Raw genomic sequence first — 72,089 nt, forward strand, 5'->3', positions numbered from 1 at the left:
ACACTTTCGTGTTGCAGTTTTGTGATACGTGTTGCAGTTTTCTTGTGGTATCTCATCTTGTACAGTTGGTACTAGGTTAGACATGTCCTTTATTATTTCCTTAAGAACAAATTTACTTATGAGCACGTGGTTCATTATATAGTCTTTTTTTAAAAAAAATCAGTCATTGATGCTAACAATGACCTTCTGATTTTTAAGACTATAAACCTACTTTTGTTTATCTAGGATAACTTACAAATAAGTGAACTCCTATCCAACTTATCATTGTCTCTTTTTAACATATGTGCTGGATTACCTGAATCCGAATATGCTTCAAAATAGGTTTTCACCTATTCAGCAATTCTATATGAGTAGAGAGTTCTAACTTGGAAGGTACTATGTTCACTTTCGTTATCAGAGTTTATCCTTAAAACAAATTTGGTAATTTTCTAAATAACTCATCATCTATCTAATTATTTCATAAGAGTCCTTTACCTTCTTTCTACTACACCATTCTGTTGGGGTGTACCAGGTGCAGTTAGTTGGGATTGAATCCCTACTTTTGATAAGTGACTCCTAAATTCTCCCAAGAGGTGCTTGCCACTACGATCTTACCATAGTGACATTTACTTTAACATTTCTCCGCATCAGCCTTGCACTCTTTGAACTAATCAAAGTACTTAGTCTTGCGGTACATTAAGTAAATTTATTTGTATCTTGAATAGTTGTCTATAAAATAGATGAAATATTCAATACTGTTAGGATCCTTCGTACTCGGCTAGAGAGGGGGGTGTGAATAGCCACCCCAAATCGCTCGTTTCTTCCTACAATTCGTTAGCGCAACGGAAAAATAAACTAGAAACAAAAGGAAGAATATCAAACCTTAACACAGCTATGTACGAGGTTCGGAGATGATGCTCCTACTCCTCGGCGTGTCCGTAAGGTGGACGAACCCAATCAATCCGTCGGTGGATGAGTCCCCGGAAAACCGGCTAATAAAAACTCCTTCTGGTGTAGCCACAGCAAACAGCAAACAGGAGTACAAGTACAAAGAATAAGCAAGAAATACAATAAGAATACACAAGCACTCTACCAATCTTGCTTTCTCATTGATCGAGTCCGGATGAAGCAGCAGCTTCAGAAACCCTAATCGGGAAGCTCACGCGAAGCTTTCGGAAGAACTCAACAGAGCTCTTATCGCAGCCCACAAATCTTCAGCAGAAGGGAGAAAAGAAGGAAGAAGGAGAGGTATACGCAGCAGCCCTCGATCCCTTTATACCTGCGAAGAAGAAACAATAAACAACGAAGAAACTAGCGTTGCGTGGCAGCTAGAACTCGATCGATGCGTGGACCGATCGAGCAATATCTGATCGGTGCGGGCCGATCGGGAAAGAAGCCTGTTCCATCCCTGATCGGTCCATGGACCGATCGAGGAATCTCCGATCGGTCGGGGACCGATAAGGCTTTAAGGCTGATCGGTCCCCGCACCGATCAGCCCTGCGCCTGATCGCTCCTTCAGCACGCCCGATCGGTCACCGGACCGATCAGTTAACACTGATATACTCGATGTATTCGCGATCGGTCACCGCCGATCGAATATTCTCAGTATCCGGATCGATCACGGATCGATCCGACTCATGGTTTTCGCCCAAACCAAGTCCAAACCAACATCCGGTCAATCTTGACCTGTTGGTACATTGCACCTAGCATCTGGTCACTCCCTTGACCTGCTAGGACTCCCCGCTAAGTGTCCGGTCAATCCCTTTGACCCACTTAGACTTTTCTCTCCGTACCAAGTATCGGGTCACTCCTATGACCTACTTAGACTTCCCATCACCAGATGTCCGATCACCCTCGATCCATCTGGATTTTCCCTTGCCCGGCTTCACTTACCAGGACTTTCACCTGGCTTCACTCACCAGGATTTCCACACTGCCTAACATCCCAGTTAGGACTTTCCCACTGCCTGGCTTCACTCACCAGGACTTTCCAACTGCCTAACCTCCCAGTTAGGACTTTCCCACTGCCTGGCTTCACTCACCAGGACTTCTCCGTGCCAAGTCTCCATACTTGGACTTTTCCCGTGCCAAGTCTCCATACTTGGACTTTTCGCATGCCAAGCTCCCTGCTTGGACTTTTCCAGTGCCAAGCTCCCTGCTTGGACTTTTCCCGAATCAGATCAACCAGGTCAACCTTGACCTACGGTTGCACCAACAACCTCCCAAACATCTATTCTTGTCCCATATCAAGAATAGAACTCTCTCACGAGTGTCAAACATCAACATGCAACTCAACTAGGTCAACCTTGACCTAAGGTTGCACCGACAATCTTCCCAAGTCAAACATCAAAATACAACTCGAGTCAAGTCACCTCGAGTCGGGTCAACCAGGTCAACCTTGACCTAAGGTTGCACCAACAATCTCCCCCTTTTTGATGTTTGACAAAACCCATAATCAAGTTAGGTTAACCCGATAACCTAACTTAAGTTTTCCATCCATCTTCCAATGTCCAATGTTCTTTCCTTGAACATTCTCTGGACATTCTCCCCTTAGGTTAACCTGATAACCTAACTTGGGTTCTCCAATAATTCTCCCCCTTTTTGACACACATCAAAAAGAATTCCAATGTTCTTCCTCGAACATTCCTTGACATTCTTCCCCTAGCTTAGGTTAACCCGATAACCTAACTTGGGTTCTCCAATAATTCTCCAATGAACACTCTCCCCTTTTTGACACACATCAAAAAGAAAAAGGAGAGTATCAAGGTCAAGAGTTTCTTCCTAATGAAAGTCCCATACCTTTCATTGAAACTCTTAATTTCCCCCTTAATACTAAACTCAACAATCAACTTAGTGATAATCCCATATCACTAATCCTCAAAAGTCTTAAGGAGTAAAAACTCCCCCTAAGAGTCAACTCCCCTTGACAATTAGGTAAAACTCCCCCTAAATGTCAACTCCCCCTTGACCATTGCACCAACAATGTCTTGGAGAGTTTCAAACCTTTAGAAACCCGAAACTCAACTCCCACAGCTGAAATTTCAGACCACAGTCGAAATTCAGCAAATTCAGCATTTGGCACGCCCTGATCGGTCACCAGACCGATCAGGCTTTCCCTGGATCGGTCACAGTGACCGATCCACACAGACCTGGACCGATCAGACTCCCTTCTGATCGGTCCACAACTCTGATATCAGAAGTTTCTGATTTTTCTCCTTCCGAAATTCAGAAACCTCTAGAAAATCACAGAAAATTCGAAAAATTATGAAAATTTGAGGATACATTCCTCATACCACATACTATCATGGAAAAATAGTTTTATCTGAAAATAACTTCCATTTTCAAATCTTGATACAAAGTTCAAAAACTTTGAAATAGTTCAAGTTTACCTCAACTTTGTATCAATTCGCTCAATGATGAATGCTATCACTAGAAAAGCTTCATCAAGGTTTTTCAAATCAATTTTGAAATGATTTTAAACCCTTTAATTTGGGACCACAATCTTTGGGCTATATGTACATGACTTGTACATAAGCTTTCCCTATGATCCCCAATTTCTTGAATTAGGCTCATCTAGGTACAAGAACTATGCACCTTGATCCTAACTCATGATCCTAATATCTCACACACATCTAAAGTGTATCAAACACATCCAAGTCAATTTTGATGTGAGATATGGGTTTAGGTCATCTTAGGCTAAGTTCTCATGCATTTTCTAAACACCAATTTGATCTCAATATCAAATTGTGTTTGTCCTCAAATCAATTTCATTGATTATAATGCAAGAGATGATGACATGGCATAAAATGATATCATAAGTAAAAACATGTGCCAATGTCATGATGTCATGGCATAGAGTTTGAAAACTTAAATAAAGCATGACATATAAATAACCTAATCATTATCATGACATTTCAAATTATCATAAATTAAATATGATGTCATGACATGGCATATGGCAAACAATCATGGTAAGTTAGCACAAATGAAATACCTAGATTACCTATCTAAGTATCCTTAATCACTTAGCTAATTTAACATCTAATCCTAGATTGCCCTTATATCCCTAAGAGAAACCAAAATCCCAATTATGGTATTTCTCTAGGTTTTCCTCAAATTGTGCCACTTAAGATTAAAAATGATATTTCCACCATTAGGCACATTTAGCTCTTCAAGGAGTAACTAGTAATTCTATTTCATTTTCAAAGGTTAACAAAACCTTGAAAATGCTCCTTGAGTGTCAATTTCCTCAAAGTTGGGCTAACTACCCTTCTAAGCGGAGTTGACACTCTCTAACCCATCTATGAGGTAGAGAGGATGCTCCTAGGAACCCAATATCTATGTGAGCTCATTGGGTTCACTAAATATTCACTAGGGATGACTTCCCTAGCAACCCTCCTAATGACCCTCTTAGGCTTTGAAGCCTTGGTCATTTGGGACTCATCAAGATCAACTCTAGGGGTGACTCCCCTTGTGACCTTGGTGGTGGTCTTCCTAGCCCTAGGCTTTGTTCCATAATCGAATGGAACACTATGATAAGTGGGCTTGACCACTTGGGACTTAGGTTTGTGACCCAAACCTTTCTTGTCCTTGGACTTGGGTTTTTGACCCTTAGACCCTAGAGTTGACTTCTCTAAATTTTTGAGGGCCTTTTCCAAAGTATCAAGTCTTGACCTCAAGACTTGATTCTCCTTCTCTAATACCTCAAGTTTTGATTTATCATTTTTCTTTGAGGTATTCCTAGGCATATGTCTAGTAGTTTTGGGATTTCTACCTAGATTATCCTTAACCTTAGATGAGTTATTCCTAGGGTTGACATTTCTAGAGTTGTCCTTATTCAAGCTAACATGTTTAGCACCTAAGCACATATATTGATTTCTATAATTAACATGCTTATCATTATTAGCAATTGCAATCAAACTACTAGCATGTGTTCTATTTGAATTGCAAAAGTGAGCCTTAGAGATTACCTTAGGGTTTGCCTTAGCTCCCCCTATCGATGTGCTCGTCTTCTTGTCCTTGTGAGGTTGCCTCCCCCTCGGACATTGGCTTCGATAATGTCCCATTCGCTTGCATTGGAAGCACACCACGTGCTCCTTGTTCTTGCGTATCGGGACTCCGGCTTCCTTGATCTTGGGCGCCGGTGGAGTCTTTCTAACCCTCTTTGGACATTTACTCTTGTAATGTCCAAATTCCCTACACTCAAAGCACATTATGTGTAATTTGCTAGAAATTAAAATGCTCGAGTTACCTAGGTTTGAGGATGGATGAAAGCTCTCTTCTTCATCCCTTCCGGAGGTAGAAGCTTCTTCTTCTTGCTCCGTACTTGAGGAAGAACTCTCCTCTTCTTCTTTAGATGTTGAGTGGCCCTCAACTTCTAAATCCACATCTCCATGAAGTGAGCTACTTAGCTCACTTGACTCCTCTTCATTACTTGAAGTGGAGCTCCCCTCATGGAACTTGGCCAAATTGTTCCACAATTCCTTGGCATTGTTGTAACCACCTATCTTACACAATATATCGTTAGGTAATGAGAATTCAAATATTTTCATTACCTCGTCGTTGACTAGAGATTGGTGGACTTGTTCCTTGGTCCACTTCTTCTTCTCTAGGGTTTCTCCTTTCTTGTCCATCGGAGGCTTGAACCCTAATTGAACACAACTCCAATTTTCAAGGTTAGTCATAAGAAAATATTTCATTCTTACCTTCCAAAACGCGAAGTCGTCGCGATCGTAGAAAGGTGGAATTGTGATGTCTTCTCCGAGTTGATCCATCTCTAGCTCGTGCTCCCCCGGGTGTTGATCCAACGAAGAGCGACCTTGCTCTGATACCACTTGTTAGGATCCTTCGTACTCGGCTAGAGAGGGGGGTGTGAATAGCCGCCCCAAATCGCTCGTTTCTTCCTACAATTCGTTAGCGCAGCGGAAAAATAAACTAGAAACAAAAGGAAGAATATCAAACCTTAACACAGCTATGTACGAGGTTCGGAGATGATGCTCCTACTCCTCGGCGTGTCCGTAAGGTGGACGAACCCAATCAATCCGTCGGTGGATGAGTCCCTGGAAAACCGGCTAATAAAAACTCCTTCTGGGTGGAGAAACCTCGCCACACTTATTTGCAACAGCAAACAGGAGTACAAGTACAAAGAATAAGCAAGAAATACAATAAGAATACACAAGCACTCTACCAATCTTGCTTTCTCGTCGACTGGAGTCCAGATGAAGCAGCAGCTTCAAGAAACCCTAACAGCAGCAGCTGTTCCAGTCGGGGAAGCTCACGCGAAGCTTTCGGAAGAACTCAACAGAGCTCTTATCGCAGCCCACAAATCTTCAGCAGAAGGGAGAAAAGAAGGAAGAAGGAGAGGTATACAGCAGCAGCCCTCGACCCCTTTATACCTGCGAAGAAGAAACAGCGAAACAACGAAGAAACTAGCCGTTGCGTCGCAACGGCTAGAACCCTGATCGGTCTGTGGACCGATCAGGCAACATCTCGACCGATCAGAGATCGAAAAGAAGCCCTCGTTCTCCATCTGATCGGTCCATGGACCGATCGAAGAACCCGATGCGTATAAGATTATCCTGATCGGTCCCTGGACCGATCAGTGCGCCGCTCAATCATACCCTGATCGGTCACTGGACCGATCAGATTACACACAGTAAGGTTGTGATGTTTTTGGATCGGTCAGACCGATCAGAATATTCAGTATCCCTGGAGCGCCCACCAGATCGATCCAGCTCATGGTTTTCGCCCAAACCAAGTCCAAACCAACATCCGGTCAATCTTGACCTGTTGGTACATTGCGCCTAGCATCCGGTCACTCCCTTGACCTGCTAGGACTCCCCGCTAAGTGTCCGGTCAATCCCTTTGACCCACTTAGACTTTTCTCTCCGTACCAAGTATCGGGTCACTCCTATGACCTACTTGGACTTCCCATCACCAGATGTCCGATCACCCTCGATCCATCTGGATTTTCCCTTGCCCGGCTTCACTTACCAGGACTTTCACCTGGCTTCACTCACCAGGATTTCCACACTGCCTAACATCCCAGTTAGGACTTTCTCACTGCCTGGCTTCACTCACCAGGACTTTCCAACTGCCTAACCTCCCAGTTAGGACTTTCCCACTGCCTGGCTTCACTCACCAGGACTTCTCCGTGCCAAGTCTCCATACTTGGACTTTTCCCGTGCCAAGTCTCCATACTTGGACTTTTCGCATGCCAAGCTCCCTGCTTGGACTTTTCCAGTGCCAAGCTCCCTGCTTGGACTTTTCCCGAATCAGATCAACCAGGTCAACCTTGACCTACGGTTGCACCAACAACCTCCCAAACATCTATTCTTGTCCCATATCAAGAATAGAACTCTCTCACGAGTGTCAAACATCAACATGCAACTCAACTAGGTCAACCTTGACCTAAGGTTGCACCGACAATCTTCCCAAGCCAAACATCAAAATACAACTCGAGTCAAGTCACCTCGAGTCGGGTCAACCAGGTCAACCTTGACCTAAGGTTGCACTAACAAATACTACCTCTTGTCTGGATAGTCATAGGATTACACAAATCAGAATGAACCGATTTCAACATATCTTTGACTCCATACCCCTTGGACTTAAAAGCTTCTTGGTTATTTTCCTTCCAAGTAAGACTCGCAGGTTGGAAAGATTTCCACTACTAATGAACCCAAAAGTTCATCAGCTACCAATGAATCCTACTTAAGTTAATATAACCTAGCCTTAGATGCCAAAGATATAATTGGTTCATTTCCGAAGGTTACTTTCTCTTAAAGTTAGAAGATGTGTTACTAATTTCCATTTGTTGCATCGTAAGAGTTATTGGATTTATAAATTGCCAACCAACATACCAGAGCAGATAACTTCCCTCTTTTTCTTAATAACAACTTTGTTATTAAAAGAGGCAGAATATCATGTTCTTTGAATAGTTTAGAAACTGAAAACTAGTTCTTTCTAAACTTGGTGCGTAAAGACAATTACTCAAAAATCCATGTTTTATTTTTATCAAAAAAAATAAACATCTCCCACTGCAACAGCTGCCACTTTTACAGCAGTGCCCATGTGGACGGTGTTTTTATTTTCATTTAGTTGTCGGGTTTCCTGGAACCCTGCAATGAATTGCAGACATGATTAATGGCATCTGTATCTACACTCCAGGTTCTGGTAGATAACGCCACTAAACATGTTTCAACTAATGAATAAAATACACCTATATTGTTCTTAGTTCTAAGTGGACAGTCTACCTTAATGTCCAAATCCTATTTCCAATCAATTATAATTGGGACCACTAAGTCTATCCTAAAGTATATCAGCTAGGGATTGACCATCATCCTAAGAATCACAAAAATATTTGGCTAAGACCAACTCCTTAAAAATCCCCATGAATTTTGTATGCCACGTTAGTGTGGACGTATACAAATTCAAAAAGGAAATTTTATCATTTAATTTTATTATCTCGTCAACCTTACTTTATGACGAATAAAATTAATAGTTGGTCTATCTTTAATCAAATATTTGGTCAAGACTTCTAAATTTAAAATAATATTGATTCCTCTAACAATACTTTTTAAATTTACCAACACCTCAAAACACCGTAAATTTTGCATGCCACGTTAGTGTGGACGTATACAAAATCAACATTTGTAAGAGGAGGGTCTTACCCATTAACTATCTTGTCAACGTAACTTTATGACAAATAAAATTATCTCAAACACCGTTAATTTTGTATGCCACGTTAGTGTGGACGTATACAAAATCAATCATTTGTAAGAGGGGTTTTAACCCTTTAATTTTATTATCTTGTCAACCTAGTTTTATGACAAATTAATAGTTGGTTTCATTTGGTCACACAAATAATAACAGTGACTCGATGGGAGGATACTATTAGATGTGTCTAAGTGTATACCATTACTTGACACTAAGTCCATTAATAAGATTATGCCCCTTCCGTTGGGGAAGATCACACGCTCTTAATTAACTTCCTATAGTCATCCAAAAATGGAAGTATGTTCTAGTGATCTGCAAACTAGCTCATCCGTTATGGAGGAAGGCACTCAGAGCCAACGCACAAGCTTGTTTGCATCACTTACAAACCAGTAATGGAGACCATGGGATTTACTTAAAAATCCCTCTCCCACTTAGTTATTTATTAATGAGGAATTTTAATTATGCTAGCCTACTAAACTTGTAAACTAACATGCACACACAACACAATATAAAAGCAATAAATAGAAAATCTAATTTTCAACTATTATGGCTTTTATCTCTAGTTGTCCTCCGTGTGTTGTCACCCCAAGCTGCTGCCATATTTGGCCACCGCCACCGGGTCTAGCTGTCGCATCCATCTTGCTCCTTGTTCCGCTGCGCCTCTGGTCCTTAGAAGGTTCCATGCTTTGCAAGATTCAATCCGCGACATAAATAGAATTTTACAATTTTGATCCTATATTCCATAAAAGGAATGTACATGTATCTAGATCAAAAATAAAATCCTAATAAAACTAAATACAGCTCCTGCTGTATTTTATAATACAATCATGCACACATATAAATGCCCTTGACATGTCCAAGGGTCCAATCACACACATAAAACTATAAGCCATAATAGTTGGATCCTGCATCCACAAAGTTAGAACATCCTACTATTATCCTGCCTAAATTATGTATGACATGTGCATAATTAAACTAATACCAAATACACAGAGGCAAAACCCTAGCTCTGATACCAATTGTTGGTTGCTACTCGGAAAACCTAGAGGTTCCACTGTACAAAAATTTTGTACAAAGGTCTGAACCTTTTCCTAGCTACCATGTGTTCTTTTAAATTAAATTTTGGATCGCCTGCGGAACTTAACACGTTTGATCCAAAACTTAATCTATTCGTTCTTTTAGGTTTTGACTTGGGTCTCCTGCGGAACTTAACACGTTCGACCCAAATCACCTTAAGTTATTAATTCCATTAAATATTAATTTCCATAATTGGTTCCCAGTACTGACGTGGCGAGGCACATGGCCTTCTTGGATATGGGAGCAACCACCACCGACTAGACAAAACCTTTTATAGAAAGCTAATATTTAATTTCCTAAAATAACTTTAGGTTAACCGAAAAGAACAATCAAATCACAAGGAAAAGAAAAAACAAAAGAACACAACATCGAAAAACATATTCGAAATTCTAGAATCATAAGCCTCTTGTATTTGGTATTATTTCCATAAATAACTAGCATGATGCGGAAAGGAAAAATTACTAGTTATACCTTCTAAAAGACCTCTTGATCTTCTACCGTATTCCTCTTCTAACCTCGGACGTTGTGTGGGCAATGATCTTCCGAGATGAGAACCACCAAACACCTTCTTCTTCCTTACAAGTTTCGGCCACCACAATTCTCCAAGAGAAGTAGAGGTCCGGCCACCACCACCAAGCTCCAAGGGATGCAAGAAACAAAACCACCTTTCTCTCCTTCTTCTCCTAGCTAGAACCGGCCACCATCAAGAGCTCCAAGAGAGGTTGCCGCCGGCCATAAGAAGAAGAGAAGAGGAAGAAGCTAGGGCCGGCCACCAAGGAGGAAAAGAGAGGAGAAGAATAATAGAGTTGTTCACCCATGAAGGCACCTCTACCCTCTCTTTTATAATCCTTGGCCTTAGCAAATAAGGAAATTTAAATAAAAATTTCCTTAATTCTTTTGCCATTGATAAGGAAAATTTATTTAATTAAAAACAATTTTCCTATTCTCAATTTACATGGCCGGCCACCATCAAGCTATAAACAAGGAGAGTTTTAATTAATTAAAACTTCCTAATTTGTCTCCAGAAATTTATAAAAAATTTCTCCAATAATTTTATCATGGTTTTAATAAAAGGAAATTTTATAAATTAAAATTCTTCTTTTAAACATGTGGATAATTTCCAAAAGGAAAGTTATCTCTTAAAAAATTAAAATCTCTTTTCAATCAACAAATAAGGAAAGATATCAAATCTTTTCTTAATCTTTTGTAGAAACTAATAAAAGAGAATATTTAATTTTTAAACTTCTCTTTTAAATTATTATCATTGTTAAAAAGGAAAGTTTTTCTTAAAAATAAAATCTCCTTTCAATCTACAAATAAGGAAAGATTTTAAATCTTTTCTTAATCTTTTGTAGAAAGCTTTTAAAAGGAAAGATTTAATTTTTAAACTCTCTTTTAAAACTATGATATCCACATAAGAAATAATTTTAATAAAAAATTCTTTTTAATATGATGTGGCCGGCCACCTAAGCTTGGGCTCCAAGCTATTGGCCGGCCACCTTAAGGCCGCCGGCCCTAAGCTTGAGCTTCAAGCTTAGCTTGGCCGGCCCCTATTGGTTGGGTAAGAAGGTGGGTATGTGGTGGGTATAAATCTCTATATACAAGAGGCTACGATAGGGACCGAGAGGAGGAATTGGTTTTGGTCTCCCGATAAAATTAAGCATCCCGTGCTCGCCCCGAACACACAACTTAATTTTATCAATAATAATTCATTCCACTAGAGAACTATTATTGAACTACCGCACCAATCCCAAATTACATTTTGGGCTCCTTCTTATCATGAGTGTGTTAGTCTCCCTGTGTTTAAGATATCGAATGTCCACTAATTAAGTGAGTTACTGACAACTCATTTAATTAATATCTTAGTCCAAGAGTAGTACCACTCAACCTTATCATCATGTCGGACTAAGTCCATCTACAGGGTTTAACATGACAATCCTTATGAGCTCCTCTTGAGGACATTATCAACCTAGTATCTCTAGGACACAGTTTCCTTCTATAATCAACAACACACACTATAAGTGATACCATTTCCCAACTTATCGGGCTTATTGATTCATCGAACTAAATCTCACTCATTGATAAATTAAAGAAATAAATATCAAATATATGTGCTTGTTATTATATTAGGATTAAGAGCACACACTTCCATAATAACCGAGGTCTTTGTTTCTTTATAAAATCAGTACAAAAGAAACGACCTCAAATGGTCCTACTCAATACACTCTAAGTGTACTAGTGTAATTATACAGTCAAGATAAACTGATACCTAATTACACTACGACCTTCTAATGGTTTGTTCCTTTCCATTTTGGTCGTGAGCTACTGTTTATAATTTATAAGGTACTGATAACATGATCCTCTGTGTGTGACACCACACACCATGTTATCTACAATATAAATTAATTGAACAACTACATTTATCACAAATGTAGACATTTGATCAATGTGATTCTTATTTCTAGATAAATGTTTATACCAAAAGCTAGGCTTTTAGTATACACTCTAACAGGTAGTTCAATATTTCATGGATGTTGCGTCAGTTTGTCAGAATTCTTGTCCATGGATTTTACTAATTCAGAGCAAGGTTCTAAAATTCGCTAGGCGCTAGTCGGGCACTGGACCAATGCCTAGCACCTAGGCTGCCAAGGTGGGGACTAGGTGCCGTTAGACGATTTCCATGGTATCAACATAAATTTCATAATAAATTATATTCTATAAGTCTAACGTAGTAACATCTAATTTAAAATGAGTTTAAATTTACACAACTAATAAAATATCATAAATTTATTCTACTTCTTCTCCATAATTTTCAACAACTTTTTCTTCATCGGACACAAACTCAATACATCATTGTGATCCTCCTCTTCTTCTCTGGATGCAAAATCATACTCGTGAAGTTGTCACTCTAGAGCTTCTTTAGGGTTGTTGTTTTTCATCTACTCCAGTTGCTTCATCAACCATTTACCAAGTGATCTCGAAACCTAGTTCAACCTCATCGTCTTCCCCATCATCCACAATCCAACTTTTGCATTTGAAACATCTTTTGCAAGGACATCAACATTCCTTTGTCTCTCTCTCTCTCTCTCTCTCTCTTTTATTTATTCAACAATCTAGCATTAAATTGGATAAATACTAGATTGTTCAACCTATTTCTTTTCTTGTTGGACCAGAGTTTAGGGCTTATAAAACTTAAGCCCAACAAAAAAAAGGGTTACATTTTATTTTTTTAATTGGACTTTAAATTTAAAAGCTCAAACTAAAAAAAACATGAAAACCTACACTAATTCCGCGGTGCCTAGATGATTCAACTAATTATTTGGCACCTAGGGCCATTTAATCCTGCCTAGGGGCCAAGGTCGCCTAGGTTGGCCGACTATTATATTTTCAATGGGCTAGCTGATGCCTAGTGCCTAGACGGCCTTCTAGGCCGTTTTTTAGAACATTAATTCAGAAGATCAAAACATTAGCAAAGAAGAAGGTCGTCAAAGCATACTCAAGTCTTTCATTGACTTCATAACTTTGAGAGAAACAGAAAATTCTCGATCTCGTAGGCAAGAAAATAAAAACTCTGTTACATTGACAACTATTCACCAGGTTCATTTTCTGTAATTAACAATGTTATTTCCTTCATATTGACGTCGATGGTTAGGATATAGCTGAACACTTTTTTTTTTCTTTCAGTCAAAAGGTCTAGAATGGGATGTTGTTTTCATCGTGAAGGTATGTAAATGCATCTGCCAATAGAAATTGCAGCTCCATTTTCACTCAGTTTAAGTATTGTGCAATTTGCATTCCAAGTATTATTTTGTATTAATTTTCTCTACAAGTTTCAATGTATTTATTTTTTCCATCTATAATTGATCTCTTATGTTTATTTGTGTTTTTTATTTCAATTATTATCTAATATTAATGAATTAACAAAATTTGTAAGGCAATAATGAGTTAATGCAAAATAAATGTGTGATAAAAGAAATTAATAATAATACTTTCATATGGAGATGGAAACCTTTTCTCCTTTCCTTTAGCTTGACTTTTTGTTCCTAAAGGTTCTTCCTTTTCCTTTCTTATAAATAAAATCCTCTCCCTTTTTAATGAATTCCATTTCAGATTTCTTTTATCATATACAATTAAATTCATCAGAATAATAATTTATACTTGCGTGTGTGTGAAGAAGGCAAAAATGAAGACAAATTAAAGTAGGTAGTGTTAACTAAATGGAGCTTAGCCCAATGATTAGAGTTTGCCAACTAAGCAACGGTTGAGGGATGGTTGTTAGCGGCTATCTCCCTTTGAATGGAATTTGAGGAGAAGTTGATATTTTCTACAAAAAGGCCACTGGAACCTCAAACCAAAACACACTAAAACCATCTTTCTTCTTCTCGCTAAGTGCTCTTAGTTCTATTTAATTGTTAGTATCAGTCTGCTATAGTATGAAACAATTAATTTCAGTTAACTGTCTAATTATTATGGTCCTATTCTTAATCTAAATTTATCTCAGCATGCATCAATGCAAGCCAAAGTGTGACCTTGTTAGTATAATGCAATTCCAAAATTATGATTCCCGTTGAAGAATTTTCTCATATCCATCCTCCTCCCATCTCCAATTCACCATTGTCATGATGTGCTGCTAGTTTGACACGAAACCGAAATAGACTCATTTTTGTCTACCACGGATGGACTTGAAAAGGACAGGTAGTTGATGCAGAACCTCTTTATGAGACAATGTTCAAAAAGGTTCAGGAAGAAATATTGTAAAGCGTAATACCCTAGGGAAACACCGCTTGTCTATCTAATATTGTATTATACGGTTCCTTCAGAATGAAAACAAGGCCAACCATAGACATCAAATTTCAGAATGCACCATCATCGTAGCTTGACACACAATTAGTTGTTAGTAAAATTCCAAAATGCAAAAAGAATATCATTGTAACTTGAAGAGGAAAATGATATTGCTGGCTTGGCCTTGTATGACTCTGGACCTTGTGCCATCCTATCCAGGTAAGTGAAATGTAAGATTTATATTCTCAAGCTGGTGGATGATGACATGCTAATAGTTTAATGACTTACCTATTGCTTTGCAGCTGCTTGTTCTGTGATCAGGGACTGTGTAGGATAGAAAATGTGCGTTGCCAATATCAAAGCACAGGTTCAATAGCTGGTGCTTCCAGCACCAACAAACTGGACATACAAGTGACATTTTCAAGTTGCGTGTATCTACTGTGGAACACATTCAGCTAATCGAGACTCGAATTTCTCTGTTTTTTAAATAATAATGCCAAAACTCATGAAGATGTAAACTTCAACATTTTATTTCTGCTTTTGCCTTCTGATGTGGAATCTCATCAAGACTTTATTTATGTTTTAATAATGAGTTCGTTAGCATTTTGACGCTTGCATTGGTTGTAGGCCAATGATAATGAAATTCCTTTGCTTCATGAATATCATGGTGTTCACCAAGGTGCAAATTAAAATCATGTCAAATACTTTGATCGAGCCCACATAAGTCTCAGGATTATGCAAATAAGTTAAAGAAATAACTCACAATTTTGGCTTCTCCAGTCATCCTAGATTCATCAATGGCAAGTGAAAGGCGACTAATATCCCGTCAGCTGTAACTTAAAAGGCAATACTAACTGTAAGGCCAATGCATAATAAAAGATAAGTAGCATCTTGGTGCAGAAATGGCTGCTTGAGTTGGAGGAGCGGACAAGGTCGCGGGGGCTGATACTGAAGGGATGGGCACCGCAGATGATGATCCTTTCGCACCCGTCCATGGTGGCATTCCTAACGCAGCCAAGGCGAACGTGGAACTGGAGATGGAGGCGGTGATGGATGAAGGAGAAGAGGAGGAGATGGATGAAGGAGGAATCGAGATCGAGATAGAGATCTGTCTATGGAATCGAGATGAAGACGAGACTAGAAAGAGAGAAGTGATCAAGCAACTCAGGCAAAAAATCAAAAATCAATAGCAGTTTTGATTCAAAAATCCAAAATCACAAACGTCTTTACAAAAGAAAAGAAAAAGATTCCGTCCTCACAGTCTTCACAGATTCAACTTTCTTCAATCCTCATCCTCAGGAAATCTGATGTGCTTACCAGTGGATGCAGGTAGCCGAGAACCCACCGGACAGTCGGAGGCGGGATCGGAGGAGGGTCTGGCGGTGGAGGGTCCGGCGGTGGAGGGTCCAGCGGCGGAGGACACGGTGGACACCGCTTCACAGATAATTTTTTTGCCGCGGCATCCGAGGCTGCCGCAGCAGCAGCAGCAACTGAAGCTGCCACGACGGCAGCATCAGCGGCGATTGTCAGCATCCTTCGGTGGGCGAGTGATTTAGCTCGCCGGCGGCTGCGGCGGCGGCGGCGGGCGGCGGAGGGGGGAGCCTCAGAGTCGGTTGAGGGAACGACTGTGCGTGGGGCCCTTTCTTTCTTGATTTTAAAACCTTTTTCGAGCGCTTTTTTTTTTTTTTTTACGATTCAAGAATCATATTTAATACAAAATTTAATATTAAGAAAAAAATCATTTATATTTTTTGAAAATATAGGTCCTCCGAATGACTTTGTGAAAATATCAGCAAGTTGTTTATTGCTAGGACAATATTCAAGATTAATTTCACCTTCATCAACGAATTCTCTTAAGAAATAAAATCGCAAGCGAATGTACTTTGTTCTTCCATGTAGTACTGGGTCCTTTGAGACAGAAATTGTAGAATTGTTATCACAATATAATATTGTTGGATCTTTTTGCTTGCATTTTAAATTTTCAAAAACTCCTCTTAACCATAAAGTTCACATCCAGCTGAAGAAGCTGCTATATATTCTGCTTCGGTAGTTGAAAGTGCTACAATTGGTTGCTTATTTGAACACCAAGAGATTGCCTTACTTCCAAGGTTAAAAATATGGCCAGAGGTACTTCTAGAATCATCAATACTTCCTGCAAGATCACAATCTATATAACCAACAAGTTTGATAGACATTTGTATTTTGTAGAAAATTTCATAATCAATTGTTCGTTTAATATATCGTAGAACTCTTTTTGCAGCTTCCTAATGATTTGAATAAGGTTTTTCTATAAATCTGTTGATCAAACTTACTGTGTACATGATATCAGGTCGAGTGGCAGTAAGATACATCAGATTCCCAACTAAGCTATGAAAATTTTTTGAATTCACAATCTTTCCTTCACTAATCTTACTTAGTTTCAGACCTGTGATGCAAGGAGTTGAGACTGGCACTATTAGAATTAAGGTCTTTAAGGACACACATAAATATCCTTATATTATACTTTTAGTGACACTAACGCTATGGTGACATCACCAAAAAATGTATTGAAATGCGGTGTTAGCATAGACCCCCTAGTATTCCTGACATTTGTATAATGTCATTATAAAATATTTATGCTAACTTCAAAAGTGTCTTAAATATAGGAATATAATGACAATCGAAAATGTCACGAAAGTATATTTCATGGATATTTATGCATGCCTTTTTATTATGTAAATAAGGGCAAATATAAATGTCACCTAAACTAATTTATATTGACAATTATAAATGTTTTAAATTTTTATATAAGGACAATAGATTATGTTAGCAATGATACTTTATAAGGATATTTTAAACTGTCATCTTATATAATCTATAATGACATTATGAAATGTTAATTATAATCTTTTATAAAAATATTAAATAGAAACATTTAGAATACACCACAATAAATTAATAATATTTATTCAAAACACAAAATATTTATCACATAATAGAAAAAGTTACAGATCATCACAATTTAACCATCATCACAATAAGAATAGAAACGTTTTATATCCAAAATATTCAATTCATTTGCCATATCATCATAATTCATCCATCATCACAAAAGTACAAATGCATTACTAATGTAAAAGTATTAAATCTAATGCTAACTAAACACTAACAAATCATTGAGTTTTAAAACTAACAAAGTCTTATAAAATAAAAACCAACTAATTTACTATCAACCATCTTCAACCATCATATGCAAAATCCAAGTATCTGTCAACTACAAATACAATCAATAAATTTGTATAAGTAAATTAAACAATGAAAATATAAACCTAATAAACATAATGTAAAAGATTGAAAATCATACCGAATAAGAAACATGTAAAGTATTATTCTATATGCACTAATAAAAATCTTCGCATATTGCCAACTGCAAATATATTTCATATTTATTTAAAATTTTAATAACATGATAAATATAAAAATTTAATAATATTTCACTAAAATGTTTAAATCATACCAAATGACAAGGTCAAGCTATCAGTCCTCCAAGTGTATCCTCAAACCGTTGTAAAAGATCATAAGGTCTAATTAAATTTTCTTCGGGTTCTAGGACAACTAGTACTTGTACTTCACACCAATTTGGTCCTAGTTTTTGTCTCTCTACTATATTATTTGGATCCATGTTGAGGAGCACTCCTTTTGCCACAGTTTTTGTTGAATCAAATAAACTTTTGATCAAGACAGAACTTCCAATCTACATGAAAGTGAAAAATATAGCAACAATTTTTCAAGATGTGTGGAATATATCATAAAATAGAAATTTTAAAAAAAAATCTTACTTGTAAGGTTGGATGAGATGGAATAGAACCTTGTGGATTGCTACTCGATGAAATGTGTTGACTATTATTACAATTTGAAAGAGGATTTGTGCTTGATTGTTCAAAAATCTTTGTTTCTAACATTGTAATATGTTGGCCTTGCTTTTTGATTTGTTCATTCATCTGTTCTAACTTTGCATTCTGTTCCATAACTAGTCGATTGCATGTGCCACGACTAGGAACTACTCCCCATAAATCAGATGGGTTAATTCCATCACCAAGCATACGTACTCGACCAGGTCTATCTGGTCCCATGATTTGAGCAAATATATCATTCTGGCTCACTTGATCATTGTAATCTTCAGGAAGTTGATTTTCTAGTTCTTTCATTGCAGCCTTCAAGACATGTTAAGACTTAGTTAATACATAATGATATATTCTTGTGATCTTCATGGGTTTGCATGTTCCATCTTGAACCTTTTAAGAATTTGAGTTGCATAGTATTCTTGTGAGATAAAAGTTCCTTCTCTCGATTGTTGAACACTAATGCCCAAAAAATGATGCAACTCACCCAAATATGTCATTTCGAACTCTCTCATCATAGAGTTCTTAAATTTTGTCAATATCTCCTGATTATTTCCAGTAAAAATCAGGTCATCAACATAAAGACTCACAAGTATAAAACTACCTTCGGAATTTTGTTTGATATAAAGTGTATGTTCAAAAAGATATCTTTGAAAACCATATTTAATAAAATAATCATTAATTTGGTCATACCATGTACGAGGTGATTGTTTCAAACCATAGAGAGCCTTTATGAGCTTATATACTTTGTCCTAATCACTTATTTTCACAAAACCAGGAGGTTGTTCTATATAAATTTCTTCTTGAAGAAAATCATTTAAAAAAGCTGATTTGACATCCATTTGAAATAATTTCCAACCCTTTTGAGCAGCAAGTGCAATAATTAATCGAACTGTATCAAGTCTAGAAACAAGAGCAAATACCTCATTGAAATCTTCACATTCTTTCTGTTTGTATCCCTTTGCAACCAATCTTACTTTGTATTTATTAATGGAGCCATCTGGATTTGTTTTAGTCTTGAAGATCCATTTCACACCAATCAGAGATTTGTATAGTGGCAAAGTAGTGAGCTCCCATGTATCACTTTTCTTAATGGAGCTTATCTCTTCATTCATGGCATGCACCCATTTCTTTTCTTTTGATGCTTCTTTATATGTGATTTGATCTTCTTCTGCAAAGAAAGCAAAATAGACTTGATCTGTCATATTGACTTCTTCAGTCACATCATAAATGTCTCTCAAACTTCTTGTTCTTCTTTGTGATGGTGATGGAGGCATTTATTTCAGGAACATCAGGTTGTGGTGATGAAAAATCATCTTCAAATTCAAGAATTTTCCAACTTGATGAACCTGTCGAATCTGAGAAAACATAAGAAGCTTTTTCATCAAAGCGGATGTCCTTGTTAATCACATTTTTTTTTTTGTTTTTGGATTGTAAAGCTTGTAAGTTTTGCTTCTTTTGCTATATCCAATAAAAATACATTTTTCAGATTTGTCATCAAGTTTAGTTTTTAAAGCATCAGGAATATGAGAATATGCAAGACAACCAAAAGTTTTTAAATGACTAACATTTGATTTCTTTCCGTACCATGCCTCATTTGGAGTAGAATTCTGTAACCTTTTTGTCAATGATCTGTTGATTAGGTAGACGACACAAGATGCTGCTTCAGCCCAGAATTCAGCTGATAAAATTTTCTTCTTCAACATGCATCTGACCATGTTCATGATTGTCCTATTTTTTTTTCCGTGACACCATTTTGTTGCAATGTATACCGAGCTGTCAATTCATGTCTAATACCATGGTTTTGAGAGAATTCTTCAAATAAAGAAGATAGAAATTCACCTCCTTAGTCACTTCTCAGATTTTTTATTTGATAACAAAAAAAATTTTCCACTTCATTTTTGAAGATTTTAAAGCAAGAGAGAGCTTCTGATTTTTCTTTAACAAAATAAATCCAAGTTTTTCTGGTGTAGTCATCAACAAATAATAAAAAATATAAGTTACCTTCGAGAGATGGTACACGTATAGGTCCACAAAGATCTGTGTGGACAAGTTCTAACGGTGAATGTGATTCCCACTTATATTTAGATGGGAATGTCTCTCGATGTTGCTTTTCAAGCTGACACTCTTCACAGACTTCACTTATTCCATCAATTTTAGGAAGTCCTTGAACTATATTTTTACTTGCTAACTCCTTCAAACTTTGAAAATTCAGATGCCCAAATCTGTCATGCCACAACTTAGAAATTTCTTCATTAGCAGAAAGATAACATGCAACATTTATAATATCCAGTTTGAGAGGAAATAAATTATTTGAGCCCAAACTGATCTTTGCTACATACTGATTTTTCTTCTTTATGGTGCAATACTTATCAGCAAATTGAATATCAAAACCTTTTCTCAATAAATGACCAACGCTAAGTAGATTACTCTATAAATCAGGAACATAAAATACCTCAGACATTTTGTCAATTTTTCCAGACTTTGTTTTGAAAGAGATTTCTCCTACTCCTTCAATTTTGTAGGACTTAGCATCTCCAATAGTTACTTGCCCATGGTTAGCTTCTGTTAGGGTTGAAAATAAGCTTTTATTACCAGTCATATGCCGACTTGCTCCGCTATCCAAATACCAAATATTTTCAATATTTCCATCACTAGCAATCAGTAAAGTTTCAGAATTTTGAGGTTCATTTTTATGTACTAATCCAGCTTCACATTTTTTCTCAGGATATTTTTCCCAACAATCATTTATTTTATGTCCTGGATTATGACAATAATGACATTCAATATAAGGTTTTGTATCTTTGTAATTTCCACATCCTCTTCCTCTTTGGAAATTATAGGAAAATTGTCTCTCCTCTTTTTGAGACTCTTCTTTTCCATTTTCTTGTGACTGCTGGTAAGAAAATCTACCACCTCTTCTTTGATTCCGACCTCTTCCACGTTCACGATAAGAGCCACGACCTCCCGTGGATGTGAACTGGGATTTCAAAGCTTGATTTGAAGTACAGATAAGAGGACTTCGATGAAGAATTCTAACCTCCTGAGCTTCCAATCTTCCTTACAAACTTTCCAAGGACATTAGTGAAATATCTTGTGATTCTTCAATAGCAACTACCACATGATCAAATTTGTTTGTTAGACTTCGTAAAATTTTCTCTACTACCCCCTTTGGGTCTCCATAATTTCTCCGTTTGATGCCATTTGATTCACAATGGAACTGGTTCGTGTGAAGTACTCTGAAACTTTTTCATTGTCTTTCATCTCTAATTTTTCAAAATTTGCTCGTAGAGATTGTAAGCATACCTTTTCCACTTGGTCTTGGCCAGAATAAGTTGTTTGTAGAATCTCCCATGCTCTTTGAGCACTCGTTGCTTTTGAAATCCTTTCATAAACTGAAATTTCAAGGGCTTGATAAATTTCAAAAAGAGCCTTTCTATCCTTTTGCTTCTTGTTCTTCAAAATATTTCTTTGTGATTCGGTTAATTGATCTTCCTCCTCCGGTACTCCTTCTTCAATAACACTCCATAAGTCTTGTGATTCAAGACATAACTTCATGAGAGTGCTCCAATAATCAAAATTTTCACCATTGAATCGAGGTACAAGAGAAACGAGATTGTTGGCTATCGCTCTGATACCATATTGATGGAAGATTAACCAAGGAACAGAGTATATTTAGAGGAGGAAGAAGAATAAGAGGAAGTCAAACTTTGTTGGTTTTACTAGCATATGTTGTTGGTGCAGCGGGGACCGGCAAGAGGGGGTGAATTGCCTACAATAAAAAATTATACCCTCCTGAAACTTTCAACTCTAAAATAAAGCAACACAAATAATTAAAGTAATTAACAGAAAAGAAAATAGAGACGACTCAGCTATTTAACTTGGTTACAATCGAGACGGTTGTTAATACAAGGCGGTGGAAAGGCGCACTAAAAGAGTCTCCTTCTTTGAAGGCGGAGAAGCCTTTTACACTTTAAGAGCACAGAGATTGCTTAGAAAAGAATTACAGAGTTGATGATTTTCGTTGTCCATTGTTCTGTTCGAGACCCCTTTATATAGGGGTTCCAAGACTCATCTAGAGCCCCTCCTGATCTTCGGGATCAGGGTTTGACTCGAGAGAGGGATCGGTCGACCGATCCCCTGGTTCGGTCGACCGAACCTGATGAACTCTCCCAGCTTTCCATCTGGATGCAGGCTCTGTGGATCGAGCTCAGGTTCGGTCGACCGATCCTTGCGTTCGGTCGACCGATCAGCCAACGGTCTCCCTGAGCTGGCACGATCAACATGCTCGACTAAGTCTTCTGGTTTATCTCTGGTTCGGTCGACCGATCAGAGGGTCCGGTCGACCGTTCAGCCAATGGCTGGTTGCTGACGTGGCTGGTGGTTGCTAATGACTGCCTTCTGTTGATAGGGGTTCGGTCGACCGATCATGGCGTTCGGTCGATCGAACACTTGTCAAATCAACTCCTGGTTAACTTGCTCTGGTTCGGTTTGCTTGGGTGATTTCGGTCAACCGGAATAGGGCTCACCCGAACCTAATTCCCGGCCTTCTCCTCGAGCAGCTTCAGTCCTGGCTTTACATCCCTCGAACGCCGTGCACGTTCTTCACGTCTACAGGTGTACTCTTCTGTAGCTCTCTCGTCCTTCGGACGCACCGGGCCCGTCGGCTCCCTTCCTGTGCCGTCCTTCTCGCTAGCTGCATCTTCCACTCGACTTCCTGTGCTCCTAAGCTCCTACACACTTAGACACAGGGATCAGATAAACATGACCTAACCTAAACTTGGTTGATCACATCAAAACAACCACGGGGTCCAACATATGTAAAACAATACATGTTCTTCTCCTTTTATACACTTTTGAGTTGCTTGTAACACACACCAACATTAAAGAAGACATCAAAGACAACATTAATTTGTGACTCTTTGAAAACCAAAATTATTGTAGGAAATGAAGGGTTTTGTTAGGAAGTTTTATTGTCACTTAATTTTCAACGTGCAAGGAAGATGAATATGAAGAGGTTTTTCTTGGGAAGTTAAATTTGGTTTAATTAATCCATCAAGGGAAATCCTTGTCGTCAATTATGTAATTGAGGATATTATTTTTCACAAAGTAAGCTGCATTAGATCCTCCATGTCCGTCAAAACCTGCAAATACTAATTGCTTTATCTCAGTATCTGACAACAGAATTCTAACTGAAACAAAGATACAAAGTATAAGATGGAAGGAGCAATAAATGGCATTAACCATGTAGGCAACGAGCACACTATTTCTTGAAAAGAAGCCTACGAATGCATGAATCTAACTATAGATAACAGAAACTCACTCCATAGAAAGCACCAAGAGATGGGAAATTGACAGAAGCTCCAAGATGACTCACTAAATTATCAATGCAGATATGCACGTCCTCCATTCTCGACTTTTGCCCAATCTTTGAGCAACTGCCAGACCTGAACACAGCTAAGAAAGCAGTCTTACCTTGCACAGGAGATATCAAAGCAAGAGTCCCCAAATCGAAGCCCTATAAAAGTTAGGAAATGGGAGTGCCAGCATATCAATTATACGTGCAGATTCTTACACTGCCATAGATTAAGTTTAAAGGAAGAAACAGTAGTGTAGCGACCAGGCGGGCAATGCTTCTGATGACTCTGAATCTCCCTTGTCACCGCTTAGCGAAGATCCATTGTCTTTGCTTCTGACATTTCTATCCAACATCGTCAATGGAGGAGAGACTCCATAGTCCTTCACAGATCATGTGATTTCTAGAAATCTTCCGTGCCTAGTGCCCGGATTAGATATATATTTCTAAGGGTGAGCATTCGGTTAATTCGGTCCATAAATTAATCAAATTAACCGAAAACCGATTTAGTGTTGACTAGCCGAATCAAATCAAAATTTTACTAAAATTGAATTAACCGAATTAGTTATTTCAGTTAACACCGAATTAACTAAATTTGTTTAAAATAATAATAAAAAAAATTATATAAAATTAATATCAAATTAACCGAATGCTCACCCCTACCTATTTCATTTTGTACCTAAGAATCTCACAATAGAGTAATCATATGTTTTAGTCTCCTTTCAAACCAATAATTATCAATCTGTCTGTGTCAATTCAATCAAATAATATACACAACAATAACCACAAGAATTGAAAAGGCAGAGTAAGGAGATAAAATTTTTAGGAAAAGAAATAGTATTGAAACTATTGGCTTACACAAAATGCATACCAATCAATAGCAGTTTTGATTCAAAAATCCAAATTACAAAAATGTCAAAGAAAAAGATTCTTGCTTCACAGTCTTCACAGTTAATTAACTTTCTTCAATCCTCAATGTCACTAAATCTGCTGTGCTTACCCATGAATACAGGTAGCCGAGAGCCCACTGGACGGTTGCCGGTGGGATTGGAGGTCGGTGTGGCGGCGTTGGAAGGTCCGGCGACAGAGGATACTATGGACATCAACACCGCTTCAGAGATTAGCCTTATCGCGACATCCAAGGCTGCCGCGGCAGTAGCAGCAACTGAAGCTGCCGCGACGGTAGCCTCAGCTGCCATTCTCAGCATCCTGCGGTGGGAGAAAGATTTTGCTCGTTGGCGGCGGCGACGGTGGGATTCGGAGGAGGGAGCAATAGAGGAGGTCGAAGGTCGATTGAGGGAACGACTGTGGGGTTTTAAATAGGCTTATGCCCCTCATATATATTTATTAAAGAGTTAATTCTTAATTTAGTCCCTCATTATTTGACGTGGTCCCGATTTAGTCCCACATTTTTCAATTAACCAAACTTAGTTTTTCAATTTTTGAACGTTTTCCCAAATCGATACTTCAATCCAAATTCTCGTTAAAATAGATAGAAAGACTTGTTTAATCAGTGGAAGTGACCTATGTGTTGCTTTTATTGTTACATTATTTCTCCAATTCTGGAGATGACCTAGATATAGCAAGACTGATGCCTTGTTCAGCGATGTAAGGAGAGGCAGTATATTCTTGTCGCTGTTGCCATTCTTTCTCCTCGCTACTTCCATTTCACCCTGCAACATGTCTTCCCTCCCCTCCCATCATTTTCTCTTTATTATTTTGATTTTAGCTTATCATTTATCTATCACTAAGTTTCGTCAATGATTGATTGCTATAGGCACTTGGTAGAATTTAATCTTACCTTGTTTCACATTCTCTCCTTTTCTCAAAAAGATTTACTCTTTCCAATGTTCCCACAAGGTTACGCCGATTCAATACCTGTGTCCTACTTTGCAAAAGAAAAAAATATGCTAGTTTTTTATGTTATTTTGTTTTCGAAGTGCGAAAGGGAAGCTTTAAAAGTTTGTAGAGTTGGAAGTTTGATCAAGAGCCCATATACTCCCTCATTAAGCACTGCCAAGTAATTTTGACTATTATTTTATTGTAGTATTATAGCTTTTGTGTATACATTTAAAAATTGTAACCATGGAATATTAACTATATTATGCAGACATAGTTGGCCTTGTTAAGGTGACTTGTGTTAAAATGGTGAGCCTTTTTGAAAATTTTAATCTTTTAATGTAATTTATACTTTTACTCATTGGAAATAATATTTTTTTAAATTTATTTTTAATATAGAGCAAAATATATGTTATATTTGTTGGACGTAAATCTGATATTTATGATAGTTGGACAGAAACACATAATGAAGTGAATAAATTTAATAGTTCTTTACACAAATCATATTGGAGCAAAGAAGAGGCAGAAAAAGATTATGACACAATTTGAAAGACACAGTCAAAACAGTCTTTAACTGCTTCATTTAATTTTAGTGATAACAATTCTTTGACTTCAACTTCAAATTTCAGTTCAAGTTCAAGTAAACACCTAACGAATCCAAAAAAATTGCTAAGCTACAAGATGCTCAACTGGAGTTAGAACGTGAGAATCATGATGGCAAAATGTGAATACGCTCGCCCCCAGCGCCCCCACTAACCCGTCCCAGGGTCGACACGGAGGAGGTAAATCACGGGCGGCTACTGGCCTTTGGAATAATGACTAGCACATAAGGGAGACATTTACCTCGACTTTGCCGAGATTCGAACCTCAGACCTCATGGTGGCAACACCTCATGCGCTAGCCATTAGACCGTCCTGAGAGGAGTAGAACGTGAGAATCATGATCACACAACAATAGTTGCGAAAATATATGAAAAGATGGAACTTGTTATTGTTACTACTCAATTGTGTGATTAGTTAATGTTATTCTCAGATATTAATATTTGTATTGTATCACTCGTTACCAAACTAAATGATCTATTAGTAATATTTGTATTGTATCACTCGTTACCAAACTAAATGATCTATTAGTTATGATTTTAATATTTAATGGTCCCTTTTATCTTAAGAAATAAGCAAGTGATATGGTTTATTTAAAAACTTTTAATTACTATAAAAATGATTTTTTTTGTATTTTAAACAAATGAACTAGAAGCCTATGCCATAAGTTCTCTCTGCCATAGCATGTACAAAGTAAGATTATGCTTCTTGATGCATTTAAATAAAATGGATTTCTATAAAGTTAATATGCTAGCATTTTATTACTTGAATCAAGGAGCATAGTCTACGTGTATTAGAAGATCCATTTTACCTTTATACAAAATAAGGTTGGAAGAAAGCTAATAATGAGCAAGTTCCCCATGCAAAAGCTAGTGCAAAGTATTCACCAAAACATATATCTATCATTCCAAACCATAAACTCCAACACTAGCTAAAACATCGAACCTAACTAAAACATATGAACCATCAGCACCAAAACAACCACTTGTACCAATACATAACCACCAGTACCAAAAGTAAAACATAAGAACCATCAACACCAAAACAACAACTAGTACCAATTATATACAACCACCAGTATCAAAAGTAAAAATCCAAAATTCATAAAACAAGCAATAATCATTTCTTGCTGACAGAAGACTGTGATGAAGTTATTCTCTTCTTCTTCAAGATATTTGGGCTAGACCTAGGCTTTGACACTGCTTGAGACATTGATTGAACTTGTCTGCATGAATCACTTAATATCGATTGAAGTCTAGAGATTGTGGTATAATTTCTACCACCTTTGACAAACAATGGTGTCTGAATGATGTAGATTAATCCACCTAAATTCATTTCAACAATATGTTTAATAATTTAATACATGAAAGCAAATGCATAATATGTCATCAAGTAAACTTACATTCACATTAGATAAGGTGTTCGAGCTCCCTCCAATCTGTATCTCAATTGTTCTTAGTTTCTTCACGTTTATTCAATTTTATGAATGTTAACAAAACTTTAAGAAACTATTTTTAGAGAATGTTTTTAATTAACTTGTAATTTCTCCCTTGCGTTGAGTACCAAATCGATGTTTGTTGGTTGGACATTGCTTTGTTGTGAATTTGCCTCTTGTTTTATGTTTTTGTCATCTGTACAAGTCCTTTGATTGTGACCTAAATGACCACATCTCTTGCATTTGTTTTGTCTATGTGAAGCTTTCAATTTGGTATGACTTTTTACTGGAGGTTCATTAAGTTCTCTTCTTCTCAATTTGGCCAGTCTTCTAGCTTTATTCTTGTTATAAACTAGAGGAAGTGGAGGTGGAAACAGACAATCAGGTCACAAATCAAGTCCATTAATTGGCATTATCGATCTTGAATAACATTTCTTGTAAGCTTCAGTCTTGTAGTAGTGACTAACAAAAGCCTTAGAGTCTTCGTGTTTACACCAATGTGCACATAATGCATGCTTTCATGAAATACCTATTAAATCCCATTGTCTACAACTGCAAGAATTTGTAGAAAGGTCCACCGTGTGTTGCTCCTAACTGCTTGTTGCCTTAATTTGGAAGTGCATATTATTTGATTTCATAGGAATTAGTTTGGCAACCTCCAAAGAAATTTTAGCTAAGATAGCTCTTATCCTTGGACGGTTTCTTGTATTCCATTTTCCAGCCTTCTCACGATTTAACTGAACATTAACAAATTTCTGATTGCTTCAAACACTTCAATTATTGATTTCTTTCTTGTATCCAAAATCAAACTGTTGAATCACTCACACATTTTATTTAACAATATGTCACATTTGGGGATAGTGATGAAAAATGTCTTACTCCAATGATTCTCATACTTTTTTACTAACCACTTGTATGCATTACGATCAATCTCCTTCGACTGCTGCATCCTTTTACGAAATTCATGGACTCTCATCGCCTTTGCAGCATCCCACAAAGCATTTTTAATTGCCATGCTTTTATATCCATCATTTTTCATGTTGCTATGCATGTGTCGTACACAAAATCTGTGCTTAGCATTCGTAAACAAACTCCCCAAAGCAGGAATCAATCCTTTCTATTTGTCAGACATAAATGTTCATGCATAATTATTTCCTAAGTTTATGTGAACATCTAACAATTGCAAAAACTACATCCAAGTATCTTTTGTTTTTCCCTCAAATAAGGCATAACATATTGGAAATATGTTATTATTTGGATCCAATCCCATAGTTGACAATAACTGTCCACCCGTTTTTGATTTCAGAAAACAACCATTAACACCAATGATGGGTCTACATGGATCTTGGATCCTAACTTGCATACAGAAAAGCAAATATACATTCTTTGAAACCTTGGTCTAACTGCACCCTCAGTCAACTTCAAAATAATGGTGGCATCTCTATCAGTCTGTTTCAACTCAGTACAATAATTTCTAATTTTACCAAATTACTCCTCAATACTTTCCTTGACCAAACTCAATGTCTTTCTCTTCGCTAAGTATGCCACTTTTCTAGAAACCTCTGTATTCTTCGATTCACGAATCTCATTCTTGAACTCAAGGCTTCCTAACTTGGGATTTGTCATGAACTTTTTTGGAAAATGTTTTCCCTAATCAACTTGAGGTAATGTATTTATTTTCAACCCTCCAAATGCAATTGTTGTGTTTCTTTTCAAAAGTTTTAACTTGCCAACACTTGTCATTGGTCATCATTGAAACATGAATTAACCATCCACAATCATTGTTTCTGCATTTTACTCTATGCCTCTTGCCATCATTCTTTACAAACATAACTGATATTCCTTTTTTGATGCAATGACGCTTAATTGTAAATTTTGCTTCTTTCTTCGAATTAAAAATCAGCCCAAGCTTCAATTGTGGGTTTTCGGAATCAATCTTCTTATCATAAATAGGAAAATCTCGTATTTCATCATCATAATCAGAAGTTAATGTATCCCCAAAACCATCATCATTCCCACAATCAACATCCCCTTCATGTTGTTGCATCATATGAAGCAACTCATCAGATATGTATCCATCATCAATCATGTCTTTCTCTTTACTAACTCCTGCATCATAATCCACAAAAGTTCCAAACAACCTATCATTTTCATCCAAATCATAATCACTTTCTTCAAATTCATCAACATTTTCATCAGTATTATGTCTAAGATTCCATGACATCTGTCTCCATCCTAATCAGTATGCTCCCCAACCTGACCATCATTCTATTCAATGTATATCTCAACCTTATAATCACTAGGAATATGGGGGATAATATCCATAACATCTGTGTTATTTTCCAAATATCTTCCACCTTTCAATATTTCTCCAAATTTATGTCAAAATTTGATAGACTGCTTGTCTTCTATATCCTCCGATAGCCCCACAATTCAATCATCCCTAAAATATCCCTATCAATATAGTCAAAATAATCAAATTTTCCACCAATATATTTTTTGTCATGAAGACCAAATTTCATCTCTCCATTATAATATAGCTTAATTGTAAGGAAATCTAGTTGACCTCAAAGTGCTAGAAAAATATGCATAATTGATAATTAATAACTCAATGCATTAACGAAAATTATGACATAGTAAATTATCAAAACATTAAATACTTCATTTGTGTATATCTTACCATAATTTGGAGTGTGATTCAAGCAAGATTAACTACGTTGAGTCATTAAATAAGGGGAGAGCCAACGTGATATCAATAAATTTACTTCACGGAGAACAAAATACTCTACAATGTACAGAAGCTTGACTTCTTCACTAGTTCTTTATTACTCTGTTTGGAAAAGAAAATAATGGAATTACATTACCCTTCATATCAATGAGCATGAGTAAAATCATTTGGGTCCCCTCGGGACAGTCTAATGGCTAGCACATAAGGTGTTGCCACCATGAGGTATGAGGTTCAAATCTCGATAAAGCCGAGGTAAATGTCTCCCTTATGTGTTAGTCATTATTTCAAAGGTTAGTAGTCGCTCATGATTTACCTTCTCCGTGTTGACCCTGGGATGGGTTGGCGGAGGCGATAGGGGCGAGCGAATTCGCCTTTTTGCCACCATGACTAAAATCATTTGCAAATTCAATTTCATTTAAATGCAAAATGACAATCCATTTTTATGTTAAATAACTTTGTACGAATTGAGTTAATGAAGTTCAAATTTTACATAATACCAATAAACGAAGTTAAGAAATGTTATTGTCGGGAACCTTATGTTTTCTATGTTACAAGATTTGAGGAGTATACCTGTTATGAAGAGCAAACACACAATAAAAGTTGACCTAACTTGCCAGAGTTGCTCCAAAATCTCCGGTAGGTATGTACCAAAGGAGGGGTTTTTGATTTAACTGTACTTGCATAGTTATATATGTAACAGATGAATGATAAGTTAAAATTAAAATACAAAGAGAAAATGGTGAGAGAGGAGGGGAGGGGAGACATATTGGAGGGTGAAATGGAAGTAGAGAGGAGAAAGAATGATAACGATAGTAAGAATACGCTACCTCTCCTTACATCGATGAACAAGGCGTAAGTCTTGCGATTTCTAAGTCATCTCTAGAATTAGGGAAATAGGTCAAGAATAAAAGCAACCGGTCACTTCTACCGGTTAAACAAGTCTTCTTATCTATTTTAACAGGGATTTTAATGGAAGGATTGATTTGAAAAAATATTTAAAAATTGAAGGACTAAATTTGATCATTAAAAAATGAGGAATGAAATTGGGATCAAGGCCCAATTTCATGGTATAAAACTTGAGTCAGACTCCGATAGTCCTAATCGGTTCCGGGAGATTGAGGGCTCCGGCGAAAACAATCGCCAGGTCGCCGTCGACTGCAGATTTGCTGGGCAAGGCGGTTCAGCGCCTTCGGCGCGAACAAACCCTTCCTCGTCGTTAGCAAGAGATCCCGCGACGGACTCTTCCCTTCGCCTCCCTCTTCCTCCTCCAAGTAATCAACTCCTTCTGTTCGATTCTACTCCTTTTATTGGATTGGTTTGCCTGCTGAGCTAGCATTTTTTCACTGCGTATTTGACAGATGCCGCCAAAGGGCTCCGCTTTCTGACATCACAAACGGCTGCTCGACTCCGTCTTCTTCCGGAACCATGATACCAGAAAAAAGCATTCTTGATGACGACCTGGACGAGGCATTTCTGCACGTGGTGGACGCGATATGTGAAAAGAGGTCAACAGTGAAGAAGGAAAGGTTAGGTGAGGAGGCGGTGGAAAATAAGGGATGTGTAGTGGGCGGATACAAGGACTTGGGTTCATGTAGGCTGAGGGGTTTATTCGGGGACGCTGACGATGAGTCTTTGAAGCTGCATAAGTACTGGGATTATTAGAAAAACGTTAATGACGCGCAGAGAGAAGCTGCTTGCAGTGACACTTCAGTCCCATTGATGATTGTTGCTGGTCCAGGAAGTGGAAAGGTATATCTCTTGGCTCCGTTTTCACTGAACTATACTTATTATTCTCTTGGTTTTGATGGATGCAATGGTTCAGACATCCACAATGGTTTGGCGTGTGCTGACACTGCTTAAATAGGTATGTGGATCCTAATCATGACTAATATTAAATGATTGATAATATTTGTAAGGGTATTCATTTGCTTAGCTCCTTATTTGGATTGTATTCTCTCAGGGAATTGATCCATCCAACATCCTAGCAATGACTTTCACAATTGCTGCTGCATCAGAGATGAGGGATCAAATTGGAATAGTAGCTGGAAAAGCAGTTGCAAAAGAAATTGAAATCAGCACATTTCACTCATTTTGTTTTCAGCTTGCAGGAAACATGCAGAAAAGTGTGTAAGCCTGCGTACCTTTATTGTTTGCAAATTAATGCCTATATATGTATTGTTACTATCTTATGCAATCCACCCAAAAATAAGTGGAAAAGCAAAACCACAATAACAATAGATAATTAACAACACAAGTTTCATAGTTTGGCTAATAAAAAATATGTTAAAGAGAGGGAATCCATAGTTTATCTTAGAAGCTATGTCCAAAAGAGGCTTGATTGAAGAGACGGAGTCATGTAATTTTCTCTGATTTACATTCTATCATAAGTTTTTTGGTCAAATGTCCCCTGAATTAGTCACAACTAGACGAGGCTTGATTGATTCCAAATTCCAATTCAACTCCAACAATCCGGACTGGAATTGATCGAGTTTTTAGACTATGCTTGTGCAAGACATGTCCATTTGATTATTTCATTGTTTTTCTTAATGTTTTTGTAGTTCATATTGACACATTCTTGATTGGATTTCAAATTAGATTATCTTAATGTGTTTTTTTCCTGATGTTTTGTTTTCCAAAGATCTATATGTAACCTCCATGAAGTTGGCATTACCTTATGTTCCTTAGGACATTATTACATATTTTGTAGGGAATCAAATCCTTGCTGTGCACCATTGTGGCGCAAGAACTTCTGTGCAAATGAAGATAAGGCCAATTCTTCGTTCCCCATCTTATTTTTGTTTTGTTTAGGTTCTTCATCAACATGTAAATCAGTTGAGATTTTATTGATGCATCACCTAGTACAACTACAATTCCTTTGTTCAAAGCTTAACTACTGCTTTCCGACCTCCCCAATAACTTGTTTACAAGCAATTGATGAATATCCCCTGACCTTTCAATGTTTTTGCTTCTTTTCCTCTAATGTGCCTTCCAACTGGTTTCTTTGTTCAAACAATGGATGAAGTGCAATTTTTGCAAACACAGGTTTTATTTTAATTTTCCACATCTTGAAGATATAATATAATAAAGATTTATAGCTTATTATGATTTCCAATTCTCTTGTCCCACCTTTGACTCAACCCTAACTCGTGCTTGTTGGGGTCCATCACAGTGAAATAAACTTGATCTGTCCTCGACTAAAAAGAGTACAATTAGAACAAAACACGCCAATAAAAATTAAAAAATGCATGAGCATGTCTGGTGACATGAAGCTAAGTTTGTAGGATATATGTAAAGAGTTTCAATGGGATTAATCTAATCCCATGTGTACAAATAATGGACTGAGGGTGGATGCTTCCCACAGTCATTAATAGTGTGAGCAACACGTGAGAAAGTCGCGTGACTACGCGTTATGACTCCGGCGTGACCGCGGGGGTCGTGCGACCCCTCCACGGCGGACGCGAGGTCACGCAACGCCTCCGCCGTAGACGCGGGGGTCACACGACCCCTCCACAACGGTTGTGAGGTTGTACGACCCCTCCATAGCGGCCGCGAGGTCGCATGACCTCTTCGCAGTGGCCGTGAGGTCGCATGGCTCCTCCGCGCGTGACGCCTCTCTGTTGCTACGGGGCCTAGTATTGGGGTCGTGCCAATGCCAATCGGTGTGTGAAACCAGATGTTTTGCTTGTTTCGATTGGTTTGGCACGGTATTTTAATCTCTGATCTCGAACATGCTGTATATGTAGCTTATGTACTGATTCTAATCTAAGAACGCAACTTTGTGGAACTAAATATTTCAAGTTGATTTTCAAATAAAATGGTAGTGGTGATGCTGATAATGATTCCCTGAATTGATAAACCCTAAATGGTTGTAAATTCTGGTTATTTTCTTTTATTAGAAATTTGTCAAAACAAATTGCTCAGGTAATGGGAACTATGTTGTGATGAATCTACAAATGCTTTCTTTTGTTTTAACCTTTGTTTTATTCCCATTGAGGCCAAGAAAATTGAGGGAACCATTTGTTATTTGTGGATGAAAGATTTCCTTGCGACTTAAATCTGCAAGGTTTTCATACTGAAACTAATCTGTAAGGTATTACACAAAATTCTCTGCATGGTTTTCAAAGCTTATGTGAGCAATATGCTGTCGAGTCACTACATAACATGTGATCCATTATCATTATTTTTTTTAATAATTATATTGCTCATAATATCATGGCATGAAAAAATAAGTTCACATATACCATATACTGCATCCAATTAATCAACTTCATCAATCTTATAAACAAAAATTTAAACCACCATAATTAATTCTCAACATCATGTAAATATGTTGTAAAAGAATCTAAGCGATATAGATAATACACAAAAAAAACATAACTCAATGATTCATGTCAATGAACCAATGCCAATTTATATAACAAAATTACAAATGTTGTTCTGAGCGATATATATATAATCTCCTCTTGTTTGTTTGTTGGGAAAAAATAGTTTTATCTAAGCAATACCAACTTGAGCATGACTTAGAATCTAACCATCTATATTGTTCTAGCCTGAATGATTCTTGTGCGATTGGAACCTTTTCAAAACAATGCCTCTATGTCACTTTTTTTTAATCCTTAGTTTATCTCTAAAATTATGAATTATGCTTGAATATCTTTGTGGCTATTCTCCTAGGATACAGATACAGATAAACAAAGTGCATACTTACACTGTTAAACCTGGAGATAAAGAATGCATATGCAAAGGAACTAGAATCATGCACAGCTCAATCTATATTGTATTTTTCTTGTTTTTATCTAATATGTGCTTACAGTTTTTTGATTTTACTGAAAATTAGTATCATTGGCAGGTAGTTCAATATTTCATGGATGTTGTGTCAGTCTGTCAGATTTCTTGTCCATGCATTTTACTAATTCAGAGCAAGGTTCTAAAATTCGCTAGGTGCTAGTCAGGCACTGGACCAATGCCTAGCACCTAGGCCTCCAAGGTGGGGACTAGGTGCCGTTAGACGATTTACATGGTATCAACATAAATTATATAATAAATCATATTCTGTAACTCCAACACAATAACATCTAATTTAAAATGAGTTCAAATTTACACAACTAATAAAATATCACAAATTTATTCTACTTCTCCATAATTTTCAACAATTTTTTCTTCATCGGACACAAACTCAATACATCTTTGTGATCCTCCTCTTCTTCTCTGGATGCAAAATCATACTCGTGAAGTTGTCACTCTAGAGCTTCTTTAGGGTTGTAGTTTTTCATCTACTCCATTGCTTCATCAACCATTTACCAAGTGATCTCGAAACCTAGTTCAACCTCATGATCTTCCCCATCATCCACAATCCAACCTTTGCATTTGAAACATCTTTTGCAATAAGGACATCAACATTCTTTTCTTTTTTTTTTTAAATTTGTTCAACAATCTAGCATTAAATTGGATAAATACTAGATTGTTCAACTTGTTGACATCCAACCTATTTTTTTTCTTGTTGGACCAGAGTTTAGGATTTATAAAACTTAAGCCCAACAAAAGAAAGGGGTTACGTTTCATTTTTTTAAATTGGACTTTAAATTTAAAAGCTCAAACTAAGAAAAACATGAAAACCTATACTATTTCCACGGTGCCTAGATGATTCAACTGATTATGCGGCACCTAGGCCCATTTAATCCCGCCTAGGGGCCAAGGGCACCTAGGTTGGCCGACTAGCATATTTTCGATGCGGCTAGCTGATGCCTAGCGCCTATACGGCCTCCTAGGCCATTTTTGAGAACACTGATTCAGAAGATCAAAACATTAGCAAAGAAGAAGGTTGTTGAAGCATACTCAAGTCCTTCATTGAGTTCATAACTTTGAGAGAAACAGAAAATTTTCGATCTAGTAGGCAAGAAAATAAAAACTCTGTTACAGTGACAACTATTCACCAGGTTCATTTTTTGTAATTAACAATGTTATTTCCTTCATATTGACATCGATGGTTAGGATATAGCTGAACACATTTTTTTTTTCTTTCTGTCAAAAGGTCTAGAATGGGATGTTGTTTTCATCGTGAAGGTATGCAAATGCATCTGCCAATAGAAATTGCAGCTCCATTTTCACTCAATTTAAGTATTGTGCAATTTGCATTCCAAGTATTATTTTGTGTTAATTTTCTCTACACGTTTCAATGTATTTATTTTTTCCATCTATAATTGATCTCTTATGTTTCTTTGTGTTTTTTGTTTCAATTATTATCTAATATTAATGAATTAACAAAACTTGTAAGGGCAATCATGAGTTAATGCAAATTAAATGTGTGATAAAAGAAATTAATAATAATACTTTCATATGGAGATGGAAACCTTTTCTCCTTTCCTTTAGCTTGACTTTTTGAACTTCCTAAAGGTTCTTCCTTTTCCTTTCTTATAAATAAAATCCTCTTCCTTTTTAATGAATTCCATTTCAGATCTCATTGATCATATACAATTAAATTCATCAGAATAATAATTTATACTCGTGTGTGTGTGTGTGAAGAAGGCAAAAATGAAGACAAATTAAAGTAGGTAGTGTTAACTAAATGGAGCTTAGCCCAATGATTAGAGTTTGTCAACTAAGCAACGGTTGAGGGATGGTTGTTAGCGGCTATCTCCCTTTGAATGGAATTTGAGGAGAAGTTGATATTTTCTACAAAAAGGCCACTAGAACCTCAAACCAAAACACACAAAAACCATCTTTCTTCTTCTCGCTAAGTGCTCTTAGTTCTATTTAATTGTTAGTATCAGTCTGCTATAGTACGAAACAATTAATTTCAGTTAACTGTCTAATTATTATAGTCCTATTCTTAATCTAAATTTTTCTCGGCATGCATCAATGCAAGCCAAAGTGTGACCTTGTTAGTATAATGCAGTTCCAAAATTATGATTCCTGTTGAAGAATTTTCTCATATCCATCCTCCCATCTCCAATTCACCATTGTCATGATGTGTCGCTAGTTTGACATGAAACGGAAATAGACTCATTTTTATCTACTACGGATGGACTTGAAAAGGACAGGTAGTTGATGAAGAACCTCTTTATGAGACAATGTTCAAAAAGGTTCAGGGAGCAATATTGTAAAGCGTAATACCCTAGGGAAACACCACTTGTCTATCTAATATTGTATCATACAGTTCTTTCAGAATGAAAACAAGGCCAACCATAGACATCAAATTTCAGTATGCACCATCATCGTAGCTTGACACGCAATTAGTTGTTAGTAAAATTCCAAAATGCAAAAAGAATATCATTGTAACTTGAAGAGGAAAATGATATTGCTGGCTTGGCCTTGTATGACTCTGGACCTTGTGTCATCCTATCCAGGTAAGTGAAATGTAAGATTTATATTCTCAAGCTGGTGGATGATGACATGCTAATAGTTTAATGACTTATTTATTGCTTTGCAGCTGCTTGGCTTGTTCTGTGATCAGGGACTGTGTAGGAACCCTTTGCCAATATCAAAGCACAGGTTCAATTAGCTGGTGCTTCCAGCACCAACAAACTAGGCATACAAGTGACATTTTCAAGTTGGGTGTATCTACTGTGGAACACATTCAGCTAATTGAGACTCGAATTTCTCTGTTTTTTAAATAATAATGCCAAAACTCATGAAGATGTAAACTTCAACATTTTATTTCTGCTTTTGCCTTCTGATGTGGAATCTCATCAAGACTTTATTTATGTTTTAATAATGAGTTCGTTAGCATTTTGACGCTAGCGTTGGTTGTAGGCCAATGATAATGAAATTCCTTCGCTTCATGAATATAATGGTGTTCACCAAGGTGCAACAACTCTTGAGGTGAGCCTTGTAATAAGTCTGTTTTTTCATTATATTCTTAGCTTTCTTCCCTTCGGAAATCTTGTCATGAATAGGAGCGTAGGCTTTTATATGTTGTTGCAATGACTCGTGCTCGAAAGAAGTTGTATATTGTGTATGTCATCATGGATTCCAGTTGGCAGGTAATGGCCTTTTCACATTCACAAATCCTTTTATTATTGTTGGTCTAACGCTTCTGGTGCCACTTTCAATTACTCCAACCTTCACGTTAATGAAATTCCAGGTCATCTTCTGGAGACACAGGCGCTTTCAGTTAACTTTTCTTTTGGTTATTCTGATGATTTGAATTTATGGTTGAATTTCCTATTTGTACTAAACCTTGTTTTTCCTTCTTTTATTGTATTCTTGTCTGAATTTCAGATATTGGAGTATACATTCTTGATTGAGTATATGTTAGTTACTGCTTAGTTTGGCTGTTTATTATGTCTTTTAATGATGGTTATAGATGTCTGTGCTGTTTTTCTCATCTTGCGCCCTATGTCAGGAACATGTTGTATTGATCTATTACCTTTTTGTTTGTTTAATTTATTAGAGTGAGGCGGTCTCCCGAGATTTGGTAATTTCAATTAAAATTATTTCTAATTCAATGGGACTGGAAACATCAGATGAGAAGGTTCATGGAGATGTTAAGAAAATTGATGATATCTCCCGCTGTTTCGAAGGGATAACTGACATAGCCTTGAACAATAGTTTGCTGAAGAGCTACTTCTACTTTTAAATAAGTGATAAATTTTCTTCAGGTTATTATCTATATTATCTATATTATTATAGTCATTAGGCGCTGTATGCTGTTGCTATCTTATCAGGTTTAACATGGAAGACAGATCCATTGTCATTTTTATTTCATCAATGGGGAAAACGGCCTGCATTTCAACATCCTAGCCGGTTGGTTGATAAGGTGACTCTTGGAGTAATGTTCACTAAAATTCAATATCATTTCTTTTGTTTTGGTAACAATCTAAATCATTCTTCTATTGATTCTGGTTTAATCCTGGATAGTTTTGTGTCAGCATTTTGTTTTTGTTGTGGATAGTGGAGGAAGATGTAAAAAGTTAGCCCTCTCTACTATATATGTATTAGATTAATTTATTTTACATTTAGGTCCTTGTATACATGCATAATCATAAGCATTGATACGAGTTATGATGAGCGGACTCAGAAAATGATAGGGATATTAAAGTCAAGGTGAGGTGACGATCAAGGTTTGGATAGGGTGATGTTTGGTACTGTTAGGATGTATACTAAAAGCCTAGCTTTTGGTATAAATATTTATTTAGAAATAAGAATTATATTGATCAAATGTCTACATTTATGATAAATGTAGTTGTTCAATTAAATTATATTGTAGATAACATGGTGTGTGGTGTCACACACAGAGGATCATGTTATCAGTACCTTATAAATTATAAACAGTAGCTCACGACCAAGATGGAAAGGAACAAACCATTGGAATGTCGTAGTGTAATTAGGTATTAGTTTATCTTAACTATTTAATTACACTAGTACACTTAGAGTGTATTGAGTAGAACCATTTGAGGTCGTTCCTTTTATACTGACTTTATGAAGGAACAAAGACCTCAGTTATTATGGAAGTGTGTGCTCTTAATCCTAATATAATAACAAGCACATATATTTGATATTTATTTCTTTAATTTATCAATGGGTGAGATTTAGTTCGATAAATCAATAAGCCCGATAAGTTGGGAAATGATATCACTTATAGTGTGTGTTGTTGATTATAGAAGGAAACTGTGTCCTAGTGATCTAGGTTGAGAATGTCCCCAAGAGGAGCTCATAAGGATTGTCATGTTAAACCCTGCAGGTGGACTTAGTCCAACATGACGATGAAGTTGAGTAGTACTACTCTTGAGCTAGATATTAATTAAGTGAGTTGTCAGTAACTTACTTAATTAATGGGCATTTGTTATCTTAAACACAGGGAGACTAACACACTCATAATAAGAAGGAGCCCAAAATGTAATTTGGGATTGGTGCGGTAGTTCAATAATAGTTCTCTAGTGGAATGAATTATTATTGATAAAATTAAGTTGTGTGTTCGGGGCGAACACGAGATGCTTAATTTTATCGGGAGACTAAAACTAATTCCTTCTCTCGGTCCCTATCGTAGCCTCTTAATTATAGAGTATTATACCCACCTATACCCACCTTCTTACCCATCCCATAGGGTCCGGCCAAGCTAGCTTGGAGACCAAGCTAGGGCCGACCAAAGTTTGGTTCATGGGTGCTTTAAGGTGGCCGACCCTAGCTTGGGTTCAAGCTTGGTGTGGCCGGCCCAAATTAAAATAAAAGGATTTTATTTTTTAAAATTTTCTTATGTGGATAACATGATTTAAAAAAGAGTTTAAAAATTTAAATCTTTCCTTTTATTAGATTTTACAAAAGATTAAGAGAAGAGCTAAATCTCTTTCCTTATTTGTAGATTAAAAGGTTGATTTTAATTTTGGTAAAAACTTTCCTTTTAACCACGTTCATGATTTAAAAGAAAGTTTAAAAATTAATAATTTGCTTTTATTAGTTTCTATAAAAGATTAAGAAAAGATTTGATATCTTTCCTTATTTGTAAATTGAAAGGAGATTTTAATTTTTTTTAGATAACTTTTCGGAAATTATTCACATGTTTAAAGAAAGATTTAATTTATAAAATTTCCTTTTTATTAACCAACCATGAAGGGATAAAAATTATTGGAGAAATTTTTTATAAAATTTTCGGAAGTAAATAAAGAAGTTTTAATTTGTGTTTAAAATTTTTATTTGCTTGGAGATATGGTGTGGCCGACCATTATAATAATGAGAAGAAAATTTATTTTTAATTAAATAAATTTTTCCTTTTCATGGCAAAAGAATTAAGGAAGTTTTTATTAAAATTTCCTTATTTGCCAAAACCAAGGATTATAAAAGAGGAAGTAAAGGAGCCTTCATGGGTGAACAACCTCTATTCTTTTCCTCCCTCTCTTCCTTGGTTTTGGTGGTCAGTCCTATTTCTCTCTTCTCCTCTTGTTGGCCGAAACCTATCTTCTTGGTGGAGCTCTTGTTTGTGGCCGGATCAAGGAAGGAGAAGAAGAAGAGAAAGCAAGCCTCGTCTCTAGCATCCCTTGGAACATTGGTGGTGGTCGAAATTCTTCATCCTTGAAGAAATTTATTGTGTCCGAAATCTAGAAGAAAGAAGGAAGGTGGAAAGGTGGTTCTCATCTCGGAAGATCGTTGCCCACACAACGTCCGAGGTTGGAAGAGGAATACGGTAGAAGATCAAGAGGTCTTTTTAAAAGGTATAATTAGTATTTTTCCTTTCCGCATCATACTAATTATTTTTGGAAATAATACCAAATACAAGAGGCATACGATTCTAGTATTTCGAATTTATTTTCGATGTTGTGTTCTTTTATTTTTCTTTTTCCTTGTGATTTGATTGTTCTTTTCGGTTGACCTAAAGTTATTTAAGGAAATTAAATATTAACTTTCCTTAAAAGGCTTTGTCTAGTCGGTGGTGGTTGCTCCCATATCCAAGAAGGTCATGTGCCTCGCCACGTCAGTACTGGAAGCCAATTTTGGAAATTAATATTTAATAGAATTAATAACCTAAGTGATTTGGATCAAACGTGTTAAGTTCCGCAGGAGATTCAAGTCTAAACCTAAAAGAACAAATAGATTAAACTTTGGATCAAACGTGTTAAGTTCCGCAGGCGATCCAAGTTTAATTTAAAAGAACACATGGTAGGTAGGAAATGGTTCAGATCTTTGTACAAAATTTTTGTACAGTGGAACCATTAGGTTTTCCGAGTAGCAACCAACAATTGGTATCAGAGCTAGGGTTTTGCCTCTGTGTATTTGGTATTAGCTTAATTATGCACATGTCATACATAATTTAGGCAGGTTAATAGTAGGATATGCTAACTTTGTGGATGTAGGATCCAACTATTATGGCTTATAGTTATTATGTGTGTGATTTGACCCTTGGACATGTCAAGGGCTTTTTATTGTGTGTGAATGATTGTATTATAAAATACAGCAGGAGCTGTATTTAGTTTTATTAGGATTTTATTTTTTGATCTAGTTACATGTACATTCCTTTTATAGAATATAGGATCGATGGATGTAAATTTTATTTTATGTTCGATCTAGTTTACATGTACATTCCTTCGAGAAATATAGGATCGAAAAATGTAAAATTCTATTTATATTGCGGATCGAATCTTCCAAGACGTAGAACCTTTTGAGGACCAGAGGCGCAGCGAAACAAGGAGCAAGATGGATGCGACAACTAGACCCGGTGGCGGTGGCCAAAGATGGCAACAGCTAGGGTTGTCGACACACGGAGGACAACAATAGATAAAAGCCATAATAGTTGAAAATTAGTTTTTCTATTTATTGCTTTTTATGCTGTGTTGTGTGTGCTTGTTAGTAGGCATGCTAAGTAGGCTAGCATAGTCAAAATTTCTCACTTTAAATAACTAAGTGGGAGAGGGATTTATTTTTAAATAAATTCCACGGTCTCCATTACTGGTTTATAAGTGATACAACAAGCTTGCGCGTTGGCTCTGAGTGCCTTCCTCCATATCGGATGAGCTTGTTTGCGGATCACTAGCTTAAACTTCCATTTTGGATGACTATAGGAAGTTAATTAAGAGCGTGTGATCTTCCCCATCGGAAGGGGCACAATCTTATTAATGGACTTAGTGTCAAGTAATGGTATACACTTAGGCACGTCTAATAGTATCCTCCCCATCGGAGTCACTGCTATTATTTGTGTGACCGAAGAAAACCAACTATTAATTTGTCAAATAAATAGGTTGACAAGATAATAAAATTAAAAACTCCTCTTATGTTTGATTTTGTATACGTCCACACTATCGTGGCATACAAAATTCACGGTGTTTGAGGTAATTTTATTTTGTCATAAAGATTTATTGACAAGATAATTAATGGGTAAAACCCTCCTCTTACAAATGTTTAAATTTTGTATACGTCCACACTATCGTGGTATGCAAAATTCACGATGTTTGAGGTGTTGATGAATTTAAATAATATTGTTTGAGGAATCAGTGTTATTTTAAATTCAAAAAATTTTGACCAAATATTTGATCAAAGATAGATCAACCATTAATTTTATTCGTCATAAAGTAAAGTTGACGAGATAATAAAATTAATGGATAAAATCTCCTCTTTGATTTTGTATACGTCCACACTATCGTGACATACAAAATTCATGGGGATTTTAAAGAATTGATCTTGACCAAATATTTTTGCGATTCTTAGGATTTAAAATGTTTGTCAATTCACTAGTTGTTATACTATAGAAAAGACTTAGTAGTCCCAATTGTTATGATTGGAAATAGGACTTGGACATTAAGGTAGACTGTCTTCTTAGAACTAAGAACAATTTAGGTATATTTAATTCATTAGTTGAAACATGTCTAGTGGTGTTATCTACCAGAACCTGGATTGTAGATACAGATGCCATTAATCATGTCTGCAATTCATTGCAGGGTTCCAGGAAACTCGACAACTAAATGAAAATAAGAACACCATCCACATGGGCACTACTGCAAAAGTAGCAGCTGTTGCAGTGGAAGAGGTTTATTCTCTAATAGGAATAAAATATGGATTATTAGAAATTGTCTTTACATACTAAGTTTAGAAAGAACCTGATTTCAATTTCTAAACTATTATAAAATAGATATTGTGTCTATTTTGATAACAAAGTTGTTATCAAGAAAAATAGGGAAATTATCTATTCTGGTATGTTGGTTGACAATTTATAATCCAATAACTCCCACGATGCAACAAATGGAAATTAGTAACACATCTTCTAACTTTAAGAGAAAGTAACCTTCGGAAATGAACCAATTATATCTTTGGCATCTAAAACTAGGTTATATTAACTTAAGTAGGATTCATTGGTAGCTAATGAACTTTTGGGTTCATTAGTAGTGGAAATCTTTCCAACCTACGAGTCTTACTTGGAAGGAAAAATAAACAAGAAGCTTTTAAGTGGTATGGAGCCAAAGATATGTTGGAATTGGTTCATTCTGATTTGTGTGATCCTATGACTATCCAGGCAAGAGATAGTATCGAATATTTCATCTATTTTATAGATAACTATTCAAGATACAAATACATTTACATAATGTGCCGCAAGACTAAGTACTTTGATTAGTTCAAAGAGTACAAGGCTGATGCGGAGAAACGTCAAAGTAAAAGTATCAAGATACTACGGTAAGATCGTAGTGGCAAGTACCTCTTGGGAGAATTTAGGAGTCACTTATCAAAAGTAGAGATTCAATCCAAACTAACTGCACCTGGTACACCCCTACAGAATGGTGTAGAAAAAGGAAGGTATAGAACTCTTATGGAAATAAGTAGATTGATGATGAGTTATTTGGAAAATTACCAAATTCATTTTAAGGATATACTCTGGAAACATAAGTGAACATTGTTGGTGCAACATCCCTCAGGTCAAGGTTGACCTGGTTGACCAAGCTTGAGTCTTGGTTTGGGTTTCGATGTTTGACAATGCAAGGTTGATTGAAGAAGAGTCAAGTAGGTCAAGGATGACCGGATACTTGACTGGGAAGTCCTAACTGGGATGTTAGGCAGAAAGAAAGACCTAGTGAGTGAAGCTAGGCAGGAGGAAAATCCTGGTGAGTGAAGCTAGGTGAAAGACCTAGTGAGTGAAGCTAGGCAATTGGAAAGTCCTAGTGAGTGAAGCTAGGCAGGAGGAAAATCCTGGTGAGTGAAGCCAGGTGAAAGACCTAGTGAGTGAAGCTAGACAATTGGGAAAGTCCTGGTGAGTGAAGTCAGGCAGGAGAAATCCAGAGGGGTCAAGGTTGACCAGACATCTGGTGAGAGTCCAAGTAGGTCAAAGGGATTGACCGGATACTTGGCACGAGGAAGAAAAGTCCAAGTAGGTCAGAGGGATTGACCGGATACTTGGCAAGAAGAGAAAAATCCAAGTGGGTCAAAGGGATTGACCAGACACTTGGTGAGAGAGTCCTAGCTGGTCAAGGGTGACCGGATGCTAGGTCTTATGTACACAAAGTCATGGTTGACTAGATGTTGGTTTAGGGGGCTTTGGACTTGGTTTTGGGCAAAAACCAAGATCTGGATTGATCAGCCGATTGATCCAGCAGATCTGAGTTGATCAGCCGATTGATCCAGCAGATCTGGATCGATCAGTGGATCGATCCAGCAGATCTGGATCGATTAGCCGATCGATCCAGCAGATCTGGATCGATCAGCCGATCGATCCAGTGAGTCCCCGCGAACAGAACCCCTCTGGATCAATCCGTGGATCGATCCAGAGGTCCCAATTGATCAGTGGATCGATTGGGAGCTGCTGTTTATGCGCGATAAGCCCTGGATCGATCCACCGATCGATCCAGGCTATTCCAGAGAGCACAGAGGCGCTCTGGATCGATCCGTGGATCGATCCAAAGCCTCCCCGATCGATTGGGAGCATTCCAATCGATCGGGATTCGACCGTTAGCGTCGATTTAAGCTGCAGGCGTGCATTTCCTTCGGCATCTCTTCACCGATTCAACTCAGATCTTCACCAGCTCCTCCACAGCTCTCTCCAAGCTCGAGATCGCCAGTTCTTGAAGGATCTTGGAAGTTCTCCAAGTCAAGAGGCGGATCTATTGCAAGAGGAAGAAGTTAGGGTTAAGGTTTTTATTGCACATCTTGTAAGCTTTTGCTTATCTTGTATTTCCCTTTCTTCTTATTGTATTGAGAGGGTTGTAGGGCTTCTCCGCCTTTGGTAGTTACCATAAAGGAGTGCTATTCATAGTGGAGGGTGTGTGTGTTGGTGTGGATCCTTGGATTAGTCACCTCTTGTGAGGTGGATACCAAGTAAACCAACCGTGTTAGCGTTGTGTGATTATTTCTTTGTATTTCCGCTGCACATCTTTGAAGGAACAAGCACCGCCGAGCACCGAGCGAACGCGACGAGCTATTCACGCCCCCTCTAGCTACTTTTGGTCCTAACAAGTGATATCAGAGCGAGGCCGCTCTTCACCGGAATCATCGCCGGAAGGGTCAAGTATAACAAGAAAAGCTAGAGTGTGAAGAAGTTGGAGCAAATTCTTCAAGTTCAAGACTTTATCAAGCTCAACTTCAAGATGCAATTCCAAGATGGACTTGGATTTGACACAAGGGTGGCTCCACCATACACTTCCACGAGTTTCGATTCTTGGAAATCAAGAATCGAAAATTTCCTTATGATGGAGATAGAGCAATGGTTTGCTCTAATGGAAGGCTTCGAGGCTCCAAGAAATTCAAAGGGCAAAGTTCTCAAGAGGAGCAAGTGGAGCCAAGAGCAAGTCCAAAGGTGCGAGGCCAATGACAAAGTGACCAAGCTCTTGGTCAATTTATTGCCAAGCACCATCCTTTGCAAAATTGGAGAATTTGAAGATGCAAAGGAACTATGGAGCAAATTGGCCAAGCTTCATGAAGAGATCCCCTCCACTGTACAAGAGCAAGAAGAATCCAGAGAGGGTGACTCTTTGGAGCAAGACCAAGAGGAGGACTCCGAGGTTGAGAGATGCTCAACCTCCGAAGAAGAGGAAATCCAAGAAGCTTCATCCTCAAGGGAATGCACCGGAGGGAACAAGGAGGGAGCATACTCCTTGTTTCATATTCAAGATGATGAAGCCTCCACCTCTAGGATTGAGGGGGAGCAATCCTTGGTGACGCCGGATCAAGAAGAAGGAGAAGCTTCTACATCCGGGTCGAGAGAAGAAGAGGAGGAAGAAGCAACTACCTCTACAAGTCAAGAAAAATCAAATGGAGGAGAATCAAGGTCCGATCAAGAGGAAGCTTCTACCTCCGGATCCAAAGGAAAAGATGTCACCCCTACACACAAAGGTATAAATGTTTCAATTAAAAATAAAAATCATATAATATGTTTTGAGTGTAGGGAAAATGGACACTACAAGAGCAAGTGTCCCAACTTGGCCAAGAAGAAGGGCCAAGTGGCACAAAAGGGCAAGGTGAAGCCCAAGGAGACCATTCCCGGAACAAAGAAGAGCAAGGGGCATATCATATGCTTCTCTTGCAATCAAAAGGGGCATTACCGGAGTCAATGCCTCAATGGGAAGAAGATGGTCAAGGCTCAAGGAGGCATTAGTCAAGGGGGAGCCTCCAAGGTAAAGAAGAAGGTAACATTTATTGAGCCTCCTCCTTTACATTATGATAAAAAGCATGATAGTTCTAATTTTTATCATTTTAATGCGATTTACCATAAGAATAGGAAGCATGAGGGCTTTAAGGAAAAGCATGTGGCCCTACATGCCAAAACTACCCAACCTAAGGTTAGGAAGGTAGATGGACACTTGGGCAAGAACACTAAGGATAATAGATACAAGCCCAAAAACAAAAATGCTCATGGGTGTAATGAAAAATCAAAATCTAAGGATTTAATGATAGAAAATCAAGTCTTGAGGTCAAGGCTTGATAAAATGGAAAAGACTCTAAAAAGGATGGAAAATATCCTAAAAGGGCAACATGAGCATAGCCTAGGTCTAGAAGCACAAAGGTCATCTAATGACCATAGAGGTTTGGGATACAAACCCAAGGCTAAGAAGGATGTGCCCTCTTACCATAGGGTTCCATATAGTTATGGAACCAACCCTAGGTCTAGTGGTCAAGTTAAAAATACTAGGAAGGTTATTCCTAAGAGTATTTTTGCAATAAATATGACTAAGACTTCTAAGAAGTCTAAGAAAGTCACTAACAAGGTCACAAGGGAAGCAATCCCTAGGGTTGACTTAGAAAAAGTGACCAAGGCTTCTAAGAAGCCAAACAAGGTCACTAGGAAGGTATCTAGGGAAGTTATCCCTAGTGAATACCTAGAGCATCCAAGGAGCACCAATAGATTTTGGGTTCCTAGGAGCATCTTCTCTACCCCATAGATGGGTTAGAGAGTGTCAACTCTAAGAAGAAGGGTAGTTAACCCAACTTTGAAGAAATTGACACTCAAGGAGCATTTTCAAGGTTATTATTAACCTTTGAAAATGAAGTGGATTTATGTTTACTCTTGAGAAGAGTAAAATGTGTCACAATTTGATAAATTGGATGATATTTTAAGTGACACAAATTGGGAAAATCATAAGAACTACCAAGTTGGAATTTTGGTATGTTCTTAGGAAACTTAAGGTCAATCTAAGCCTTAATTTAAAATGCTACTCTTGTGGAAGAACGAAATATGCCAACATTTGAGAAATAAGCTTAATTTCAATTGACATAAGTTAGTCAAGAGAACTACAAATGCAAATTTAGGCTTTGGCATTTTCTTGGAGCATTTAGAGGACAATCTAGGGTTAAGTTTTAACTTAGCTAAGGTTTAAGGACACTTAGATAGGTAATCTAGGTATTTTATTTATGCTAAACCTTGTCATGATTGTTTGCTCACTATATGCCATGACATCATATTTAGTTTTGTATTTTGCACTCATGCCTTATTATGAAAACACAAAAAAAAAAAAATCATGTCATGACATACATACATCATGTAGTTATAGGAATCTTTCTTTTGAAAACTATTTCATTTTGATGTATGTCATAACATTATCATGCATTATTTTTAATTCCTTAAAATTAAGGACAAATGGCATTTACGAAGTGTATCAACAAGTGACATCCTAGGTGGATGTCCAATATCTACAAAATGCCTAGATAAATATTCATGATCCCTAGATTAGGGCAAAACCAAACTTTACATCTCACAAAGACCTATAAGATGACTTGTATGTGTTTTGTACACAATAGATACAAGTGAGATGTTAGGATGATGAACAAAACTCAACATGTTGATTTAGTGCATTTCTTTGAGTTTTAAGTTCATCAAAACACATAGTTATATGTTTTCCCATCATTGGAAAAGTTAATGTACAAGTCATGTGCATTATGCCCAAGGAACATGATGGGATATTGGTTTTGAAAATGTTTTTAAAATATTTTTGGAAAACCTTGGTGAAGGCTATCATTTGATAGTAATCACCATTGAATAGTTAGACACAAACTTGAAGAAAACACTAAAGTTTTTGTAAGTTTTCAAGTTTGTGTCAATCTTTGAAAATATGATGTATTTTCATAGAAAGCTATTTTTCCATGATTAAGTATGCCCTAAATAATGTCTACACGAAATTTCATGATTTTTGGATTTTTGTAGAATTTTCTAGGGGTTTCTGAAGTTGACTGAAATGGAATTTCAGCAACTATCAGAGCTCCGATCGATCCATGGATCGATTGGAGTGCCTGAATCGATCCGTGGATCGATTCAGAAGGCAAGTCTCCCGTGAGCAGAAGCTCGCTGGATCGATCAGCCGATCGATCCAGGTAGTCTGAATCGATCAGTGGATCGATTCAGAAAGGTTCAATCGATTGGAACCCAACTCCAATCGATCCAAGGTGTTGATTTTAGCTAAGAAGGCCTGATTTCAGCATTTTGAACCTGTTTTAGTCTACGTAACCATTCCAAACCCCTCAATACACATTTGTGTACATAAAAAAGGGTATTTTCGTGTTGAAAACAAGGATGGATTGGTTAAGGAAGGCTAAGTTGAAGTTTAGGTTGAGGTTTGTTTCAAATTTTGAACATTTGAACCTCAAAACTTCTAAATTTGGGTTTCCTAAAGGTTTAGGGATTCCAAGTCATTGTTGGTGCAATGACAGAATTTACCACCATGTCTTTAGGGGGAGGGACTCTTTAAAGACATGAAAAATTATTTTTCATGAACCTTGGAAGGTGGTTAACCTTCTTTAAAGAAAATGCTCATGGATGAGCTTTTGAACTTGAAATGGGGAGTGGATATCCTCATTATTTCAAGTGGGAACTCAAGTGGTTAGAAAATGCTCAAGGTTGGGTATTTGTCTACATTGAGGGAGAAGTTAAGGATAAATGAAGGGTATGAGACCTTCATTATCGTGTTGATCACAACGAGTGATGTTGTGAACAACGATGAGCAACTCTTCAGGGGGAGAGTCGTCAACAAATGGATTTGTTGATGTGTAACCAAAATTGGGGCATAGGTTGATGTGTGCCCAAAGATGGGTTGATGTGTGCCAATAGGGGGAGAATGAAAGGACCTGTGAATGGGTGTAAGTTAGGCTTTCGTTACCTAGAGGGAGTGTGCCTTCTTAGGGGGAGAATGAAGGGCTTAACTTATGTATTCATTACCTAGTGGCATGAAGAAGGTTTAGGCTATGGGATTAGCCTAACTTACATGTGGTATTGTAAGTGATAGTGTTGGTATTGTCAAACATCAAAAAGGGGGAGATTGTTGGTGCAACATCCCTCAGGTCAAGGTTGACCTGGTTGACCAAGCTTGAGTCTTGGTTTGGGTTTCGATGTTTGACAATGCAAGGTTGATTGAAGAAGAGTCAAGTAGGTCAAGGATGACCGGATACTTGACTGGGAAGTCCTAACTGGGATGTTAGGCAGAAGGAAAGACCTAGTGAGTGAAGCTTCACTCACTAGGACTTTCCAATTGCCTAGCTTCACTCACTAGGTCTTTCACCTGGCTTCACTCACCAGGATTTTCCTCCTGCCTAGCTTCACTCACTAGGTCTTTCCTTCTGCCTAACATCCCAGTTAGGACTTCCCAGTCAAGTATCCGGTCATCCTTGACCTACTTGACTCTTCTTCAATCAACCTTGCATTGTCAAACATCGAAACCCAAACCAAGACTCAAGCTTGGTCAACCAGGTCAACCTTGACCTGAGGGATGTTGCACCAACAATCTCCCCCTTTTTGATGTTTGACAATATCAACACTATCACTTACAATACCACATGTAAGTTAGGCTAATTCCATAGCCTAAACCTTCTTCATGCCACTAGGTAATGAATACATAAGTTAAGCCCTTCATTCTCCCCCTAAAAGGGCACACTCCCTCTAGGTAACGAAAGCCTAACTTACACCCATTCACAGGTCAGGCAGGAATGAAGCTAGGCAATTGGGAAAGTCCTGGTCAGTGAAGTCAGGCAGGAGAAATCCAGAGGGGTCAAGGTTGACCAGACATCTGGTGAGAGTCCAAGTAGGTCAAAGGGATTGACCGAATACTTGGCACGAGGAAGAAAAGTCCAAGTAGGTCAGAGGGATTGACCGGATACTTGGCAAGAAGAGAAAAATCCAAGTGGGTCAAAGGGATTGACCAGACACTTGGTGAGAGAGTCCTAGCTGGTCAAGGGTGACCGGATGCTAGGTCTTATGTACCAACAAGTCATGGTTGACTAGATGTTGGTTTAGGGGGCTTTGGACTTGGTTTTGGGCAAAAACCAAGATCTGGATTGATCAGCCGATTGATCCAGCAGATCTGAATTGATCAGCCGATTGATCCAGCAGATTTGGATTGATCAGTGGATTGATCCAGCAGATCTGGATCGATCAGTGGATCGATCCAACAGATCTGGATCGATCAGCCGATCGATCCAGTGAGTCCCCGCGAACAGAACCCCTCTGGATCGATCCGTGGATCGATCCAGAGGTTCCAATCGATCAGTGGATCGATTGGGAGCTGCTGTTTATGCGCGATAAGCCCTGGATCGATCCACCGATCGATCCAGGCTATTCTAGAGAGCACAGAGGCGCTCTGGATCGATCCGTGGATCGATCCAAAGCCTCCCCGATCGATTGGGAGCATTCCAATCGATCGGGATTCGACCGTTAGCGTCGATTTAAGCCGCAGGCGTGCATTTCCTTCGGCATCTCTTCACCAATTCAACTCAGATCTTCACCAGCTCCTCCACAGCTCTCTCCAAGCTCGAGATCGCCAGTTCTTGAAGGATCTTGGAAGTTCTCCAAGTCAAGAGGCGGATCTATTGCAAGAGGAAGAAGTTAGGGTTAAGGTTTTTATTGCACATCTTGTAAGCTTTTGCTTATCTTGTATTTCCCTTTCTTCTTCTTGTATTGAGAGGGTTGTAGGGCTTCTCCGCCTTTGGTAGTTACCATAAAGGAGTGTTATTCATAGTGGAGGGTGTGTGTGTTGGTGTGGATCCTTGGATTAGTCACCTCTTGTGAGGTGGATACCAAGTAAATCAACCGTGTTAGCGTTGTGTGATTGTTTCTTTGTATTTCCGCTGCACATCTTTGATGGAACAAGCACCGCCGAGCACCGAGCGAACGCGACGAGCTATTCACCCCCTCTAGCTACTTTTGGTCCTAACAAACATAGTACCTTCCAAAGTCAGAACTTTCTACTCATATAGAATTGCTAAATAGGCATACATATTCGGATTCGGGTAGTCCAGCACATATGCTGAAGAGAGATAATAATAAGTTGGACAGGAATTCACTTGTTTGTAAGTTATCCTAAAGAAACGAAAGTAGGTTTATAGTCTTAAAAATCAGAAGGTCATTGTTAGCATCAATGACTAATTTTTAGAAGATGACTATATAATGAACCACAAGCCCATAAGTAAATTTGTTCTTAAGGAAATAATAAAGGACATGTCTAATCTAGTACCAACTGTACAAGATGAAATATTACAAGAAACTGCAACACGTATCACAATTGATACACAATTATAGATAAGTGTCTCGTCATAGTGGGAGGGTTGTTAGGCAACCTAAAAGATTCATGCTTTGGGAGAGTATTTGGACTTGATCCCTGGTAGACGTGAACCTGATCCCTGGACATATGACGAAGCACTCCAAGATAAAGAGGAAGTATCTTTGCAAAGAGCAATAAATACAGAATTAGAATATATGTATTCTAATAGATTCTGGGAGCTTATAGAATCACCAAATATGTGTAAAAGCCATTGGGTGAAAATAAGTCTACAATAGAAAAAAGGGATAGATGGGAAAGTGGAAATTTTCAAAGCAAGGCTTGTTGAAAAAGGGAAACCTTTTATCGGTAGCCATGCTTAAGTCTATCCGGATTCTTTTATCTATTGCTGCTCATATAGACTATGAGATTAGGCAAATGGATGTCAAGACAGCTTTCCTTTATGGAAGTCTTGAAGAATGCATCCATATAAAGCAACCAGAGAGATTCATTGCAAAGGGCAAAGAGCTTCTAGTATGTAAGCTCAATTAGTCTATGGACTGAAGTAAAGTTTCAAGGTCTTCGAACATTCGATTTAATAAAGTGATCCGGACCTATGGATTTATTTAATAATCGAATGAGTCTTGTGTATGCAAGAAGTGTGATGGAAATGTGGTGGTATTTCTTGTACTATACGTAGATACCATTTTTGGTAGTTGGAAACAATATCAAAGTGTTGTCAGAAGTAAGGGTATGGTTGTCCAAATAATTTGATATGAAGGACTTGGGAGAATGTATATATTCTTGGGATCAAAGTAATAAGGGATCGCAAGAAAAGAATATTTTACTTATCCCAAGCTTCATATATCGAAAAAAATCCTTGCTCGTTTTAAGCATGCAGAACTCTAAGAAAGGTTTCTTACCTTTTAGGCATGGAGTAGCTTTATCTAAAGAGATGTCTCTGAAGACATTAAAGGAGATAAAGGACATGAAGGCAGTTTCTTATGCTTCGGTTGTGGGAAGCCTAATGTATGCAATGCTGTGTACGAGACTAAATATCTGTTTTGCTGTGGGCATGGTTAGCAGATATCAAAGTTACCCTAGACAAGGACAATAGTCTGCAGTAAAGCATATATTGAAGTACCTTAGAGGCACTAGAGATTATATGCTAGCTTACAAGGCAGTTATTTTGGTCCCTGTGGGTTGCACGGATTTTGACTTCCAATTGGATAGGAACAATAATATGTCAACCTCGGAGTTTTGTGTTTACTTTAGGAGGTAAAGTCATAACTATGGTAGAGTAATAAGCATAGGTGTTTTTCTGGACTCCACCATAGAAGCTGAGTATATGGCAAACCTCTGAGGTAGCCATAAAAGCTGAATGACTCAATAACCTCAAGATAGACTTGGATATGATTTCTTATTTATCCAAAGATTATTACAATTTATTGTAATAATAGTGGTGCAGTAGCAAACTCGAAGAAACCATGAGTCTATAAGGTAAGTAAACACAATAGAGCGCAAGTACCACCCAATATGAGAAATCGTATAAATGAGGAGAAGTTGTTGCTGCCTAGATTGCATCAGATGATGACCTATAGATCTTTTCACTAAGGCCCTTAAGGTAAGAGCTTTTGATGGGCATGTTGAAGGGTTGAGAATCAGATGTATGGCAGCAGATATGACAACTTAGTCTTTTAGTATAAGTGGGAGATTGTTAGGATGTATACTAAAAGCCTAGCTTTTGGTATAAACATTTATCTAGAAATAAGAATCACATTGGTCAAATGTCTGTTGGATCGAGACGCGCTAGAGGGGGGGTGAATAGCGCTCGCGGCTATTTCGTTCGATTATCGGAATCGTAAAACGTTCGTAGAGTAATTAAAGCAGCGGAATAAAGGAAACAAACACAAGAACACAGTGGTTTACTTCGTTCGGAGCCTAGGTCGACTCCTACTCGAAGGCCCGCGATCCTTGATCGCTTTCCGTGGGCAACAACTATAATTTCGTATGAATATTACAGATTAATTACAAAAATGTAACTGCAATTAAAATTATACCGACAACAGTAGTAGAAAGGGAATCTCAGCTTCGGGTCGTCGGAATGTTGCAACAGCACTTCGGAAGCAGCACTTGAGCAGAACACAGCAGAATAGAAGCTTGGAAGTTATTGTCCTAAGCTGCTCGAGACCCTTATAAAGGGTGTTCAAGGCGCCTTAAGCTCATCAAGGCGCCTTGAGCGAGCCGAGTCACCGCGTGGATCGACCGACCTGGTTGAACTCTATTCGGTTCAAGGCGCCTTGACCTATCAAGGCGCCTTCAACCTCCGGTCAAGGCGCCTTGAACTCCTTTCAAGGCGCCTCCGGATTCTTCTCTTCCTTGCACTCGAGGCGCCTCAAGCTCCATGAGCGCCACACTATTCATCCGAGTTCTTCTTTGTGTTTTGGTACCGCAAGTATGTTAATCCAAAATACCGCAACACAAAGTTAACACAAAATAATAGTATGAATATGAAATTATGATCTCCGGACCGTCTGGTTCGACTTTGGATTTCGGAAACCCTAGGTCGGACGCCTCTGTTCCTCTACGGGAACGCGTCCTCACCTACTCCACTCGGGAGATTTACTGTTGCCAGTACGATCCTCCGGATCGACCGGACTTTGCTCGGCACTCGATGCTCCCGGACTTTCTTGAACATCCGCTTCACCGGCCAGTCTTTCACCTGGTTCGCGACACCAGGACTTTCCACCTAGGGTTACCACCCCCTAGGACTTTTGCCTGAAGCCATCGACCTGCCAAGGCTTTCCGCATAGGGTTACCACCCCCTATGACCTAGGGTTACCACCCCCTAGGGTTTTACCTTTCCTAACCGCAGTTAGGGCTTTCCTGAAACACTCAGCAAACGCTGTCAGAAAACAAAGCACCTTAACTTTGAATCCTTTGCCATTATCAAAACTTAGGTTCGATCGTCGGATGCTTCCCGCACCAACAATCTCCCCCTTTTTGATTATGGCAATACGTAATTCAAAGTTAAGAAAAAACATATGCATAAAGTTAACCAAGCTTAAGTAAATAAACTTCAAATGCAATAACAGTTAAGCTGGAAACTTTTAACTTGGTAATATTATACTCCCCCTTAATAAAAGCCCTCCTTTTATTAAATATTTTGAATTTTCTTTTAACGTTAATTTACCTACTCTCCCCCTTTGCCATATATCAAAAAATAAACCAGTTTGAAAGTAGATTTGTATTTTTCTGAAGGAAAATTTTCAAGGATAGAAATAGCTTTTCTGTTTAGCAAAAACGACTTAGCTTTTGGAGTTTGCCAAATTTGAAAATACTTAGCTATATATATTCAGCTTCGAAATGATTTGTATTGAAAAAGTATTTTGCCAAAATAGCTAAGTTTAGAGTACAATCTAACAAAGTCCAGTTAAGATAGTCTTTAAAATTAACTAGGTTTGAAAATATGAATATTTGAATTTTCAATAAGAGGATTTGCTTAGAAGTTATAAAATATGAGGTCACTTTAAAAACTTAAAAACGTTATAAAAAGTTAACTAGATTTGAAAATATTTGAATACATGGACAAGTTTTGAAAAACTGTAATTAAGTTTTGAATACGCATTTTGAAGAAACATTGATATGAAGGAAAAATATTTAGTTTTAGGACACAGGGAGTAGCAGTAGTTTGTTTTCTAGTCCAAGCATGAGTCAAATTAAATTACTGAGTTTAATTTGATTAAGTATCAGAGCCTTAAGATAATCAGGTAAAGTAATTTGATTAGAACCTTAATGTACAATCAAAAAAATTGAAACACACTTTTCCCAATTGTCTAACCTTTAGCTACTTGCTGATTGCCTAGAGGGCAGTAGCTTTCACATGGTTAGTCAAGTTAAGTTAATTTGATCCAGGTAGACTTGACTAGAGCTGGAGAACTTAACTTGATTAATGTTTATTGCATATTTAACGCCCAGACTCATATTGATGCACAGATATAAGCATTCTTGAGTCCAGGCAATACCCTATGCATCTCACGCCTTTCTAAGTTTTTCAAGACACAAGCAAGGTATACCTAGGTGATTGTGAGATGCTCTGGCTTTAATCTAGGGGTACATGATATCTAGGGGAAAACCTAGGCGTAATCCAAATTTTTTGAAACTTCTAAGAAATTGGAATTTTGAAATAAGTATTTTCCTAGAATTTTAAAAGTAAATGATAAGTAAACTCAGATTTTGTGAAACTGAATAAGCATGCAAATAAGTACATCCACAAAATAAGGAAGTCTAAACAAGTGAGACAACAATCCATAGAATAATGCATAACAGAGTCATATCAAATAGCAGGATCATCTGCTCGAGGAGAGCTAGCTGGAGGATCATGGGGCTGCTCAGGTGCTGGCTGACCTAGCCGTCGTATCTCGTCACGAAGGGACGTGAATCCGGCAGCCATCTCGGATCGAATAGAGAGAACTATCCGTCGTGTCTGGATGGACTCAACCTCGAGTCGAGCTAGTCTGTCCTCGACGGAGAGTGAGGAAGAGGTCGAAGGTCCAGCTGAGGTGGATGGTCTGGCAGACGGGGAGGGATCCGCGAAAAGATCCTCAGCTAAGAAATCAGCCCACTCCTCTCCCTCGCCTGGTAAATCATCGGCTGCTGGAGCGATAGGGACAGCTGCCTGCTGTGGTCGTCCTATCCACGCTAGAACTCCATCAGCTGTGATATCGGCACTGGCTAGTCTACAACTACGGGATCCTAGCTCATCATATATAGTAAGAGGAATGACTGTTCCTCTGGTCACATCTATACCCTCTATCGTTGAAAAGAAGCGTGTCAGAATATGACAATAGGGCATGTGGACTATCTTGGAGGTGACTGTCCCAGATGCACAGATAATGTTTTGGAACATATGCAGGGCAATATCGATATCTAATCGATGACACAGGGCGTACAAGAAAAATGAGTGGGAAGACCTCATCTTCGGGACATCCCGAGATGAGATCGGCAGAATACATGTTGTCGGGACCCTATACATCATGTAGTCCTGAATCCGAAGAGTGACTGACCTGAACTCGGTCAAGTCAGCAGGTCTCTCCTCCCCGAGGAAATACGTATAGATAGTATCTAACGTAATGTGGGAGTAAGGATCGCCAAATGGCAGATCCCTACTGGGGTAGCATAGAAAGGTAGACTCAGAAGCCCTAAGTCCTAGGGTGGTGCGTAGCAGGGTGGGAGTAAGCTCAATGTTCACGCCAGAAACTCTGGTGCTGTACCTATTATCATCAATCCTCTCAAGATTGTGATAAAACTGTGCACATAACTCCTGGTTTACTGTATCAGTGCAGTAAACCAATTGATCCAGTTAATAGTGCTCTATCATTTGAATAGTTGGTTGACAATACTGGGTATAAAAAGTCTTATTCACATATCTAGGCTTGATAGGTTCAAAGATGTAATTAGCAAAGGTATCCCTAAGATGTATAGTCGGGAATCTGATATCTGCTGATGGAATTCTAGCTGGATTAAGATCAACATGTCGGCGTTTCCTATTTTGAACGATTTTACCAAAAATTGACAGAAATAAGCAAAAATTCTAAGTAAAACTTGATGGGAAGGGATTAGGATTATACCTAGGAGGCATTGTCACGTAGAGAGGGAAAAAAAAACCGGTTGAGGGCGCCTTAGTTGGGAGGAAACAGCACGAGTGTCGCGTGCTAGGCGTCGACAGAAAACGAACAGAAAGGCTTCTGTTCGTTTTGATATAAAGTGTTGAAGGCGCCTTAAACCAAGGTTTAAGGCGCCTTATATAAGTTGGAGGCGCCTCGGGTTGATCCGAGGCGCCTTAAAATGAAGCGGCGGGAATTTTCCCGCCGCTTGCTAAGGCGCCTCCTTTTGATGGGAGGCGCCTCTGATAAGCCCTTTTTTTTTTTTAAATAAATTTTGAAGAGGTTTTAAAATGAAGTGAAAAAATAATTTTGAAATTTAAATAAAATGAAGAGTTTTTTAAAATAATTTTGAAATTTAAGTTTTAAAATAATTTTGAAATTTAAGTTTTTAAAATAATTTTGAAATTTAAGTTTTAAAATAATTTTGAAAACTAAAGTATTCAACCGGGAGATACTTACAGCGGGGTCTGGTCCTTCGGAAACAGATACGGATCCGTGACTTTGCTCGGACTCGGCCTCAGACTCGCTCTCGCATCCGTATTCGACGACTTGGTCCCGGGCCATTAATGCAAGTAGACTCGTTTGTTCGAGCTCGTCGTCGTCGTCCTCCGATGAAGATTCGTCCCATGTTGCCTTAAGGACCTTTTTCCTTCTTTGCTTTTTGACCTCCTTCAAGTTAGGGCAGTTGGATTTGATGTGCCCTTTTTGGTTACACCCGTAGCATGTAACTTCAAACTTCATTTTTGTATTTTGTGGGCCTTCCTTTGATTTTACTGCCTTCTTTAGATCTCTTTTGTCGAATCCTTTCGTCTTGTAGAGCTTCTTCACGAGGTTTACCAGCTCGGTTGTAATGTCACCTTCTTCATCGTCAGAATCTGGTTCAGCTTCTGATGCTGGTTCGGTTCTCCGTCGTGGTCTTGGTTCCCGGGTTCGGCTTGTACCTGCAACCAACGCAATACCTTTCTCGGTAGGCTGTGCATTATGAAGTTCAAATTCACTAAAAAGTTCATCTAGTTTTAAAGAAGATAAATCCTTGGAAACTTTGTAGGCATCTACCATTGATGCCCACAATGTATTCCTTGGAAACGAGTTTAGGGCATACCTTATTATGTCCCGATTTTCTATCTTCTGGCCAATTCCGTGAAGAGAGTTAAGGATGTCTTGTATTCTCGCGTGAAGAGAACTCGCCGTTTCGCCTTCCTGCATTTTTAGATTATATAATTTATTAAGTAAAAGATCTCTTTTACTTACCTTGGTGTCGTCAGTGCCTTCGTGGAGTTCGATAAGCTTTTCCCAGAGCTCCTTTGCAGAGGAGAACGGGCCAACTCTGTTGAGTTCTTCCTTGGTAAGACCACACTGGAGGGTGCAGGTAGCTTTGGCGTCGGCTTCAACCTTTTTTATTAAAGAAGCGTCCCACTTCTCGCAGGGTGTAGTTTTGCCGTCGTCATCGATTGGCAGTTTCAGTCCCGTCTTTATGATCATCCACGTTTCGAATTGTATCTTTAGATACGTTTCCATTCTTCCCTTCCAGTAGCCAAAATCCTCTCCGGAGAATAGCGGGGGACGTACAGTGCTGAAACCCTCTTGTTGGGCCATTTATAATATGTAACAAAAGAAAACAACAAAATATGTTCCAAGACTGAGTCTTGGATTAGTAGTGCTGGAATAAAGAATAATAAAGACGAACTCGAGTGGTGTTGCACCTACTTCGAGCAAAAGTCGATTCGAGGGAAACAAAAATTAGAATATAGCTATAAGGCTAAATTCTAATTCGACTCCGAAAAAAAAACATGAAAAATTTGTTTTGAAAGGTGGTTGCACCAATTCAAAACGACCCCTCTCTGATACCAATTGTTGGATCGAGATGCGCTAGAGGGGGGGTGAATAGCGCTCGCGGCTATTTCGTTCGATTATCGGAATCGTAAAACGTTCGTAGAGTAATTAAAGCAGCGGAATAAAGGAAACAAACACAAGAACACAGTGGTTTACTTCGTTCGGAGCCTAGGTCGACTCCTACTCGAAGGCCCGCGATCCTTGATCGCTTTCCGTGGGCAACAACTATAATTTCGTATGAATATTACAGATTAATTACAAAAATGTAACTGCAATTAAAATTATACCGACAACAGTAGTAGAAAGGGAATCTCAGCTTCGGGTCGTCGGAATGTTGCAACAGCACTTCGGAAGCAGCACTTGAGCAGAACACAGCAGAATAGAAGCTTGGAAGTTATTGTCCTGGTGCTACTGCTCGAGACCCCTTATAAAGGGTGTTCAAGGCGCCTTAACTGTTCATCAAGGCGCCTTGAACGAGCCGAGTCACCCGCGTGGATCAGCACTGACCTGGTTGAACTCTATCTGGTTCAAGGCGCCTTGACCTATCAAGGCGCCTTCAACCTCGGTCCAAGGCGCCTTGAACTCCTTTCAAGGCGCCTCCAGTTGTTGTTGGCCTTCTGCAAGCACCCGAGGCGCCTCCAAGCTCCATGGAGGCGCCTCGGACACTGTTCATCCGAGTTCTTCTTTGTGTTTTGGTACCTGCAAGTATGTTAATACAAAAATACCTGCAACACAAAGTTAACACAAAATAATAGTATGAATATGAAATTATGACAGTCTTCGGACTGTCCGGGTCTGACTTCGGATTTCCTGCCGGAAACCCTAGGTCGACCCGACGCCTACTGTTCCCTCTACGGGGAACGCGTCCTCACCTACTCCACTCAGGAGATTTACCTGTTGCCAGTACGATCCTCCAGATCGACTGGACTTTTGCTCGGCACTCGATGCTCCCGGACTTTCTGCTGAACATCCGCTTCACCGGCCAGTTCAGACTTTCACCTGGTTCGCGACACCAGGACTTTCCACCTAGGGTTACCACCCCCTAGGACTTTTGCCTGAAGCCATCGACCTGCCAAGGCTTTCCGCATAGGGTTACCACCCCCTATGACCTAGGGTTACCACCCCCTAGGGTTTTACCTTGCCTAACCGCAGTTAGGGCTTTCCTGAAACACTCAGCAAACGCTGTCAGAAAACAAAGCACCTTAACTTTGAATCCTTTGCCATTATCAAAACTTAGGTTCGATCGTCGGATGCTTCCCGCACCAACAATGTCTACATTTATGATAAATGTAGTTGTTTAATTAATTTATATTGTAGATAACATGGTGTGTGGTGTCACACATAGAGGATCATGTTATCAGTACCTTATAAATTATAAACAGTAGCTCACGACCATAATGGAAAGGAACAAACCATTGGAAGGTCGTAGTGTAATTAGGTATTAGTTTATCTTAACTATTTAATTACACTAGTACACTTAGAGTGTATTGAGTAGAACCATTTGAGGTCGTTCCTTTTATACTGACTTTATGAAGGAACAAAGACCTCAGTTATTATGGAAGTGTGTGCTCTTAATCCTAATATAATAACAAGCACATATATTTGATATTTATTTCTTTAATTTATCAATGGGTGAGATTTAGTTCGATGAATCAATAAGCCCGATAAGTTGGGAAATGATATCACTTATAGTGTGTGTTGTTGATTATAGAAGGAAACTGTGTCCTAGTGATCTAGGTTGAGAATGTCCCCAAGAGAAGCTCATAACGATTGTCATGTTAAACCCTGCAGGTGGACTTAGTCCGATATGACGATGAAGTTGAGTAGTACTACTCTTGGAGCTAGATATTAATTAAGTGAGTTGTCAGTAACTTACTTAATTAATGGACATTTGTTATCTTAAGCACAGGGAGACTAACACACTCATAATAAGAAGGAGCCCAAAATGTAATTTGGGATTGGTGCGGTAGTTCAATAATAGTTCTCTAGTGGAATGAATTATTATTGATAAAATTAAGTTGTGTGTTCGGGGCGAACACGGGATGCTTAATTTTATCGGGAGACCAAAATCAATTCCTCCTCTCGGTCCCTATCGTAGCCTCTTAATTATAGAGTACTATACCCACCTATACCCACCTTCTTACCCATCCTATAGGGTCCGGCCAAGCTAGCTTGGAGACCAAGCTAGGGCCGGCCAAAGTTTGGTTCATGGGTGCTTCAAGGTGGCCGGCCCTAGCTTGGGTTCAAGCTTGGTGTGGCCGGCCCAAATTAAAATAAAAGGATTTTATTTCTAAAATTTTTCTTATGTGGATAACATGATTTAAAAGAGAGTTTAAAAATTTAAATCTTTCCTTTTATTAGATTCTACAAAAGATTAAGAGAAGAGCTAAATCTCTTTCCTTATTTGTAGATTAAAAGGTTGATTTTAATTTTGGTAAAAACTTTCCTTTTAACCATGTTCATGATTTAAAAGAAAGTTTAAAAATTAATAATTCTCTTTTATTAGTTTCTACAAAAGATTAAGAAAAGATTTGATATCTTTCCTTATTTGTAGATTGAAAGGAGATTTTAATTTTTTTTAGATAACTTTCTGGAAATTATTCACATGTTTAAAGAAAGATTTAATTTATAAAATTTCCTTTTTATTAACCAATCATGAAGGGATAAAAATTATTGGAGAAATTTTTTATAAAATTTCCGGAAGCAAATAAGGAAGTTTTAATTTGTGTTTAAAATTTTTATTTGCTTGGAGATATGGTGTGGCCGACCATTATAATAATGAGAAGAAAATTTATTTTTAATTAAATAAATTTTTCCTTTTTATGGCAAAAGAATTAAGGAAGTTTTTATTAAAATTTCCTTATTTGCCAAAACCAAGGATTATAAAAGAGGAGATAAAGGAGCCTTCATGGGTGAACAACCTCTATTCTTTTCCTCCCTCTCTTCCTTGGTTTTGGTGGCCGACCCTATTTCTCTCTTCTCCTCTTGTTGACCGAAACCTATCTTCTTGGTGGAGCTCTTGTTTGTGGCCGGATCAAGGAAGGAGAAGAAGAAGAGAAAGCAAGCCTCGTCTCTAGCATCCTTTGGAGCATTGGTGGTGGTCGAAATTCTTCATCCTTGAAGAAATTTATTGTGGCCGAAATCTAGAAGAAAGAAGGAAGGTGGAAAGGTGGTTCTCATCTCGGAAGATCGTTGCCCACACAACGTCCGAGGTTGGAAGAGGAATACGGTAGAAGATCAAGAGGTCTTTTTAAAAGGTATAACTAGTATTTTTCCTTTCCACATTATACTAGTTATTTTTGGAAATAATATCAAATACAAGAGGCATGCGATTCTTGTATTTCGAATTTATTTTCGATGTTGTGTTCTTTTGTTTTTCTTTTTCCTTGTGATTTGATTGTTCTTTTCGGTTGACCTAAAGTTATTTAAGGAAATTAAATATTAACTTTTCTTAAAAGGCTTTGTCTAGTCGGTGGTGGTTGCTCCCATATCCAAGAAGGCCAAGTGTCTCGCCACGTCAGTACTGGAAGCCAATTTTGGAAATTAATATTTAATAGAATTAATAACCTAGGTGATTTGGATCAAACGTGTTAAGTTCCGCAGGAGATTCAAGTCTAAACCTAAAAGAACAAATAGATTAAACTTTGGATCAAACGTGTTAAGTTCCGCAGGCGATCCAAGTTTAATTTAAAAGAACACATGGTAGCTAGGAAAAGGTTCAGACCTTTGTACAAAATTTTTGTACAGTGGAACCATTAGGTTTTCCGAGTAGCAACCAACAGGTACTTGGTTCGGTTGATCACCCTGCATCAAAGTCCCGAAAACGTGCTTGAGCATCTCTCGAGCTGGATGTTCAGATAGGGCTGATCTGTTTTAAATCCGATTGATTATAAGGTTACCTGTGTGCACTCGATCAGGTAAATCCCCAGTGAGCTTAAAGGCACTTAACCTTATAAAACTCTTAGTTTACGATCGGCTGAGTGAAGGGCGAACGAATATAAGGTTGCCTATGTACACTCGACCGAGCAAAACCCGAACGAGCTTTAAGGTACTCAGTCTTATAAAGCTCTTAGCATACGATCGGTCGAGTGAAGGCCGAACGAACATAAGGTCGTCTATGTATGCTCGACCTTGCAAAACCCAAATGAGCTTTAAGGTACTCAGCCTTATAAGGCTCCTAGCATACAATCAGTTGAGCGAAGGCCGAATGAACATAAAGTTGCTTGTGTGCGCTCGACCGGGTAAAGCCCGAGCGAGTTTAAAGACACTCAGTCTTATAAAGCTCTTAGCATATGATCGATCGAACGAATGTTGAACGAACATAGGGTCGTCTATGTACACAAAATCCTAACGAGCTTTAAGGTACTCAATTTTATAAAGCTCTTAGCATACGGTTGGTCGAGTGAAGGTTGAATGAACATAAGGTTGCCTATGTATGCTTGACTGGGTAAAACCCGAACGAACTTTAAGGTACTCAGCCTTATAAAGCTCTTAGCATATAATCTACCGAGCAAAGGCCGAACGAATATAAGGTTGTCTATGTATGCTCGACCGGGCAAAACCCGAACAAGTTTTAAGGTACTGAGCCTTATAAAGCTCTTAGCATATGATCGACCGAGCGAAGGTTGAACGAACGTAAGGTTGCTTGTGTGCGCTTGATTGGGGAAAGTCTGAATGAGCTTAAAGGTACTCAATATACGACCGACTTAATGACTAGTCGAGATATATTGAATAGAAGATACTCTCAATATACGATCGACTTAATGACCGATTGGGATATATTCAATAGAAGCTATTTTATACGACCAATATATATTTAAGAAAAGGTAGTCTCAATATACGATCGACTTAATGATCGACCAGAATATATTCAACAGAAGGTATTCTCAATATATGACCGATTTAATGGTCGACTAAAATATGTTCAACAGAAGGTATTCTCAATATACAACCAGCTTAATGGCTGGCTGGGACATATTCAACAGACAAGTTGTCGACAATATTAGAATAGTCTAGCAAACTTGTCGAGGAATATTCTCTTTCGAACCATCCTCATTAATCAACCAGATAAAATGATATACTCCTTGAGACATGTTATCACAGGCCCCAGTGATAAACGACAAAGGAAGTACATCTGGGGTAGAAAAAGATTCCTGGAAGGATAATTGCACGACGTCTAGGTTGTACTTTTCTCATCTTCTAACATATTCTAACAAATCGGGGACCATCTCACTATCGCAGAGGTTATGTAAGGTGGTATAAAAAGGGAAATCCTCTTCGCTGACAAAGTACTTAACACAATCATTTGCATTTGAAGTCCTACTTTCTGTCATTCTCTACTATTCTTCTTCCACTTTTGAGCGAGGAGACTAACTTGAGCGTCGGAGCGACTAGCCAGGGATTCCCATCCTGATCTTAGGTCACTAACGCTTTGTTGGATCGTCTGACTATGTGCAGGATTGTTGAGGAGTTTCTTCAGATCTTAAGAAAGCTCGCTATTCTTCAGTGATCGGAGCCAGCGCACCATCTCATCGCCTTCAGACAAGTATGTTACATATTCTTGACAATCATCCTTAGCTCAAAGATATATATACAATTTGATCTTATTACAAATATGTTTAATTCTAATAAGTTTAGGCTTATTAACAAATATGCTACTATATGGAATTAATAAAAGACGCGGTAATCATTTTAGATGGTAGTTTCTCTTCGGCAACATAAAATTTAACGAATCATGGAAACCTTGGAAATAATCTTGCACCAACAATGACTTGGAATCCCTAAAACTTTAGGAAACCCAAATTTAGAAGTTTTAAGGTTCAAAAATTCAGTATTGAAACCAAACCTCAACCTAAACCTCTACATAGTCTTCCTTAACCAATCCATCCTAGTTTTCATCATGAAAACTCCCCATAAACGTATCCAAATGTTTTCCAAGGGGTTAGGAGTAGTTTTATAGACTAAAAATGGTTCAAAATGCTGAAATCAGCATTCCCAATCGATTGGAGTTGGGTCTCAATCGGTTGAACCCTTCTGAATCGATCCACTGATCGATTCAGGTTGCGTGGATCGATCGGCTGATCGATCCAGCGAGCTTCTGCTCGCGAGAAATCCCTTCTCAATCGATCGCCCGATCGATTGAGGCATTCCAATAGATTGGGTGATCGATTGGAGGTCTGAAAAACTGAAAATCCATTTCAGTGAATTTCAGAAACTCCCCTAAAATTCTACAAAAATATAAAAATCGTAAAACTTGTTGTAGATATTATTTAGGGTATATATTATCATGGAAAAATAGTTTTCTAAGAAAATACATCATATTTTCAAAGATTGACACAAACTTGAAAACTCATAATAACTTAGTGTTTTCTTCTAGTTTGTGCTCAACTATTCAATGATGATTACTATCAAAATATAGCCTTCATCAAGGTTTTCCAAAGGCATTTTAAAATGATTTTCAAAACCAATATCCAACCATGTTCTTTGGGCTCAATGCACATGACTTGTACATTAGTTTTCCCAATGATTGGAAAACACATAACTATGTGTTTTGATGAACCTAAAACTCAAAAGAATGCACTAATTCAACATTTTGAGTTTTGTTCATCATTCTAACATCTCACTTGTATCTAATGTGTACTAAAACACATACAAGTCACCTTATAGTTCTTTAGTGAGATGTAACTTTGGTTTTGCCCTTAATCTAGGGATCATGCATATCTATCTAGGCATTTTGAGGTTATGAACATCCACCAAGGATATTACTTGTTAATGAATGTCATTTGTCCTCAATTTCAAAGGATTAAACAAAATGCATGATATGTTATGACATACATTGAAAAGAAATAATTTTCAAAAGAAAATTTCCTACAACTACATGATGTATGTATGACATGACATGATATTTGAGTATTTTTTCATAATAAAACATGAGTGCAAAATATGATGTCATGGCATATGATGAGCAAACAAAACATAGCAAATTAGCATAAATGAAATACCTAGAATAACTATCTAAGTATTCTTAAACCTTAGCTAATTTAAAGTTTAAACCTAGATTGCCCAATATTTCCCAAGAAAATGTCAAAACCTAATTTTGACATTTCTTTTGTTTTTCCTAATTTGTGCCAATTTAAATTAAGCATATTTCTCAAATTTTGGCACAATTTACTATTTCAAGAGTAACCAAATAAAATAAGACTTAGATTTGCCTTTAACTTCCGAAGAACATACCATAAACCCAACTTGGTAGTTCTTTACACTTGATTTCTTGTGCCAATTAAACTTATATCCAATTTCTCATATTATGGCACATCTTACTCTTTCCAAGAGTAAACCAATAATCCTTATCATTTCCAAAGGTTGACAATAACCTTGAAAATGCTCTTAGAGTACCAACTTTATCATGATTGGGTTAACTACCCTTTCAATTAAGGTTGACACTCTCTAACCCATCTAAGGGGTAGAGAAAATGCTCCTAGGAACCCAAAACCTATTGGTGCTCCTTGGATGCTCTAGGTATTCACTAGGGATAACTTCCCTAGATACCTTCCTAGTGACCTTGCTAGGCTTCTTAGGGGCCTTGGTCACATTTTCTAGGTCAACCCTAGGGATTGCTTCCCTTGTGGTCTTCTTTGTGACTTTCTTAGACTTATTAGAAGTTTTAGTTACATTTGTTGCAAAAATACTCTTAGGGATAACCTCCCTAGTCTTTTTGACTTGACCATTTTACCTAGGGTTGGTTTCATAATTATATGGAACCATATGGTAAGAAGGCACATCCTTTTTGATTTTAGGTTTGTATCCCAAACCTCTATGGCCCTTGGATGACCTTTGTTATCCTAAACCTAGGTTTTGCTCATTTTGCCCTTTTAGGATATTTTCCATCCTTTTTAGGGTCTTTTCTAATTTATTAAGTCTTGATCTCAAGACTTGATTTTCCATCATTAAGTCCATAGTTTTTGATTTTTCATTAAATCCATGAGCCTTTTTGTTTCTAGGCTTATAACTATGGTCCTTAGTGTTATTGCCTAAACTTTTACCTACCTTCCTAACCTTAGGTGTGGTAGTTTTAGCATGTAGAGCCACATGTTTTTCTTGAATGCCATCATGCTTCCTATTTTTATGGTAAATGACATTAAAATAATAAAAATTGGAATTAGCATACTTTTTACTATTATTTAAGGGGATTGGCTCAATAAATGATACTTTTCATTTTACCTTGGAGGCTCCCTCTTGATCCATGCTTCCTCCTTTAGCTTTGACCGCTGTCTTCCCCTTAGGACATTGGCTCTGGTAATGTCCTTTTTGATTGCAAGAGAAGCACACAATGTGCTCCTTGCTCTTCTTTATTGTGGGGACGGTCTCCTTGGGCTTCACCTTGCCCTTTAGTGCCACTTGGCCCTTTTTCTTGGCCAATTTGGGGTACTTGCTCTTGTAGTGCCCATGTTCCCTACACTCAAAACATATAATATATTTTTTATTCTTAATTGAAACATTTATACCTTCATGTGTAGGGATGACACATGATCCTCCATTTGATGTCTCTTGATTTTTGGAGGATGCATCATCTTCTTCTCCACTTGACCCGGATGTAGAAGCTTCTCCTTCTTCTTGATCCGATATCAACAAAGATTGCTCCCCCTCAATCCTAGAGGTGGAGGCTTTATCTTCTTCTTCATCCTCTTGTACATGAAACAAGGAATATGCTCCTTCCTTGCTCTTTTGGTAGCATTCCTTTGAGGATGAACTTTCTTCTTCTCCCTTGGAAGTTGAGCATCTCTCAACTTCAGAATTCTCCTCCTCTTGATCTTTTTCCAATGAGTCACCCTCTTTGGATTTTTCTTGGATTGGTACAGTGGAGGAGATCTCATGAATTGTTGCCAATTTGCTCCAAAGCTCCTTGGCATCTTTGTATTCTCCGACTTGAGCCAAAATATTGCTTGACAACAAATTGACCAAAAGCTTAGTCACTTTATCATTTGCCTCGCTCCTTTGAATTTGCTCTTTGCTCCATTTGCTCCTCTTGAGGATCTTGCCCTTTGAATTTCTTGGAGCCTCGAAGCCTTCCATGAGAGCAAACCATTGCTCTATCTCCACCATCAAGAAATTCTCGATCCTTGATCTCCAAAGATCGAAGCTTGTCATTGTGAACGGTGGAGGCACCCTTGTATCGAATCCAAGTCCATCTTGGAATTCCATCTTGAAGTTGAGCTTGATGAATGAAGTCTTTGATTCGTAAAATTTGCTCCAACTTCTTCACCCTCTAGCTTTTTGCCTCTTCTGGCGATGATTCCGGTGAAGAGCGGCCTTACTCTGATACCACTTGTTAGGGTCAAAAAGTAGCTAGAGGGCGTGAATAGCTCATCGCGATCTCGTGCTCGTTGTTGCTTGCTTCTTGTGATGATGTGCAGCGGAAAATACAAGAACCAAACACAAACAACGCTAACTATAGGGATTTACTTGGTATCCACCTCAAGAAGAGGTGACTAGTCCAAGGATCCACACACTCATGCACCCTCCACTATGAAAACACTCCTTCTCAGTAACTATCGAAGGCGGAGAAGCCTTACAACCTCACAATACAATAATGAGAAAGAAAGAAGCAAAATACAAATGAATCTTACAAGATTACAATGAAAACCCTAGCTTCTTCTTCTTCTTGTTGCAACTCGCCTCTTGACTTGAATGAGCCTCCAAGAATCTTTAAGAACTGGCGGTGAGGAAGAAAAGATCGCTGTGGAGAAGATCTGTGATCACCTATGTTGAAGGAATGAAGCGCTGTCGAAGAAAACGCTCGCCAACGTCTATATTTACGCCAACGGTCGAATCCCAATCGATTGGATTGCTCCCAATCAATTGGGGAGGCTTTGGATCGATCGAATGATTGATCCAGAGTGCCACTGTGCTCTCAGGAATTACCTGGATCGATCGACTGATTGATTCATGACTTATCGCGTGAAAGCCACACCTCCCAATCGATCCACTGATCGATTGGAGGCTCCCAATCGATCGGTCGATCGATTGGGAGGCTTTCTGTTCGCGCGACACTTCTCCCTAATCGATCCACTGATCGATTGGGAGAAGGCTTGTCGCGGGGACTCACCCAATCGATGGGCCGATCGATTGGCACATAATCGATCGACTGATCGATCCAGCTCCTTGTTTTTGCCCCAAAACAAGTTCAAAGTCCCCTAAACCAACATCTGGTCAACCATAACCTGTTGGTTCATCGTGCCTAGCATCCGGTCACCCTTGACCTGCTAGGACTCGCTCACCAAGTGTCCGGTCAATCCCTTTGACCCACTTGGACTTTTCTCCTCGTGTCAATGTTAGAGTGTATACTAAAAGCCTATCTTTTGGTATAAACATTTATCTAGAAATAAGAATCACATTGGTCAAATGTCTACATTTATGATAAATGTAGTTGTTCAATTAATTTATGATGTAGATAACATGGTGTGTGGTGTCACACACAGAGGATCATATTATCAGTACCTTATAAATTATAAACAGTAGCTCACGACCATAATGGAAAGGAACAAACCATTGGAAGGTCGTAGTGTAATTAGGTATTAGTTTATCTTAACTATATAATTACACTAGTACACTTAGAGTGTATTGAGTAGAACCATTTGAGGTCGTTCCTTTTATACTGACTTTATGAAGGAACAAAGACTTCAGTTATTATCGAAGTGTGTGCTCTTAATCCTAATATAATAATAAGCACATATATTTGATATTTATTTCTTTAATTTATCAATGGGTGAGATTTAGTTCGATGAATCAATAAGCCCGATAAGTTGGGAAATGATATCACTTATAGTGTGTGTTGTTGATTATAGAAGGAAACTGTGTCCTAGTAATCTAGGTTGAGAATGTCCCCAAGAGAAGCTCATAACGATTGTCATGTTAAATCCTGCAGGTGGACTTAGTCCGACATGACGATGAAGTTGAGTGGTACTACTCTTGGAGCTAGATATTAATTAAGTGAGTTGTAAGTAACTTACTTAATTAATGGACATTTGTTATCTTAAACACAGGGAGACTAACACACTCATAATAAGAAGGAGCCCAAAATGTAATTTGGGATTGGTGCGGTAGTTCAATAATAGTTCTCTAGTGGAATGAATTATTATTGATAAAATTAAGTTGTGTGTTCGGGGCGAGCACGGGATGCTTAATTTTATCGGGAGACCAAAACAAATTCCTCCTCTTGATCCCTATCGTAGCCTCTAGTATATAGAGATTTATACCCACAGCATACCCACCTTCTTACCCATCCAATGGGGCCGGCCAAGCTAGCTTGGAACCCAAGCTAGGGCTGGCCAAGACCAAGTGGATGAGCCATGTAGGTGGCCGGCCAAAGCTTGGGTCCCAAGCTTAGGTGGCCGGCCACTAGAATATTAAAAAGAATTTTTATTAAAATTATTTCTTATGTGGATATCATGGTTTAAAAATTAAAAATTTCCTTTTATAGCTTTCTACAAAAGATTAAGAGAAGAGATTAATCTCATTCCTTATTTGTAGATTAAAAGGATGGTTTTAATTTTTGGTTAAAACTTTTCTTATTTGTAAATCATCTACATGTTTAAAAGAGAGTTTAAAATTTGAAATCTTTCCTTATTTGTTGATTAAAAGGTGGATTTTAAATTTTGAGAAAACTTTCCTTTTTAATCATGTTCATGATTTAAAAGAAAGTTTAAAAATTAAATATTCTCTTTTATAAGTTTCTACAAGAAATTAAGAAAAGATTTGATATCTTTCCTTATTTGTAGATTAAAAGAGATTTTAATTTTTAGAGATAACTTTCTTTTTATCCACATGTTTTAAAGAA

At 38.0% G+C, this 72,089-nt stretch overlaps 1 protein-coding gene and 2 long non-coding RNA genes across 5 annotated transcripts; 2 read left to right on the plus strand and 1 right to left on the minus strand.

Moving 5' to 3' along the window:
- The first annotated feature begins 13,292 nt into the window (after nucleotides 1–13,292).
- On the plus strand, nucleotides 13,293–15,238 carry LOC121994397. Its single transcript, XR_006115704.1, has 3 exons — nucleotides 13,293–13,367; nucleotides 13,455–13,493; nucleotides 15,180–15,238. It is a non-coding gene; the product is annotated as an uncharacterized LOC121994397 (long non-coding RNA).
- An 8,250-nt stretch (nucleotides 15,239–23,488) lies between these two features.
- On the minus strand, nucleotides 23,489–24,988 carry LOC121995305 (probable protein phosphatase 2C 27). The gene is made up of 3 exons (XM_042549079.1): nucleotides 24,800–24,988; nucleotides 23,771–23,951; nucleotides 23,489–23,625 (listed from the first exon to the last, which is right to left on the minus strand). The coding sequence occupies exons 1-3, from the start codon at nucleotides 24,986–24,988 to the stop codon at nucleotides 23,489–23,491; spliced, it is 507 nt and encodes a 168-aa protein (XP_042405013.1).
- Nucleotides 24,989–31,478: 6,490 nt separating this feature from the next.
- LOC121997985 lies at nucleotides 31,479–38,657 on the plus strand. Of its 3 annotated transcripts, XR_006116407.1 has the most exons (8): nucleotides 31,479–31,661; nucleotides 31,749–32,139; nucleotides 32,213–32,254; nucleotides 32,351–32,517; nucleotides 33,098–37,736; nucleotides 37,820–38,211; nucleotides 38,286–38,372; nucleotides 38,474–38,657. It is a non-coding gene; the product is annotated as an uncharacterized LOC121997985 (long non-coding RNA). The 3 variants fall into 3 exon arrangements; XR_006116406.1 differs by having other exon boundaries at nucleotides 33,098–38,211; XR_006116408.1 differs by having other exon boundaries at nucleotides 32,351–32,513; nucleotides 33,098–38,211.
- Nucleotides 38,658–72,089: the final 33,432 nt, after the last annotated feature.

The sequence above is a fragment of the Zingiber officinale genome, chromosome 6A (assembly GCF_018446385.1).
Source record: "Zingiber officinale cultivar Zhangliang chromosome 6A, Zo_v1.1, whole genome shotgun sequence".
Lineage (NCBI taxonomy): Eukaryota > Viridiplantae > Streptophyta > Magnoliopsida > Zingiberales > Zingiberaceae > Zingiber > Zingiber officinale.

What these genes read in the sequence shown, in the direction of transcription:
- LOC121995305 (XM_042549079.1), bottom strand. Translation starts at nt 24,988, where the DNA reads ATGGCAGCTGAGGCTACCGTCGCGGCAGCTTCAGTTGCTGCTACTGCC. An exon ending in CAGTGGGCTCTCGGCTACCT is followed by an intron (nt 23,952 to 24,799) that starts GTATTCATGGGT and finishes TAACTTTTATAG; the next exon opens with GGCTTCGATTTGGGGACTCT. An exon ending in TGTCAATTTCCCATCTCTTG is followed by an intron (nt 23,626 to 23,770) that starts GTGCTTTCTATG and finishes TCTTTGTTTCAG; the next exon opens with TTAGAATTCTGTTGTCAGAT.